At 42.6% G+C, this 52,624-nt stretch overlaps 1 protein-coding gene across 1 annotated transcript; it reads left to right on the plus strand.

Moving 5' to 3' along the window:
• Window positions 1-34,992: 34,992 nt before the first annotated feature.
• Window positions 34,993-48,482, plus strand: LOC113224919 (aldo-keto reductase family 1 member C15-like). Its single transcript, XM_031936240.1, is given in 9 exon segments — window positions 34,993-35,105; window positions 37,380-37,548; window positions 38,441-38,557; window positions 39,588-39,663; window positions 40,475-40,599; window positions 45,481-45,511; window positions 45,514-45,589; window positions 46,380-46,545; window positions 48,396-48,482. Coding segments are annotated over 9 exon segments (960 nt in total).
• The last annotated feature ends 4,142 nt before the right edge of the window (window positions 48,483-52,624 follow it).

Below are 52,624 nucleotides of genomic sequence, written 5' to 3' on the forward strand. Positions count from 1 at the left end.
AAAAAAAAAAAAAAAAAAAAAAAAAAAAAAAAAAAAAAAAAAGAGAGGGCAGTCTGTCCCAGGAGCTCTTCCTAGTCTTCTCATTTTTGTATGGTTGTGCTTCTCTACAATTCTCCTTCAACAAAGCTTTATCCATGGAACTTACAGCTCATCCAACCAACCATCCTCTACGCTGGCTTGGAATCCAGCTGCAGGTGCCATGTTTTGGCTGTGCAACCTCAGGACTTCCTGCCTTGCCATGCGCCTGAGCAGAAGTTTTTGCCAGTTCCCTGCTTTAATGTCTCTGAGATGAGAAGCTTGGCCTATAGTGCTATGATTTGAATATTTGGCCCTCCAAATCTCATGTTGAAATTTGATCCCCAAGGTTGCAGGTGAGCTTTCTTGCTGCTGTTGCAAGAAAATGTTCCAAAGAGCTAAGAGAGACATGTAGAGGAGAGCTAAGCTGCCTGGTCAACAATCAGTGGCAGATTTCTAACTGAACCCAGCAGTGGCCAGAAGAGTCATTTGCCTAAATCACTGACCCCCAGAATTGCGACAGAAGTTGCCCCACAGCGTGATGGAGGATTGTTCCTGGCAGCCTAGAGCAGAGGCTAGCTCTGTGGACCATCATGATTCTCCTACTTAAAATCCTTAAATAAATTCCTTTTCAGTTTGAACTCTTGTGTTAGTCTACTTTGCATTGCTACAAGGGAATACTTGAGGCTGCGCAATTTATAAAGAAAAGAGCTTTATTTGGCTCCTGGTTCTGCAGGCTCAGGAAGCATTTTCTCAGGGCAGGAGGCGGAGGGGAGCTGGTGTGTCACATAGCGAGAGAGGCAGCAAAGGAGAGGGGAGGAGGAGGTGCCAGAGTGTTTTAAACAACCAGCTCACAGGAACTAACAGAGTGAGAACTCACTCATTACCACAGGGAAGGCACCAGGCCACTCATGCAGGATCCACCCCCATGACCCAAACATCTCCCACTACGCTCCACCTTCGACACTGGGATCCCATTCCAACATGAGACTTGAATGGGACAAATATCCAAATGCAGAATCCACTATGCAGAGTTTGCAACTAAGAACGTTGACCAACATCATGGTAAAAGACAAAGCAAAAGAAAACAGACGAAACCCACAGAGTCCTGCATCTCATCTGTCATGCCAACCCCCAGAGTATCCTGGGTGGTGCAGTGGCCTCGGTGAAGGTCACTGAGCTCATAAGGAATCCTATCCTAGCTGTGGAGTTTGGCCAAAATACGGACGGAGGTGGGCTAGAAGGAGGCGGAGACTGAGATTTTAGGGAAAGATGGCTAAGGGCCCCATGGCGGTCTGAGTGGGCACTTATTCAGGGTCACATGGGCTGTCCTCAGCTGAGATAGAAGAAACTGAGAGGCCGGGCGCGGTGGCTCAAGCCTGTAATCCCAGCACTTTGGGAGGCCGAGACGGGCGGATCACGAGGTCAGGAGATCGAGACCATCCTGGCTAACACGGTGAAACCCCGTCTCTACTAAAAAAAAATACAAAAAACTAGCCGGGCGAGGTGGCGGGCGCCTGTAGTCCCAGCTACTCGGGAGGCTGAGGCAGGAGAATGGCGTAAACCCGGGAGGCGGAGCTTGCAGTGAGCTGAGATCCGGCCACTGCGCCCCAGCCTGGGCGACAGAGCGAGACTCCTTCTCCAGCCTCCCGAGTGAAAAAAAAAAGAAGAAGAAGAAACTGAGAGACAGGAGTGACTGAGACTCGGTAGTGAACCTGGACAGAAAGAGGAGGGAGACAGGTAGCCAAAGGCTGAGGCCAAAGGAAGCTGGGGACGCACTGGAGTGGAGGTGGGGGAACAGCTCCAGGCTAGCGGCTCTGGGAGGCCTGGGAACGGAAACAGTTGCCTCTGCTCTGCAGTGTCTCTGGGGCAGGCACGAATTGATCTCCCTGTGGGGCTGTGGCTTCGAGTGCAGGCAGGAAGAAAGGCAGCTCCGGACATCCGTCTGGTTTTCCCTTCTGGGATGACCATACAAACTTACGCAGTCTTTGCTCTGCCTCACTGGTATCTGCTTCCCCTGTCCTCAGCCCCCGCTTTCTCTACTGTCAGAATGTGGACAGGAGACAAGGTCTTCAATTCTATTAAGCCCAGGACAGTGACTGATCTGTGTTCTCTGCATCTGAAATCAAATCAGAGTCAAATCTGATCACTGAGGAACAGAGAAACTCATTTCAGCCGAGGGCTTTGCTGATCGTCTCCATCAAAGCGGAAAGGAAAGGGTTCAGTGAGCCTGGGGCGGGGATGAGGTCGTGTGAGGTGGCCTATAGTAAAACTTGGAGGGGGCTGGGACAGCTTCTCCTTCCCACCCACATGCAGGCTGGCAAACAGCACTCCTGTGTTAGGTTCCTGGAGCACCTGTGCCTCTGTCTTGTGTCCCCGGTCTTGAGTCTTGGGAGGAGGCAGTGCCCATTCCTCAGGGAAGAGCATAGCTCAGCCCTTCCTCTTACCACATTGTCATGGAGTCTGCAATCACAGTGGCAGAGGCTTTCTGCTTTGAGGCTTGTCAGCCTTCAAGAAACTCAGATTTAGCTCCAAATGCCATGGAAGGAGGAATTTCTTCAACCATTAGAGGCAGGGGGCCTTGGTCAAGCCACAAGTCAATGCAACAAAGCACAGGTGGGGAGAGGAAGGAGGAGGCATGGACGAGGGGCTAAGAATCAACCAAACACCATTCAGGCCAGTTTCTGGTCTTGTCCAGGGCTGGCTCTGATTCCAAGCACTGTTAGGATTACAGTTTTCTTTCTGTAATTTTTTCGAGACAGTCTTGCTCTGTCACCCAGATTGGAGTGCAGAGGTGTCATCTCCGCTCACTGCAACCTCTGCCTCCCTGGTTCAAGCGATTCTCCCGCCTCAGCCTCCCCACTAGTTGGGATTAAAGGCACCCACCACCATGCCGCCTAATTTTTGTATTTTTAGTAGAGACAGGTTTTCACCATGTTGGCGAGGCTGGTCTCGAACTCCTGACCTCAAGTGATCCACCTGCCTCGGCCTCCCAAAAGAATGGTTTTCTAAAGCTGGTGTATGGGCAATGAGAAAAGTAAACCACTCTGCTGGAGTCTCCTGTCTACGGAAGTTCACACTCTAAGACTTAGAAATCTTGTGGGAAGACGTTCCCATCTTTTCTTTGCTGATTGTGGACCTCTTTTTGAAATGATTTTTTTCAACTCTGAAAATATAAACTCCATGCAATAGGGAAAGGTGCATGCCTTAACACTGTGTCCCTGACACAGAGTAGACACTCAATAAACATGGAAGCCACACGGATGAACTGCTGTGTTTTCCCATGGATAATACCTCGAAGGAAAACGAGTTCCAGAGACAAGTGACCCACTGTGCAAAGTAACACTTCCTTTGTCTTGTTCTTAAAGAAGAAATCAATATTTCAAGCTCGGAAGAATAAGTGATTGCATTGTCAGTGGTTTTCAGCATCTTTCTTCTTTTTGATTTTCAAAGCAGTGAAGTTGTTTTATTAAATCTAATTTTACCTGGAACTTCTTGTCATCATGGGCCTGGCCTCCCCTTTCTTTCCCCCATGGGGCGGCTCAGAGGGCACCAGAATCCCAGTACCCCTTGGTGTGGGAAAACCCCTGGACCTTTCAACTTCAGAGTTCTCTGCTGTGAATATCCGCTTCACAAAACATCCCGTGGGTGTTGAGAGATGCTGAGTTCAGCTTCTCCTTCTGTCACCCAGGCTGGAGTGCAGTGGTGCGGTCACAGCTCAGTGCAGCCTCAACCTTCTGGGATGGAACGATCCTCCTGCTTTAGCCTCCCAAGTAGCTGGAACTACAGGTATGTGCCATCATGCCCAGCTAATTTTTGTATTTTCTGGTAGAAGAGGGGTTTTGCCATGTTGCTCAGGCTGGTCTTGAACTTCTGCTCGAGAATTTCTCCTGCCTTGGCCTCCTGAAGTGTTGGGATCACAGGTGTGAGCCACCAAGCCCCGCCAATGCCAATTTTTAAATAGTCTTTGCCCTTAGGGTAATAATGGTCTCATAAAATGAGTAGGAATAGGGATGTGTTAGCTCTCCTTCTATTTTCTGAAAGTCTGTGTAGAAATGATATTATTTTTTCTTTAAAATGAGGGCCATTTTATGCAGCAGAATATTTGGTAAAATTTTCTAATGAAGCTAAGCTATGAAAGCTTGAAGTTATATTCATGGGAAGACTTTTTTTTTTTTTTTTTTTTTGAGACAGTCTTGCTCTGTCACCCAGACCGGAGTGTAGTGGAATGATCTTGACTCACTGCAACCTCTGCCTCCTGGGTTCCAGTGAGAACATCTGGCTCATTTTTATATTTTTAGTAGAGATGGGGTCTCACCATGTTGGCCAGGCTTGTCTTGAACTCCTGAGTTCAAGGCGATCCACCTGCCATGGCCTCTCAAAGGGCTGGGATTACAGGTGTGAGCCACCATGCCCAGCCATCCATGGGAAGATTTTAAACAAAATATTCAATTTCATTCACAAATATAAGGGTTATTCACACTATCTATTTCTTCTTGAGTGAGGCCACAGTGGCCGAGACAAATTTTCCAAAATGGTAACTTTCTCTTGAAAGCTGAAATTTTATCATTGGCAACAAATAGTGTCAGTTGTTTTCCTTGAAATGAGAAAATGTCTGCTATTCACCCAGGTTTGAATGACCAATTGTGAATTGTCTGTCAATTGTTCTCTCCAGTAAAAATAAAGCTCTATTGAAAAAGTGACTTGTTCAGCTCGAGATTCAAACAATTGTCTAAATGTCTTTCCTTGACCTTTCCTTGAAACTGCAGTACTTTGGTGTAATAAAAGAAAAACTTCAGCCGAATTAAATTAAAGGAGTTTAATTGAGCCATGAACAATTCACAGATCAGGCAGCCTCCCAAGTCAGAGTAGGCTCAGAGACTCCAGCACAGCCACAAGGTGGAAGAAGATTTATGAACAGAGGAAGGAAAGTGATGTACAGAAAAGGAAGTAAGGCCCAGAAACAGTCGGATTGGTTATAGCTCGGCATTTGCCTTGTTTGAACAAGGTTCAAACAGTTTGTTACATCTAATTGGCCAAAACTCGGTGATTGGCACAAGTGTAGGCTGCAGTCTGGTTACACTTCCACTTATTATAGCTCACAATGTAAAGACAAATCATTAGTCCAAAAGTAAAATGTGTCAGTTCGTAAGGAGGCAGCTTTAGGTTGAACTTGATTTAACAGGTGCGCAGCAGAGTACACTTCCCATCTGGTCACATGGAATACTAAGAGGATGTGTAGTCAAGGCTTGAGCCGGTTGAGACCTAGTAATAATCTGTAATCTTAGCAAGGGCATTCTCACATGAACCTGGCAGTCCTGTAATCCAATGTCTGAAATCAGTTTCATGCATTTTGGCTGGTGTTCCAGTTGCTTAAGGCAGGATGGTAAACACAGTCCCCGTTAGTCCACTATAATGTTTTTGTCTGCTTCTGGAAATCCTGTTCATCCGCTGCGAGGTCTCCCAGAGCTGTCCTTCAAGGGTCTTCTCTTTCCTCCTGACTTGCATCTCCATTTTTTTCTCTGTACTTTGGCACACTTTTTTTACATGTGGTCTATATATACTACATTTTAAAATCCAAAACATGTTTTCTGGTAAGCCCCTGGAGTCTTTTTTATGCTTTTTTGGGGTCTCCTTGCCTATTTTTTTTTTTTTTGAGATGGGGTCTCGGTCTGTTGCCCAAGCTGGAGTGCAGTGGCATAATCTTGGCTCACTGCAGCCTCTGCCTTCCAGGTTCCAGTGATTCTCCTACCTCAGCCTCCCAGGTAGCTGGGATTACAGGCACGTGTCACTACCACCTGGTTAATTTTTTTTTTTTTTGTATTTTTAGTAGAGACAGGGTTTCACCATGTTGGCCGGGCTGGTCTTGAACTCCTGACCTCAGGTGATCCACCCGCCTCAGTCTCCCAAAATGGTAGGATTACAGGCATGAGCCACCACATCCAGCCAACTATTCTTATTATCTTCTATTACAGGGGTTCATCATTCTTCTTCAGGGACAGTCATATGCCTCATAATAATTTTTGGCCAATGATAGACGGCATATACTACAGTGGTCCCATAAGATTTTAATACTGTGTTTTGACTGTACTCTATGTTTATGGATATTTAGATACACAAATGTTTACCATTACCTTTGTATTATAACTTCCTATAGTATTCAATACCATAATATGCTGTATAGGTTCGTAGCCCAGGAATGACAGACTGCACCGTCTAGCCTAGGTGTGTAGTAGGCTATCCCATCTAGGTTTGTGTAAGCACATAAAGTTTGCACAATGAGGAAATCACCTAACAACACATTTCTCAGAATGTATCCGCATCGTTAAGCAATGCATGACTGTATTTTATCAGGTGTGTGTTGTGAGTGTTTTGTCAGTTCTTTCTCTCTGGTTGCTGGGCCCTTTTAGAAGTGCTATAACTTTTTATTTGTTGGCTCACCGGGGTTCGTGTAACAGGAATGGTGATGCCTAGGGGATCCTGAAAATGCCTTTTTTTTTACACTAGATTATGAAATATTTCTTTTTAGAGGTTGATATGTGTTAACCCTTTGGGGAAATAAAGACTTAAGTGGGATTGGGGTCAGAGGTAATTATTCTGTTTTTGTGTGTGGAGAAAATGAGACTGAGTAACGAAGTCCCTACCCAGCACCCATCCCGAAGTCAGAAGTGGAAACTGGGAGAGGAAACTATGCTACAGCACTGATGATCAACCATCTGTTGAGCTTGTACCCAGACCTAGGCACTGAGGTAAATGTTCTGCTTATGTAATTTTACTTCCAGTTGTTAGGTTACTAACACATGACATTTGCCATGTGGTGTAGATACAATGGTTATTCCCGACAACAGATAAAGAGGTTGTGTCTGAGGTCCCATAGGTAGAGAGTGGAGGAACTGGGATTTTAATTATGGCGTGTCTGTCTTTGAAACCCCTGACTGATCTTAACCCCTGTGCTGTGCTGCGTGGCGCTGGCCTCCTCTTTGCACAAGAACGGGAGTTGTGCCCTCTCTCAGTGGCCCCTTAACACTTTGTTCTGTGGGTGGCTTTGGCATTTAGAAAAATCCTTAATGTTCTCTTAGTGCATGAGGTCAAGGCCGCCACCCCCTCATCTCCTATACACTCTTCCCAGCACGGCGGCTCAGCAATGGTTATTATTTTAATTACTTTCGTATTTGGTGCTTAATTGCAGAGACAGGTGGGTTGGGTGCTGTTTCAGGTGATGGGTTACGCACTCCCTTTTGCTTTGACCTTTCCCGCCCCTTACCCTTTTGGGTCCCTGATTCACAGGCTGTTTCCTTGTTACCATGAAATCTGGGGGTAGAACAGTTTTATTTCTGGTTGCTATTAGCATTTTATTTTGAAGACCTCTGAGTGATGGGTGTGGCATACTCAAAGGTTCTCTCTGGGATTCAGGTGGCCTCTGCCGAGGGAGCCTCTGAGCACAGTCTGAGAAAGACAAGAGGTATGAGCTGCCTGAACCAATGCTTAACCCTCATGGCACTGAGGGTTTTGGCTTTGGAATGCAGTCTGAATTACAATATCTCTTTGAGGGAGGAGGTCAAAGGAAGAAGTTAAATAGTCTGGGTACCCAGGCGGGGGCTCCTGCAGAGGCTCAATGGCAGGAGAAGGAGGTGGGTCTCTTCCCCTGTGATGGGATCAGTCAAAGCTGGGATGCCCCAGAGTCCAGATGGGTGGCTTTCTATCAAAAGTCATCCTCAGTGGCCCCTCCTAGGCATCACCCCTATAGATTCTATTTCAGAGGATTTTGATGGGTCCTGGTATGTGTACTTTGTTAAAATATACATACCAGGACCCATAAAAATATCCCTGGGGATTTCGAGCACCCAGGAAATGACAATCATTACTATGGCTGGATCAGGGAGAGCACTGTGCCTAGTACCTAGGGAATGACAATCATTATGGTTACTGGATCAGGGAGAGCACTGTGCCCAGTACCTAGGGAATGACAATCGTTATGGTTACTGGATCAGGGAGAGCACTGAGCCTAGTACCCAGGGAATGACAATCATTACTGTGACTAGGTCAGGGAAAGCACCATGCCTAGTACTAGAGCACTGTGTCTAGCACCCAGGGAATGACAATCATTACTGTCATTGAATCAGGAGCAGAGGGTGATCCTAGAACACAAATGGGAAGTGGGACCAGAAATGCGGGTGTCAGAGTCAGGCATGACAAAGAAACCCTGGAACTCAGGTTTTAAGGTTGTAGCAATAGAGAAAGGTAGACACAGGTCCTCCAAGGGTCCCAGGGACCAAGGGCCTTAAACACCTGGCTCTGCCAAGCGCCCAGTGTCTCCTCGCCTTCCCCTCCTTAGCTAGTTCACTTCCATGTGTTCTACCTGACTAGCGCCCTGCCTGGTTCTGACATTGTCTCACTGGTACCCTTAGGAACTCACAGTACAGGAAGTCCGCTCACTCTTTGTTCTCCAGACCTGACAGCCTTTCAATTTCCTGTGTAACCAACACCTGGGGGATGTTCCTTCCCATCTGGGCCCCCGTGTGTCCTTTCCAGCAACTCTGCACAGAAAAGTGAGATGAAGAATGAGTCAGCTCAAGGAAGGGAGGCCAAGGAGGGCTCAGCAGTGGACGTGCAGTGACCCTGCCATTGAGTAATGACATGCGTCTGTCTTGCCCGGCTGAGTCAACTTTCTCATTTAGCATGACTGATCCTGCCACTAAGGAATTTAATTTGCTCACTTGCCAACCTGAAATAGTTCATCCCTGAGGTTTAGAAAATGAGATAACCTGACAGCACAGCTGTCTTCCTTGTGTGGGAGCCAGAGGAGGCAGTGGTCTTAAACATCATGGAGGAGGGATGCAGTGGGGACCCTTGGGTTGGCCTCTCTCAGCACCCTGCTCTTGCACCTGGCTCTGACTGTGCCCTTCTCTGGCCCCACTTGTGGGCTGAGATATCATGAGATTCCAACATCCTTTCCCACCCAGCCTCCTGTGCTGACATTTCATCTCTAACTTTTTGGTCAACATGATTGTCTTTACTACAAGAACGACAAGTCATTTATTCATTTGCTTAAACAGGAAAGTGAGAATTTGGGAATTTAGCTTCAATAGATTTTGCTGCTTTGCTGTTCAGTGTGATGGTACCCATTTTTACATTCGCCAGCTGGTTGTGAATGTACGAGGTCCACGTTGGCCATGTCATCAAACATGAACATTTTGCCAGGTAGATGAGTATGAAGTGTTTCATTGTACTTTAATTGGCATTTCCCTGGTCACAAGTGAGGTTGATCTACTTTTCACATGTTAATTGAATAGTTTCATTTCCTTTTCTTTGAATTGCTTGCCCTTTGTCAATTTTTAATTTTTTTTGTCTTTCTGTATTGATTTTAGAAGTTCTTTATCTTGCATGGCTACAAGCTCTTCATTAGATATTTGTAATATTCCTCCTGGACTATCTCTTGAATTTTAACTTTATTTTGGGCCTCTATTATAAAACAGAAGTTTTAAATTCTAATATAGTCAAATTTATCGTTCCTTTTCCCTTTGGCTCTGTGTGTGTGTGTGTGTGTGTGTGCGCGCGCGCGCGCGTGCTTTGGGTGTGAAGGCTCCTATCTTCCTAGCTATGCAGGACTGTATTTTCTCCTAATGCTTTATAAATATTGCGTAATATTGATTACCATTTTTATTGAGGTTACTCATCTCTCAGTTTTGGGGAGGAAATGGTGTGAAGTAGGGATTTAACTTAATTCCCCCACCGATTTACAGTCAGTAGTGCCAATACCATTACTGAGTGGTCCCCCTCAACCCCACCCAACTATCACTGGTTAAAATGATGTCTTTATCATGTGCTACACTCCATTTATAGTCATTGGTCTGTTTCTGGATCTCATGCTCTGTTTCATTGATATGTTTGTAATGACTGTTCTACTAACACAGTATTCTGATTATAATACCTCTAGAATATTTGGAATCTGAAGAACTAGTTCCACATCTTGTTCTTTTTCAAAATTTTCTTGGCTCTTCTGGTGTGCATGGATTTTAGAATCAGCATCAATCTCGATGATTGTTTTTTTCTTTGCTTGTTTCCATCTCGTTCCCAGTTTCAATTTTCACTATTTTCTTCTTTTTTTTTTTTTTTCTAGTTTATCTCTTTAGTTTCTCTAGTTTGTCCCCTGTCATCTTTTTTTTTCTTCTTTTCCTCTATTTTTCTTAGGGAGATGAATAGAAACTGGGAATGGAAATCAGAACAAGTTTTAATCTGTGTCCCATCATGAGTCATCTGTGTGACCCTGGGCACAGCATTGCTCTTCTCTGGGTTTTTGTTTCATTTTCTCTAAAATGAAGGAGTGGTCCAGGTGAATTCTGAGATGACTTCTAACATTTGCTCTTCTTCCTTTACACAACAGCTTTCAGCCTTTATTCTCTATTCTTCCATTGCATTTAGCTCTGCTTGTCGATGTCCATGTCACAGTAAAAGCAGTCCTTTCTCTCCACCTTTCTGACCTTACCTTCGCCTCCCCCGACCCAACCACACACCCCAGACCCTGCTGTCCAGGCGCTGCAGATGTGTGGCTGGGAACCAACATGCCCGGACTCTGTGTTTTCAGCCTGTTCCTCAGCAAAACAAAGAAACAGAGCCTTTGGTGGCTGCCTTGGTTTAGTCTCCCATCTCCCTTTCACAGAGTCCTGCTTTAAGACACAGAGGGCCTATTAGCCATGCTCACCTGGGCAGGATTCGCGACAACTTGCTGCCTAGGTAACTACCACCTGGGCAATCTTCAATCTTAGCAATGGCCAGCGTGTATTTGCTTTGTTCAGCTGCTGTGTTTGCTTTCCTAACTGCTAATGGCCTACGGTTAGAGGGTTAATGAGGCAATAGGTGCTCTTCTGGCTAATTAAACTCTCAGCAAATGTGAAGCATTAGGTCAGATGATCTGAGTTCTCATTTGTCCGGAGGGCTATGTTAATAGGAAAACTCTTTCCCTTTACTCATTTGAGTATTCTAAGGGCATGGCAAGAAGGTGTAGCTCGTGGGAGAGGCAGTATGCCCCCACATCATTTAAGGGGAAAGGATGTGGCCATCAATGTGGCTTGATGAGTTTTGTTTATAGTTCTAGAGATTCTCAGGATGGCAGGATGGTTCACAGCTGGGCCCCTCATTGGGCAGGAAACAGCCTCACCCAAGGTCACTATCCACGTCTGACTGGGGTGGTTCACTGCCAATGACTGCTGATGTAGGCATCTGAAGTGCCAGCCCCTTGCCTCAATTTGAGACAACATAGAAGGATTATCCACAATCTAGAGCTCTCTGCAGGTGCAGCAAAGGCCTCCGTTGCAGCTGCTTCCTGGGCCCAATCTTATCTTCTCATTTCCTCATAGGAGAATCTCCTGGGAATACTCCCTCAAGACCTGCGTGTAGCAGTCTGTGTCAGTCTTTCTAGGGATCCTAGCTTGGGATACACACATATTGCATCATCTCTTCAGCAGGAGCTCCCATCTGCACCTCCCCAGTGTAGTGTCTGATGCAGAATGCTCATTTGGCGTTTATTGAATGAGCGGATGAACGAGTGAAGACAAATCTTGGTTGATGGGGTGGGAGAAGTTGCGAATTGTGCTTTGGCCTCGCGTTGAGCTCTGCATTCTAACAGATGGGGTTTCACTGTGTTAACCAGGATGGTCTTGATCTCCTGACCTCAAGATCTGCCCGCCTCAGCCTCCCAAAGTGCTGGAATTACAGGTGTGAGCCACCGCACCTGGCCTCTAACATGCTCTTTTGAACTCACTCCCATGTTGCTTTTTCTTTCAAGGACACCAGTAACATTCTCAAGGACACCAGCAACCTTGATTCTTCTCAAGGACACCAGCGACATTCATGTTGTCAAACCAAACAATCCACTTTCCCTTTTTGTGTTACTTGATCTGTCAGCACCACTGACATGCTGGGCACCTGCACAGATTCCCACATGCAGTGGGTTGGGAACAATGAGCTTGGAGGGTTCATGGCTTTAGAGCAAGTGGAGGAAAGCCTGCCCTTTGCCTAGGGAGAGTTATTACTTCCTCCCTGAAGGCTGCTTGCTATAAGTACAACCCTGAGACACAGCCCAGTCAAGGAGCAATCAGGACCATGCAGTCGGGGCATAGCTGGCAAGAAAATGCAGTGACGTGCAGGGTCAGGTGGAAGGCCTCTTCCAAAACTGTGTGTCCCAAAGGCAATCATTCTCAAATTCCTGAACCCTGGTTCTCCAGCATCAGTCAAGGTTAGTCTTACTATTAACTATCAGAAAATATCCCTATATTAACACACACCTAATAATGATTATAAGGATAACTCACATGTATTGAGCATCTACCATGTGGTGAGCCTGACTATGGCCTCATTTAATCTCCACAACCTCTCAGTAAGGAAAATATTGTTTGGCTCATATAGATTAAGTCATTCAATAGAGAACAGTAAGTAGTGGAACTGATATTCAAACCCACATATGCTTGGCTGGGCATGGTTGCTCATGCTTGTAATCCCAGAACTTTGGGATGCCAAGGTGGGAGGATCCCTTGACAATAGGAGTTTGAGATTAGCTTGGGCAACACAGTGAGACCCAGTCTCTACAAAAAAATTAAAAAATTAGGCGTGATAGCACACACCCATAGTCTCAGCTACTCGGGAGGCCTAGGTGGATCACTTGAGCCCAGGAAGTTAAGGGGGCAGTGAGCAATGATTGCACCATGGCATTGTAGCCTAGGTGACACAGTGAGACTCTGTCTCCAAAAAAACACACAAACTGAACCAACACACACAGAAAACCTATGTTTGCTTGATTCCAAATCTGTCCTCTTTATGCCTCAGCACCATTCCTGATAGGATTAAATGTGCAGCATTGCATGACTTACACAAAGAAGAGAGTAAAGAAGGAAGGAAGAGGACCAAGAATCACGTTTTAAGAAATACTTGAAGAAGCCAAATGGTCAATTTTTAGAAAGAGGGGTGGTGAACAATAATGTATGGAAGCTCAGGCAGATGAGGTCTGAGGACAGAGCAGTGCTTGGCCGCTTGTGTAGAAAAAGAGCTTTGGGTGGGAGCATGCTTATCATCTTCTGTCTGTTGGTCATGAGTTAGAGTTGGGTTTTCAGGTTAGCTGATTGACAGCTTATACATTTTGTAAGATACAAGAACTCAGGACAATGTAAATCCAAGGGTGGAGTGGAGGTAAGGGCCGATGGATCAACTCACAGCACTAGCCAGCTGCAGATGCAGATGTGAGAGGCAGCAGCCAGGATGACTGATGGTAGAGCCCATGGGCTTTGGTGTAAGACTTGGCTTCAAACCCCTGGACATCATTTTTGGCTCTTTGGAGAGTTAGGTCTTAGGAAAATCTTTTTATATCAGATTCTGAATTAATTGAATGTAATCAATAGCTATTTAGAAAGGAAGATGAAAAATATGCAGTCTTCATTGTGAAATAGATAAATCCCACGCTTAGGAAAAGCTTTTAATTTGAAATTTTACATAGAGGTTTTGTTTAGTGTTTTTTTTTTTTTTTTAAAAACTTGTAAATGGCACACATCATTATTTTCCTCAGCTGAGTAATATCCAACCCTGGTGAATAGTAGAGAAGTAATTATTTCATTTACTTTATCTCTGTCATTTGTTCCAAGGGAGAGTGGGTCTGTGAAATTTTCAGAAGCTCAATATATCTGACTTGCAAATTAGCAGAGCTGCAAGGTGGAGAGGCTACCTTACTGTCATCTTGGAGAGACACCTGATTGCAGAAGAAAATAAAGGTATTTAAATGGCAGTTAGAGCATGTTTTCTACCCTGGACTTTGTTTCCTTGTTCATTCAATCCCACAAATGTTTGTCAAACACTATGCCAACCATTGTTCTAAGGGTTTAATCAGAATTAAAGCTAGAAGAAAACACATGAGCCCTTTGTTGATCAAAACTATTCCATAGATTTCTTCTTCCATTCCATCAATCTTATATTCATCTGATTACTCTTAAATCCCAGTATTCCAATACACAAAGTCTCCTTTCTCTCCAGCCAACTGGTCAACTCTTTGCACCTAACTCACCACCCCATCTTGTTCATGTTGTCATCATTCTACATGCCGGGAACGTTCACTCCTCTTCAGTGTATAATTTTTTTTCTTGTCAGATCCTAATTCAAGTCCCACTACTTTCATGAAGCCCTCCTCACCCGCTTTAGCCTGTGACACTCTTGGGATCCTTCTAACAGCTCTCATCCCTGAATGCCCGGATGACTTTTTCTGATTATAAAAATGTTGCAGGATGAGTAAGGAAAACTTGAAAGAGAAGGAAATATATCATCTTAGTTCTTCTTTGCAGAGAATATTTTACTTAGCATCTTGTGAATTTTTTATATAGACTTAAAAAAGAACTGATGTAATAATGCATATAAGATTTTATATCATTTCTTCTACTTAATGTTATATAATTACTATTTCTCCAAGTTATTAAAAACTTTCAGTTATTATTTGTAACATTTGCCTGATTTTCCATTTGAGGTGTGTACCATAATTTACTCAATAATTCCCCTGTCATGAAAAATGTAGTTTGAATTTAGTTTTTTCCATTATAAATAACTCTGAGATAAACATAAAGCTTTCTCCATGTTATAAATTATTTACTTAATTAAAAATCTTAGAATCGGAATTACTATATCAAATGATGTAAACAGGTTGATATATATTGCAAAATCGTTGTACAAAAGGTTAATATTAATTTTCGCTCTTGAGAGTTATTTCACCATATCCTCATTAGCACTAAGTATTCTTTAATAAAAACAAAACAAAAAACTTCTCTAATTTGTGTCATCTGTTTGTCACTTGGCATATGCAGCAATGATCTTCTTCCCCAAATACATTAGTCACCACACTCCCCAATCAGAGTCAGGTTATAATTTAGATTGTACTATTGATTTGAATACCCACTTAGAGCTCTCGAACCTCCCACCTCACGTGCTGAAAAGTGACCGTGCCCTCTACAAAGTAGGCTGTGGTGACAATGAGGATTGACAGCTCCTTCTCTTCTAGGATGGTCCTCTTCTGTTGGGATGCAGCCTCAGGGGTCCCTGTGTTCCTTCTCCCTTTCTTCATACTGGCCCCTTCTTCTTTGGGCAACTTGTAATGTTCCAGGAGCTTTGGTGGCTTTAACCAACAGCTCTTGCTGTTTCCTCAGTTGGCAGTGTGGAGTTACACGTTTTTCCCCGAGCAGTTGTCAGAGTTGAGCATATTTTTCTCACAACTGCTCCCCTCTTCTGCGATGTGAGATCCTATCAATATCATTCTAATGGATCTGCCTTTCCTTCATTTCCTGTGTGGATTCTGCTGACGCCAACATGTGGGTTCTCCAGTTGTCTTCCTGGCCTCTCATTCTACAGTCTTCCTGGGCAACTCCCCCTGCTTCCAAGGCAGACTTATCTCGGTGTAACAACTAGAATTTTAAAATTATATTTTATATTACATTACATAATTATATTGGACACTTTTATATTTTTATTTAATTAATTTATTCAGTTATTTAACTCATTTAATTTTATTACATAATTCATTACATAATGACTATGCTAATTTTCAAAATTACATTAAATGTATCTTGGTGCAAAATCTGTAACTGAAATCTGCCCCCTGCTCCTGAGCTTCAGCCTAATATTTCGACACCTACTAAGTATTTCCATCCGGCTGTCTTCTGAGGTTGTAAGAAAAAGTTCTCTGGGAAGGAAATTGGAGGAAAGAGACTTTATTCCAGCAAACAGCTGACAAACGAGGGAGATGCAGCCTCTCGTGTAAACAAAGATGTGTTCCAGAGAACAAAGGGAGGGTTTGGTGTTTTTTAAAATTTTATTTTATTTTTATTTTTTGAGGGATGGAGTCTTGCTGTCACCCAAGCTAGAGTGCAGTGGCATGATCTCATCTCACCGCAACCTCCACCTCCCGGGTTCAAGTGATTCTCCTGCCTCAGCTTCCCAAGTAGCTGGGGCTAGGTTTTATAGCAAACGTTTCTGCCCAATCAGGTTCAATTATGCAAATGAAAATTCAAACTGCTTGGTCAACACACCTGAGCCCTGTTTGGTTGATACAGCTGAACTCTGATTGGTTGGTTCAGATGAGCTCGCCTTTGTTGGTTTACGTGAGCTCTAATTGGTTGATTCAGGTAAGCTCTGATTGGTTGGTTCAAGTGAGCTCTGAAAGTTCCAAAGTTAAACAGGGGTGTGTGTTTTGGGGAACTCAGGTGCTTGTGTGACCTCCAGTCAACAAATGCCTGCTTGACTGTATTTAAAATTTGTGCCTGGTTAGCTGCGTGGGGTCCATTTTGAAGAATTGGCTCTGTCAGGTTCACATTTGTGTATACGACCTTCAAGGTCAGCATGTCCATACAGTGATCGTTCTTCTGGCCTCACAACCCTTTCTCCTTCTCCTGTGTCCTCTAGACAGCCCGATAATACCATCTTCCCATTAGCTCTGTGATATGGTTTGGCTGTGTCTCCAACCAAATCTCATCTTGAATTCCCACGTCTGTGGGAGGGACCTGGTGGGAGGTAATTGAATCATGGGGGTGGGTCTTTCCTGTGCTGTTCTCCTGATAGTGAATAAGTCTCATGAGACCTGATGGTTTTATAAGTGGGAGTTTCCCTGCACAAGCTCTTTCTCTTTGCCTCCCTCCATTCACAGATGTGACTTGCTCCTCTCTGCCTTCCGCCATGATTGTGAGGCCTCCCTAGCCAGGTGAAACTGTAAGTCCTCTTTCTTTTGTAAATTGCCCAGTCTCCAGTATGTTTGTTTTATCAGCAGCACGAAAACGGACTAATACACTCTGTAAACTAGAAAAGTAGGGGTCCTGCAGTCCTCATTGTTGTTACCCTGGACTGACAAAGTAAAGCTGTGCTGGTCTTCCTGTCTCCAGAGCTGCCCTATACCCTTGAGTCGGAGTGACCTTCTTCAATTTGCTTAGAGGCCTTCAATAGCTGGTCATCATCAGGATTAAGTTAGAAATCCTGAGTGTAGTATACAAAACCGCACAGCACCTGGTCTCTGCTACCTCCCCAGCTTTTCTGGTATAATATTCTAATTGTCTCTCACAAGGACCCAGGCTGCATGAATTCTGGTTGCTTCTTAATTGAGCTATGTCAGAATCCTTTCCCATTTTCTGTAACAGATTCCTGTGGGCAGTGTCATGCTTTGCAGTTTGTGAATTTCAGAAAGCCTAACGGGTGAGGCACCAAGCCTAGAGCCCTGTGGTCACACCTCACATGCCCTGTCTGGGGAAAGACAGCAATTTTATGTTCTAACTCCTTCTGACGGTCATTCGCTGTGTGATCTTGCGAGAAACACCTGAGTTTTTGGGCTTCAGTTTGCTCATCTGTGGAATGAGCTAGTCAAAGGGAACCTGGCAATCAATGATTGCTAAAGTCTCCTTAGGGGACCTCATTTGTGTCTGTTTTTGGTCAAAACCCTGAGCTGATGTAATATCAGAGCCAGGCATTAGAGGGCAGCATTAACTAAAATTTGCTGGGAAGTCCACATATGCTGGACCTTATCTTGGAAGTTGGTTTTGTTTTGTTGCAGCAAATATTGATGATAAAATACAAAGTGAGCATACAGAGCCTCACCTGGCTAGGGAGGCCTCACAATCATGGCGGAAGGCAGAGAGGAGCAAGTCACATCTGTGAATGGAGGGAGGCAAAGAGAAAGAGCTTGTGCAGGGAAACTCCCACTTATAAGACCATCAGCTCTCATGAGACTTATTCACTATCAGGAGAACAGCACAGGAAAGACCCACCCCCATGATTCAATTACCTCCCACCAGGTCCCTCCCACAGACGTGGGAATTCAAGATGAGATTTGGTTGGAGACACAAATTATGTGTCTGTATGCTCTGTGATCTTATGTGGATCATGTTAAGTAATGGGAATACTTTTCCTTTTCCTAAAAGTAATGGGAATACTTCAGATTTTGATGAAGATTCACAAAATAAGAGGTACTGAAGATTCACATGAAGATTTGCAAAGTAAGAGATACTGCTAAGACTAATCAATTCTGTTCACCTTTCCAATCATTATAGGAGAATTTTTTAAATACTGAGGCAGAATATTCATAGAATCAGTCAGTCACTCTATATATGAAAGTAAGAGAAACTGATTAGTCTTAGGCAATTGGCATGAACATAGTACAAAAATATAATAGTTTCTCCTGAAATTGATCAAATAATTGTGAGTCTTTGAAAAATTATAGTGAGTTAATATTAATCTTTATAAATTGGTATATTTTTGTAATCTGAATATTTCTGTGCATGTGAGCGTGAGATGCTAATATTTAATGCTGCACAGTTCTCTTCTACAATATGCCAGGCTATATAGTTTCAACATTTGAGTTGAAAAAAGACATTAATAACCAGTGGGGCCCTTTGTGGCCATCACTGAAGTGGGAGTGGCCAAAATGAAGTTCAATCTCTTTGTGACTTCTGACTGAAGCGGTAACTGCAAAAGGCATTTCAATGCGCCTTCCCAAATTCACAGAACTGTTATGTCCTCCCCTCTTTCCAAAGAGCTGAGACAGAAGTACAGCGTTTGATCCATGCCCATCTGAAAGGATGATGAAGTTCAGGTTGTGTGAGGGCACCATAAAGGTCAGCAAATTGGCAAAGTAGTCCAGATTTACAGAGAGAAACATGTCATCTACATTGAATGGGTGCAGCAGGAAAAGGCTAATGACAAAACTGTCTGTGTAGACTTTCCCCCCAGTGAGGGGGTTATCAGTAGACTAAAACTGGACAAAGACCCCAAAAAGATCCTTGCATGGAAAGCCAAATCTCACCAAATAGGAAAGGAAAAGGGCAAATACAAGGAGAAAACAATTGAGAAGATGCAAGAGTAAAGTAATCTTGTATACAAGCTTTCATTAAAAGTTGAAAAAAAAATCTGGCGGGGATAATGTAACACAGATGTAGTATAGGAAGAGGTTAGAAGTGTCTGCATGTGTGTGTGTGTGCTTGTACGTGTTCATATGTGTATGCATGGGTGCATGAGTATGTTCTTGTGGTATGTGTGCTTGTCTGTGTGTGCATGTATGTAAGCTTGTACTGGTTCTCTTTTACTTTTTTGTTTTAATCAGGGGAAAGTGAGCAATAGGTGAAAAGAGAGAGGGTCTATTTTGATTTAAAAGTGGTGTGGTGGCTGGGGGAGGTTAGAATTGCCCCTGGGGAAGGTAATGTTCTTGATTGCAAATCCTATGGCAGGTAAACAAGCCCTTCCATAATCAGAAAAAGCAGCTCGCTGTTCTCTAAGGAAGGGAAGGCTCTCCCAGTCAGCATCTGCTCTTGAATTGTGCAAATGTGAATAAAAAGATTTAAAAAAAAATTAGAGTGATCATGGCTGTCTCAGTCTGTTTATGCTTCTTTAACAAAAATGCCATGCACTGGGTGACTTATAAACAGCAGAAATTTATTTCTCAACATTCTGGAGGCTGGGAAGTCCAAGATCAAGACTAAGGCAGGTTTGGTATTAGGTTAGGGTCTGTTTCCTGGTTCTCGCTCTGTCCTCACATGGCAGAAGGGGCAAACAAACTCCTTTGGGCCTCTTTTCTAAGGGCACTAATCCCATTCATGAGGGCCCATCCTCATGACCTAATCAACTCCAAAGCCCCACTTCTTAATATCATCACCTTGAGGGTAGGATTCAACATATGAATTTTGGAGGGACACAAACATTCAAAACACAGCAATGGCCAAACACACATTGCTAGGGAAGCTAAACAAGCTCATGCTTTCATACTTGAAGCCAAAAATGGCTTTAACATATTTTATAAAAACCAGCACAGTTGAGAGAAAATGGAGATTTAAAATTTCACGTAAAGTAAATGGTGATACATAAAAGTCTAATCTGCCATCTGTTTTCCTTTCATCTTCAATATTTTCATCAATATTTGGTTTTAAGACAATATTAATCATCAATATTATTTTATTTGGTTCAATAATATAATTTATTTGGTTCAAAACCAATATTTGTTTACAATATTGTCACAATATGACCACAAATTCAATTCTATACAGGAGACCCTGAATATATGTCAAAGAAAATAATTGGTTTTAAAGCAGTAATTTGGTTTTAAAAAGGGCAGGGGAAAGGAAATTAGAAGATAAACTAGATGACATGATTATAAAGCAGACTTCTAGTTCAAAAAATGTACTTATCCTTTGGCTCAGGTTAGAAATCCAGTCAATGTTGACTGAAATGAATAGAAGTTGTTCCATTTCCTAAGCTGGGGAGAGTTGCTGAACCATGGTCAGCAGTTGCTGAACCATGGTCACTGATTTAGTAACCTAGCAATGACCACCTTCTATAAACCATCTCTACCATCCAAACAAAATTGGGATATCTTTACTTCCTTGCTGTAGAAGTAAAGCTTCTTTACTTTACCTTCTCCTGTGTCCTCTAGACAGCCCGATAATACCATCTTCCCATTAGCTCTGTGATATGGTTTGGCTGTGTCTCCAACCAAATCTCATCTTGAATTCCCACGTCTGTGGGAGGGACCTGGTGGGAGGTAATCGAATCATGGGGGTGGGTCTTTCCTGTGCTGTTCTTCTGATAGTGAATAAGAAGTTGCTGAACCATGGTCACTGATCCTTAAAGAATCATGAGTAGAATAAGACTGGTGGACAAAAGCACATTCATTGTTTGTTGAAATATCAATTTAATAAAGTGAATTCTGCATACTACAGTTCTAGAAAATTGACATCAACATTGGACAATACTTTTAATTTGTGTGTGTGTGTTTGTGTGTGTGTGTGAGACAGGGTCTTTGCTCTGTTTTTCAGGCTGGAGGGCAGTAGCACGATCTCAGCTCACTGCAGTCTCGACGTTAAGGGCTCAGGGCTCCTAGCTGCTCAGAAGGCTGAGGCAGGAGAATCGCTTGAACCTGGGAGGCAGAGGTTTCAGTAAGCCGAGATTGCACCACTGTATTCCAGCCTAGACAACAGAGCGAGACTCCATCTCAAAGAAAAAAAAAAAAAAGAAAATAGGGCAGCTAGGCATGGTGGTATACCCCTATAGTCCCAGGCATGTGCGAGGCTGAGGTGGAAGGATGATTTAAGCCCAAGAATTTGAGTCTAGCCTGGGTGACACAGTGAGACCCCATCTCTAAAAACTAAACGAATAAATAAAAACTGGGCAGCTCCTTGATTAATATGTGACATATTTATTACAGAGACAGTTTGGCTTTCAGACTCACAGACAATATTGCTTTGTCTCTGAAGGGATGGCAGACATTTCCAGACCAACTCCTGAAAATGACTAATGGGAGCAACAGTACCCAAAAGACTACAAACGCTTTCACCAAATCAGGGGTCAGTAAACTGTCCTACGTGATTCTGCAAGGAAACTGAAAGATCTATGAAACGTTTGAACAGAGACATTTTTAGAGGATTTCCTTTAAATGATGAGAGGATTGAAGGAAATGCGGGTAAATTCTATTAGAGTGTAGCCAATATCTGGAATTGGCAAGGAAGTAAAGATATCCCAATTTTGTTTGGATGGTAGAGATGGTTTATAGAAGGTGGTCATTGCTAAGTTACTAAATTTGTTACTTTCCAGAAAAGTCAAAGGAGAGATAAAGACATCAAATACTACACAAATATAATATGACAGTTGCCCAGGAGCTTTTGAAACACTAACAACAAATTTAGTTGAGTTTCTAGATTTTAGTTTTGAAGTTTCAGTTGGTCCAACACGTTCTCAAAAGGATGTAGCCTTTACTGGATCTGATTAGGCATTATATGCATAAAATATAACATCTTGAATTTCTACTGGAATTATTACCACCTGAGGAATTTCATAGTCCTAGTGATAAGAACCATCCGAATTATGGATTACATTTTTTCTATGACATATATTCAGGGTCTTCTGTATAGAAATGAATTTGTGGTCATATTGTGACAATATTGTAAAACAATATTGATTTCTGCAAGGTCACATGCAGCAGACATCAAGGCTTACCAGCTGTCTTGCTCTAAAACTTTCCATAAGAAAAGCAATCTCATGTAGAGACAACACCAGGGATTTTAAAAGAAAAGAGCTATGATTTGGATTCTAGAGAGCATGCTTTCAATGAATGAGTTCATGTTTTTGAGAATGGTTTGTACACTTTGAAATGTTCTATAAATGGGCATTCAGCTTAAGTGAAATTGTCTGTGATACTCAGGACCCATTACAATTCAGATGAATGGATTTGGTAGCACCGGAAAGAGTGTAATTGAACTTTATAGGTTTCTTTGGTAAGAAAGCATCCTGTTCTCAATGACTCAGGGGTAGGTACACAATGTTCTGAACCAATAGGGTTTGTTAGGACACTTTTCAGTGATAAGTAGGATTTCTCTGAGGAGTACACCGCTGTTACTCAGAGCAATTGATAAGGTAAGCAGGAGTTATGGCTTTGATATTTGCCGTATTTGTTTCCATCACTGCCTGTTTTTGTGCAGTTGCCCTGAATGTGGGATGGATGCAAAGAAGACTGTATTTAACTTGCTGGCAAAAGGAGGAGGTGAGCGTCTATCAGGATAATGGTAAAGAGAAAACGTCATCAAAATTCAGGAAGAAGACATACACAGACTGACAGGAGCAAAGGATGAATGAGACTTTCACCCATAGGCACAGCAATAGAATGAGGAATAAAATAAAATATCTTCCAGGGTGATCAAAAGCTAGCATATTTTATAGATCGTGACAGGTTAATGTCATCAGATTTTCTGTAATCTACAAACCTCATGATTGTTTCAGATAATTTACAATCCTGCATACTGCTATGCCTGTCAGGACTTGTTAAATTTCCACAAAATACAAAAGTTAATGACACTGTGAACCCTGAAGGGATACAACTATTATTCATAGCCAGGCATAGTGGCTTATGCCTCTAATCCCAGCATTTTGGGAGGCCAAGGCGGAAGGATCACTTGAACTCAGGAGTTTTAGGCCAGCCTGGGCAACACTGTGAGACCTCATCTCTACTAAAAATTTTAAAAAATCAGCCAGGCATGGTGGTGCATGACTGTATTCCTAGCTAGTCAGGAGGCTGAGGTGGGAGGATTGCTTGAGCCCAGGAGACTGGGGCTGCAGTGAGTTATAATCATGCCAGTGTACTTCAGCCTGGGCAACAGAATGAGACCCTGTGTCAGAAAAACTCCGACAACATTAACAAAAAAACAAACAAACAATTGTTAGTCATGTGGAGTGATACCGCAAACTTGAACACATTCCAAGCTATTCTTGCCTTGATCACTCTGTGTTAGAAGAGAAAGGGGACCTTGTTTAAAATATTAAAAGGCCAGAACAATAGAGGGACAGTCTACTTGGACTTCCTGAGGAAATTGTTTTGCAACAACAGCCCAAGAACAGCCCAAGAGAGCTGGTTTGTTATAGTTCTAACTGAGGAAGAGAGAAATTATCTATCTCGAGAACTTGGGTGAGAGGCTTGCTTTCTTCTCAGGGAGATTGTGGTAAAGAGACAAAAGACAGATCTGTACATAAACATGAGACAGTGACACAGATGTTTAAGAATTCTCTAACAATAGTCGAAACTCTGGCCCGTCACACAATGCATGTTCATGGTGAACCTAAATCATTTGTAGACAACCTACTTTAGGGTCAGGGCTTTATACATAGCAGAGCAGCTCCCTTGCTGTGATCTACTGAAAGTCAGCTCTTGATTTGTAAAAAGTATAAATAAAACAGAAAAAAAAAAAAAAAAACGAAGAAAAAACTCTGAAGGAAATAACAACACAAGCTAGTTTCTAAACACTCTTTGGCAAGGAGAGCTGAAATACTTACAGACAAGTAATAAACCCACAGTTTTGCTTTAATCTCTTTGAAGGAATAAATTGTTGGCTTATCGAGGGTGCAGCAAAAGGACTGATCACCATCTGACTGGTGAGTCTGTGAAGGAGTTCCCGTAACTGAGTAGACGTGTTTTGTGCCTGGGCAATGGTGCTGCCTGTGGTCTCTGAGCAGTGGCCTGTGAACGCTGGAGAACTGTAGGGAACAGAAGAGAGTAGGCATTTGCAGGCAGGTGAATGCTACTCTAGGGCATGTGTTAGTCAGGGTTCGCCAGAGAAACAGAACCAACAGGAGATCTAGTTACACGTGTAGAAAGAGAGTTACTGTGAGAGATTGGCTCACAGGATTAGGGGTGCTGAGAAGTCCCGTGAATTGCCATCTGTGGGCGGGGGATGCAGGAAACCTGGCGGTGCAATGTGGTCCAAACCCAGGCCCGTGGGCCAGGAGAGTTGCCAGTGTGAGTCCTGGTCCATATGAAGGTCGGAGAACCAGGAGCGCCAGCAGCCAAAGGCTGGAGAAGGTGGGTATCCTGCTCCCAGAAGACAGCGAGTCAGCCCCTCTGCTGCCTTTTTTTCCTATGTGGGCCCTTGAAGCATTGGATGATGCCCTTCCAGATCGGTGAGGGTGATTTTTTTCTACTCAGTTTATGGATTTAAAATTTGGTTCAGTCAATTCAACTAAAATACTAATGTCTCTGGAAACACCCTCACAGACATACCCAGAAATAATGTTTTACCAGCTATCTGGGCATCCTTTAGCCTGGTCAAGTTGACATTTAAAATTAACTATTGGCTGGGCACGGTGGCTCATGCCTGTAATCCCAGCACTTTGGGAGGCCGAGGTGGGCTGATCACCTGAGGTCGGGAGTTTGAGATCAGCCTGACCAACATGGAGAAACCCTGTGTCTACTAAAAATACAAAATTAGCCGAGCGTGGTGGCGCATGCCTGTAATCCCGGCTACTCCGGAGGCTGAGGCAGGAGAATTGCTTGAATCTGTGAGGCGAAGGTTGTTGTGAGCCGAGGTGGCATCATTGCACTCCGGCCTGGGCAACAAGAGTGAAACTCTGTCTCAAAAAAAAAAAAAAAATTAACCATCACAGTGTGTATACGTGTATGTGTGTGTATATGCATGCATGTGTATATGTGTAATGTGTGTGCATGTATGTATATGTGTGTTTGAGTGTATGTATATATGTGCATATATGTATGTGTGTAGGTGTGTATGGGTGTATATGTATGCATGCGCGTGCATATGTGTATGTGTGCATGTGTGTATGTTAAAGATCTCTCCTATAAACCTCAAGAAAGAAGCTGACAAGTTTCTAGAGCAGATTATTAACCCAGCTGCTCACGCTTTCACTGTGCAGCTCCTGGGACCCAAGGTCTAAGAATATCTTTTGCCTTTGCATGCCTGGGATGCCTCCTTCCCCTAACCTCTTTCTTGGTCCTCTCTTTTGTGGCTGCAGGACTGACCTGGCAGAACCATGGTCCGGTATACATGTCGAGGTTGTGAAAGACAGCTTCATCCACAAATATTAAATCTGCAGACTAAAATGCCTGGGATATTCATGTCTCTTTGGGGTGAGGTATGTCTCCCACAAATATTGAAAAGAAAGAAAGATAAGCTTGAGTGAAGAGCCCTGGAATCTCTGGAATCTGCAGCCAGTATATCTTCAACTGTGCCCCATTGCCCATCACTGATGACTTTCTTTCTGGTTGATTTTCCAACAATGATGAACCTGTTGTCCTGTTAGTGTGGCTTTTGGTAGGAACAGCCTTCTGCTTCTTCCCGCTTACTTCCCCCTTCCTTTCTTTGTCAGGCTGATGCCTCCCTGTGGCTTGGCTTTGAACCTGGTGGAACATTTGGGGTAGCCCTCTGAGGCCTCCCTCCCTCCCAGTGAAGGCAGCCGGGGTCAGGCCTGCCTTGCTATCCCTTGAAAAGCACAGGCTGTCCTCATGATGGAGCCCTTGTCCACACCCATTCCACTCTTGGTTGCCTCATGCCGGCCACACTAAATTTGTCTCAGTGTTTCGAAAACACCAGTTATTTCACATCCTGTTGGTTCATTCACAGTAATTTCTGGCATAATCTTTCCTGCTTGCCTCATGTACACTTATATCAGTTTCCTAGAACTGCTATAACACATTGACCAAAACTGGGTGGCTTAAAACTATGGAAACTTATTCTCTCACAGTTCTGAAGTCTGAAATTGGGGTGTTGGCAGGGCTACATTCCCTCTTGGGTATGTGGGTTCTTCAAATATAAGATGCTGACAATTGTAAGATGCATTATTATTTTATACACTACCTAAGAAAGAAAAGACTCTGCCAACTAACTTCTGTCATGCTATCAACTTTAAGATGCATCCTGGTTCCATTTTATGTGAAAAAATGTGCAATTAATGAAATACAGCATAACCTATAGAAAGTCAAATGAATTCCATTCTCTGGAATCACAAGATTAGGATATATCAAACTGAATAAACAAATAAAGGCACATTGGCAAAATTGGCCAAGCACAAAGAGGTTAAGACAGTGTAGAAAGACCTTGCAAATTCGACTCCTATATGTTTATTGGGTTCTGCCATTTTGAAGCACTCAAACAAGACTTGGAAGGCAGAAAGAAGCAGCAGCCAAAATCCTAGGGCATTTAATGTTTTCTGCTGGCAGTGAAAGCGAAAGAGGTGGCAGGCACAGCCTCTGGCTTCCAAGGTGACCACAGGTAGATGTGGGGTGGCTACACTCACCGCACCACCTGCTGTGCAGTGGTTACTGGGCTCCTGTGTCCAGGGCACCGTGTGGCTGTGGCTTCCCGACTCTGGCCGTCATAGCTGTGGATGGAGGTATGTTCTTGAATGCAAGGATTTCCAAGGTAGCCTTCCTGATGGGGCAGGTGCAGACTCTCCTGTGCGGGGTCAGGTACACACCGTTCTTGGAGCAGTTCTTAGAGATCATGTTAAGCTTCCATCTGCAGGCCTTACCAGTGTTTTCTAAGCAACCAAAATTCTTTGTCTCATTTCTGCTTAAAAGGCATAGAACAGTTTCTGTTTCTGGCACTGAGCTCGAGCTAATACAGTGTTTGAAACCAAACATGGTTGCAGGCAACTGAGTCAAGGTTGGAGTATTTGGATAGATTAAATTACGCTGAAGTAACAACTTCCAAATCTCACCAGCTTAACAAAATGAACTTCTGTCTGTCATTCATAGTGTCCAGGGCTTTGCTCTAGGCGGACATTCTGGGACTCAGGCTGATATGTTATTTTGGTATGCCAACCTGAGGCTCCGTGACAGGAGAAGGAAGCTGGGGAATTAGGTGCTGAATGTCAAGTCAACATACAAAACTCAGTTGCATTTCCATACACCAATAACAAATTGGTTGAAAAAGAAACAATATAATGTTCTATGGTTTATAATACATTTATAACACGTTTTCTTTATGTATTCATCTGTTCATCAACACTTAGATTGGTTCCATATCTTGGCTACTGTGGAGTGCAGATCTGTCTCTGACATACTGACTTCATTTCTTTGGATACATACCCAGTAGTGGGATTGCTGGATCAAGTGGTAGTTTTATTTTTAGCTCTTTGAGGAACCTCCAACAATTCTTCATAATGGCCGTTATTCCCGACTGCTCTCTTGGATGCTGGGTGTCTCCTCTCTTCCTGCAGTTCACGCATGTAGAGCATCCAAGGTTGGGAGAAAACTCGGGGTGCTGAAGGCAGCAAGCTTTTCAGTATTAAAGGGCAGCTGTGTTCTCTGAAGTTGGAGTGTCTTCAGCTGTGGCTTATCTAAGCCCCTTCAGCAAGCACAGGTCCCTTGGCATGGATTCTGAGGAAGACCTTGGTGAAGAATGCACACTCCTAGCTCAGGCCAAACTCTGCAACCTTAGCAAACTATTCAGTATGTTGCATTCTTCTGATCATGTGTTACAACCTACAAATGGCAGAGCTGTTGGCACTGAAACACCTGATGTTTATCCCTGGTGTAATCCATGCCCCAGAGAGATAGGAAATCCTTCCTTGGTCTTCTTGGCCACAGTTTGGGAAAGTTTTACCCCTGGGACTAGGGGCTTCAAAATTCAGCAATAATTACTGATATGGTTTGGATATTTGTGCATTCCAAATCTCATGCAGAAATGTAATCCCCAGTGCTGGAGGCAGGGCCTGGTGGGAGGTGATTGGATCATGGATGGGATCCCTCATTAATGGTTCAGTGCCATCCCCTTGTGATGAGTTAGTTCTTGTTGTGAGTTTCTGGGAGATCTGGTTGTGTAAAGTGTGTGGCATTGTCCCCCCTTGCTCTCTCTTGCTCCCACTCTTGTGATGTGAGACACGGGCTCCCCACTTACCTTCTGCTCTCACTGTAAGCTCCCTGTGGCCCTCCCCAGAAGCAGATGCCAGCACCATGCTTCATGTCCAGCCTGCAGACCATGGGCCAATTGAACCCTTTTTCTTTATCAATTACCCAGTCTCGGGTATTCTTTCATCATGATGCAATTGCCCTAATACCGTCACTCCCATGTCCTAGTTTCAAGGAAGGCTGTTTTAATCCAGCCCAGGGAAAGATGTGAAGATATAGCCTCACAAAATTGAATGTGGAACTCTTGGACTTATTCTTAACATGCCTGACTTAAAAAAAAAACCAAAAAAACAAAAAGAACACTAGGAACAGTTGCATGTAAAAGACACTCAGTAAATATTTCTGGAACTGAATTTCAGGTAGACTATCTAGCCCCACCTGTTAATCCGAACATCTGGGAAAGTTTGTTGTGAATGCTTAAGAAGCCTTAATGAGATTTAAGAATTTTTCCCAGGAACAAATAAGTTTTCATGTTATCCACCTCAGTGAACACTGTGACACTTTACATAACCCAGCATTCCTGCCCCGTCAGCCTCAACTACCGAAGAAGGTGGCATTTCATTGATATCTCATTGAAGAGGCAGGGCCAGGGTCAGCCTGATTGACTGACACTCCTGTCTGCTCAGTGCACCTGCTCCTCCCTCTCCTGCTCTGCTGTAGCCCAGAAGGACAGCCTCTTTAGTCCTGGGTACTGCCTTCTCTGCCTGCTGCCTTCCAGCTGGGCTTGGCCACTGTGAGGCGCTGCTGAGAGCAGAAAGGGAAGCCGGAGTCCCGGTGCCATACCTCCCTTCTCTGGGGGACACAGCAGCAGCTTCCATCCCCCCAGTCGTCCTGGCTGCCTCCCTCAGGCCCTCCGTGGTTGCTGCTGCTTCCAGGGTCCCAGGGTTCTACCCCCAGCACTGCCTCCTCTGCTTCTCTAGCCTAGGAGGGTAGCGGCTTCCTGTGTTTAAAAGCCTCTGGGTTGCTTGTTTCCTGACTGGCTTCTTTGTAGATACTCCCATCGTCTGATGACACATCTTCTGTTCAGATAAGCAGCATGGATTTTTATATCCTGGTTCATGACTGATGCTGCTCCCTCCAGATGTCCCTGGTCACCTCTGAACCTCCTCAGGGCTGCCACCCTGCACCTGTCCACAAGCGGCCAAGCGTGAACTCTCCCTGTGGCCACCATGCCGGCCTGCTGTGCTGCTGTGTTCTGTGACTAGAGCGTTTGTCACTCAGCTGGGCATAGCTGTACTCTGCTGAGGAAGGCCCTGCTGTTAGTCCCAGCCCCAAGGGGAGGGATGACGATTGCTTTGCTGCTCTGTTTGAGTGCAACGTGGGCCTCTCAATTTCCCACTGCAAAAAACAGTGTTGGATGCAACCTTTAATAAGGATTTAGAAACAGTTTGGAGATCGTAGAAAATAAGAACAGAGCACAGAAAAACTTAAAAACCCCACTGTGCCTATGCTTAGAGCTCAATTTCATTCATTCCACAAATATTTATTGAGCACTGACCACGCACTAGGGAGCTTTTCTAGGTGTGGTGATTAGTGTTGGAGAAGTCAGTCAATAAATTTGAAAACACACCACAAAATAAGTGAATAATTCAGGCAATTGCTCTGGTCACAATTGTTCTGAAGAAACTAAAACAGAGGAGTGAGATGGAGAGACACAGTGGGGACTGGGGAGCTACTTTGATTAGAGTGACACAGGGACAAAGACATCACCAAGAAGGTGAGACTGAAGACAAAAACCAATGATGAGAGAGGAGGTGTCAGGAGACTCTGGACAACCTCTACAGGTAGGTACAAGTCTCTATATGAGTCCCACATTTTCCTAGAGAAGAACTTGACAAGGACACGGCCATCTTGTTGCAGGGGCAGGGAGTGAGCCTCAGGAGACCTTATTTGAGCCAGCACCTTTGCTTGGGATGCAGGACCTGGGAGAGGTGGCTCAGAGCAGCATGAAGGCCTTGACTGGGGTGGGGCAGGCCTGGGAGTGAGGGGCAGTGAGCAGCCCCAGAACACTGACTATTATGAGAATGACCCCGCAGCTATGGCCTCCCTTTGCCCTGTGCAATGGAAGGAATCTTTCCATCCCCATCAAAGCCATATATGAAGCCTTAACCCCCAAGGTAATGCTATTTGGTGGTAGGTCCTGTGGATGTGATTGGGTCGTGAGGGTGGAACCCTCATGAATGGGATTAGAGTCCCTCTTAGTCCATTTATTGTTGCTATAAGGGAGAACCTGAAGCTGGGTCATTTCTAGAGAAAAGTGTATTCAGCTCACAGTTCTGCTGGCTGGAAGTTTCAGGATTGGGCTTCCAGTGAGGGCCTCAGGCTGCTTCGAAGCATGGAGGAAGGTGAAGGGGAGCTGGTGTGTGCAGAGATCGCCTGGTGAGAGGGAAGCAGGAAGGAGGGGAGGGGCCAGGTTCTGTTGAACAACCAGCTCTCTTGGGAACTAATAGAGTAAGACCTTACCCCTCCCCAGGGAGGGCATTCATGTATTCATGAGGGGCCAACCCCATGACCCCAAACCTCCCATTAGACTCCACCTCCAACAATGCAGGTCATACCTCAACATGGGATTTGGAAGGGACAAACGTCCAAACTACACCAGTGCTTCTGATAAAATAGCCCCCAGAGAGATCTCATGCCCATTTCGCCATATGAGGACAGTGAGAGGACAGCTGTCTGTGACGCAGGACGCAGGCCCCTGCCAGACCCTGAGTCTGCCAGCGCCTTGATCTTGGACTTTTAGCTTTCAGATCCGTGAGATATCCATGTCTTTTGTTTATAACCCACCCAGTGTACAGTACTTTGTCACAGCGGCCTTAACGAACCAGACTCCCAGTCAGAAGGCATGGTCTGAATCAGACTTTTCAGAGGGCATTTTGAGAACTCTGAAAGTTGATCTTTTTGGCTCCCTGCTTGTGTGGGGTGGTAAAGGAGGGGTGAGGTGTGTTTCTCCAGCGAGTCGGGCTGCATTTCTCTTTGTTGCTTGACAATGGACTCCCTTTTATTCAGAGAGGATTATATGGGTGTGTCTTAGTCTGTTTCCTGTTGCTGTAACAGAATAGCTGAGACTGAGTGACTTATAAAAAATAGGAAGTTATTTGGCTCAGTCTTGGAGGCTTGAAAGTCCCAGATCACAGGACCCACATCTGGTGAGGACATCTGTGCTGTGTCATCCCATGGCAGAAGGCAGGGAGCGCGAAAGCAAGGCTAAGAGGATGACAGCACAAGAGAGGGCCGAAATGACTTTTACAGTAACCCACTCTCACGAGAATGGACCCATTTTCGCAATAATGAGGTCAGTGCTTCGTGAGAGCAGGCTGTTGTGACCTAGTGACCTCTTAGAGGGCACATCTCTTTACACTCAGCATTGGGGATTATACTTTCAACACATAGACACATTCAAACCACAGCAAGGTGTGTGGTGTTTTATCGCCATGCGATGTTCACATTTCTCTCATAACCTTGGGTTACCCTTTCCTCGTGAATTGCAGCATGCTTGCTGAACTCTTGTTCTGTATGGTTAAATCTCCCATCAGAGTTTTGGGACTCTATCCAACTCTTTGTAGTTTTGCTGTAAATAATGACTTTTCTTGCTGTTCAGCAAAACGTTTTAAAACAAGATGATACTTGATATGGAAGGGCTCAAACATCCTTTATTCCTCTGATAAATAACTCACTTGGTGTGGGAAAGAAGACATTTTTATCCCCTCATCATCCTATCTGGTGGTCCCCACTAGAGAAAACCCGCCAGGATTTCTTTCAGTGCAGCTAAAAGGGAGGTGCTGATAGCTGAGACTTGCTCTGAGAGGAGAACAACCTTGCTGAGTTCTGGAAGGCCTCAGTTTCTAGCTGGCTTGTGGGCTGAGGCCAGCCTCAGTTCCTCTCCATGTGTGCCTCTCCAACAAAGCCACTCATTTTATCAAAGCCTGCAAGCTGAGAAGACTGCTGAGCTGGTTAGTGTGATTGAAGTGGCAATCCTGTCTTTCCTAATGATGGAAGTACTTTTTTTGGAGTTACAGTATTCTATTGGTTAGAATAAAGACGCAAGTACCAGCCATACTCAAGAAAAGAGGTTTACCCAAGGGCATGAGTACCAGGAGGCAGGGATCTAGTGGAACATCTTGCCATCTGCCCTCTTCCTGTCTCATGAACAATGAGCTCCCTTGGTTCATGAGACAAGGAGCTCCATCCTGTCTCATTAGTAGTCTTCTAGAAATCTTAGAAAATAAAAAAGGTGCTGGGAAACCAGAGACAATCATCTTTCCAATTACCAACGGAAGATGGATTCTGAAAACGACATGCCATAAGGCATGACATCAAATCTAGAAATGTTTTAGGATAATGTTTAATGCAAGTGTAATGAGAATAGGGCCAGGGAGCATGAAGTCCTGCTATGGCTTCGCTAAGAATGAAACTGGCCCATTTTCTTTCACTACTAAGTTCCTAGACTCCTGAATCAGAAGTAGGGGAGAAACAGTGTTTTTTTTACATTAGCCAAGCATTTAGTGCAAAATACAGATAAATATTGCAAGAATGTTAGACAAATTTTTAGCCTGTTGAATTGTGGATTCCAGACAGTTCACGTCAATGAAGACAGAATTTTCTTGTGACTTGACACACAACATCTCTGTTTAGTGCAAACGCTTTAGCAATGGAATATAAAAGGATATTCTCATCAAATTTATAGCAAACACAATGTAGAGATAAATGCAACCAAATGGACTCATGGAATCAGACAGAGTCCTGACCTTGACCAGCCAGAGGATAAGTTGAAAGTAAGATAAATTATAATTGTATGTTTCATAATTGGCTGTAAAATACCAATGGCACAAATACAGGTTGCAAGAAGCACAACATAATAGAAGCATTAAAGAAAACATCAGTTAGGTGTTTTATCTAGCAGAAGTTCCTTATTAGTTGAGAATGTAATTTGAATGATGTGGTTTTTTGGTCTGGATGGTAGAAGCTATATATAATAAAAGGTATGCAGGGAAGGGCATCAACTTCATCTAGGGAGGTCATAGAAGGAGTCAAAGGATGTGTGGTTGGAGGAGGTGCATTTTGGATAAGTAAGAAGTCATTAAACTGCTGAAAACTAGGTGGGATAGAGAAAGCTGTTCCAGAAAGAGGCAATGGCTGAAGGAAAGGCAAGAATACAGACTTTATCCCTGATTTCAGACAAGTTTTTCGCACCAAAAGGATTCAAGAAAACAAGACAATGAGAATCAAAAAATGAAATGGGCCTCGGTACAGAAGACAAAGATAATGAAAGTAGGAGAAAGTCTTCCTAAGAAATGTTGTTACATGTGTGCTTGGGACCAGGTGTCAGGCTTTGTTCAATAAATTTTCAGCGAGGTATTGTTATGGGATTTATGATGAAAGGAATGGTGAGGAAGTTAACTTAGGTCCTCTGGGAAAATTAGTGTTTAGAATCACTAGCCTGATGATAGTTTTATACCTTGTAAAATAAGTCTGGTGCAATTATCAAAGACATATTTGCATGCTTTTTAAAAAACTTTTATTTTAAGTTCAGGGGTACATGTTCAGGATGTCCAGGTTTGTTACATATGTAAACCTGTGTCATGGGGGTTTGTTGTACTAATTAGTTCATCACCCAGGTATTAAGCCAGTACCCATTAGTTATTTTTCCTGATCTTCTCCCTCCTCCCACCCTCCACCCTCTAATAGGCCCCAGTGTGTGTTGTTCCCCTGTATGTGTTCTCATCATTTAGCTCCCACTTATAAGTGAGAACATACAATATTTGGTTTTCTGTTCCTGCGTTAGTTTGCTAAGGATAACAGCCACTATCTCCATCCATATTCCTGCAAAGTGCATGTTCTAATTCTTTTTTATGGCTGCATAGTATTCCATGGTGTACATGCACCACATCCTGTTTATCCAGCCCATCATCGACAGGCATTTGGGTTGATTTCATGTCTTTACTATTGTGAATAGTGCTGCAATGAACATACACACGCATGCATCTTTATAATATAAAAATTTTTATTCGTTTGGGTATATGCCCACTAATGGGATTGCTAGGTTGAATGGTACTTCTGACCTTAGGTCTTTGAGGAATCACCACACTGTCTTTCACAATGGCTGATCTAATCTATATTCCCACCAACCGTATATAAGCATTCACTCCTCTCCACAACCTTGGCAGCATCTGTCATTTTTTTGACTTTTTAATAATAGCCATTCTGACTGGTGTGAGTTAGTGTCTCATTGTGGTTTTGATTCGCATTTCTCTAATGATCTGTGATGTTGAGCATTTTTCATGTTTGTTGGCTACATGTTTGCCTCCTCTTGAGAAGTGTCCATTCATGTCCTTTGCCCACTTTTTATTGGGGTTGTTTCATTCATGTAAATTTATTTAAGTTCCTTATAGATGCTGGATATTAGACCTTTGTCAGATGCATAGTTTGCAAAAATCTTCTCCCATTTCATAGGTTGTCTATTTACTCTGTTGATAGTTTCTTTCAGCATGTTTAATTTTTTAACTTAGAAATCAAGTGTGTACAACGCTGAAGAGAAAATTCAAACTCCTCTAGCATGCAAATATTTCTGTACGATTTTCCTGTAAGACAGGCCTGTAGAGACCTGGAAGAATCAGAACAAAGTCAATGGATTGATTTCAACTTCATTTTGAAATTATAGGCAGCTATAATCTCCGCCCCACCCATCTTGTATTTGATGGAAATAAAGAACGCGGCAGCCTTGTCTCCTACTGGGCTCTCAGTGAGGATACAGAAGGAAAGGCAGAGTCAGATTAGCTGGGCTGTGGGTGGTGATGGAGCTGAAGCAAAGCCATTCTGTGAGGCTGAATGATGGACACCTCATGCCGACGCTGGGATTTGGCACTTATGCTCCTGATCATGTAAGTGGACCCCTGGAGGCTGAAGGGTCTTATATTTTTTTGCACTAAGAGGATGAGCAGCCGTTCCCGGCCTAGGACCGCACGCTTGGCTCCACTCTTGCTTAGAAATGTGAAGGGCCAAGGGCCAGGGGAAGCGGAAGCCAGCATGAATGCTTGCTGGCAGCTTTGCTGTGAGGTTGTTGGGGCTGGAAGTATTTGCCAGGGAGTTTCGACCATCCAAGCCTTTTGCCATGTAAGAAGACACTGTGATTTGAAACATTAGGTAATTCGATGGGAAGACTTAGGGGGTACAACATCACAGTAAGGACTGAATTGTGTTTCTCCCCAAACACACCATACAGCCACCCACTCAGTTCACACCATACAGTCATCCACTCAGTTCACACCATACAGCCACCCACTCAGTTCACACCATAGAGCCACCCACTCAGTTCATGGCAGAGAACTTGAAGTGTCACACTCTGGTCACAGTAATGTAAGGGCGGCTTTGGGGTTGCTTTGGAGGGATTACCCCCAAAATGAGAAACCAATGGATGGGCTCAATCTTGGTAGAACTCTGTCATGAGATATCACTAGATAACAGCTACCAGAAAGGGTCAGTAGGTTTCCAATGGCATAATTGTCCATTTCATCCATTAGGCATAATGTGTGTCTTATATATGTTTTATGTAATGTTTATTACTCTTAGAAGAGACAGAAAAGTGCCATAGAGAATAGAACAAAATTCCCCATAACCCCCTCATTTACTGTAATAAATTGTACTACATGCATGTGCTTAATATTCAGACATTTTAAACGCACTAAGTGAAAAGAAGCTTCCTTAATACTCTAATTGGTGTTTTTACCTGAAGTCACTGCAGGAATGAGAAGTTTTTTTCCTGCGTGTGTGTTCTCTGTCTTTTGTCCTGCTGTTCTAGGAAGCTTGCTAGGGCAGCATCTCAGATTTAGTCATTAAACTATCCCCTGTTTGAAATTTGAGGCAGAGCGTGTACATATTATTGTCCAAATGTTGCAACGCCAGCTTGGTGAGGTGACATCTCCGTCCTGGGTGAAACCAGGCCAACTATTGACTGGAACCCTTACTAATAACACAAACATATTTTGCATGTTATATGTATGATATACCGTGTTCTTATAATACAGGAAGCTAGAGAAAAGTAAGCTAGAGAAAAGAAACTCTTATTAAGAAACTCATCAGGAAGAGATGATATATTTGCTATTCATTAAGTGAAAGTAGATTGTTACAAAGGTCTCCATCCTTGTTGTCTTCACACTGTGTAGGCTGAGGAGGAGGAGGAAGAAGAAGGGTTGGGGTTGCTATCTCTGGGGTGGCAGAGGCAGAAGAGGTGAAGGAGCGGGAAGGGAGGCAGGAGAAGCAGGCACACTTTGTAATTTTGATTGAAAAAAAATCATGTATAAGTGGGACTGTGCAGTTTAAACCTGTGTTGTTCAACAGTCAGCTGTATATGTGTGTAGTGTGTGTGTGTGTATCACTTGACCTGTCCTTCCTATTGAGTGACTTAGAAAATTTCTCCCAGTATCAGAAGTTTTCCTGTTGGTTATTCTTGTACAATTGATTCCTATGGAATGAGATGTGATTTTTCCATGCTCCAGGGTGAAGCCCATTCCACTGATTTATTTGGGAGTAGAAACTTACAGGAGGTTAGTTGCTGTCCTCAGAGTGTGCAGGTCTATCATGGAAACCTACGTGATCCAAAGGGAAGCAGGAGGCCAGTAGGTAGTGAAGATGCTATTGGGTAGCAAAGACATGGGCTCAACCTAAATGCCCATCCATGGTAGACCAGATAAAGAAAATGTGGTCCATAAACACCATGGAATACTGTGAAGCCACAAAAAAGAACTAGATCATGTCCTTTGCAGCAACATGGATGAAGTTTGAGGCCCTTATCCTAAGCAAACTAACACAGAAACAGAAAACCAAATACCGCACGTTCTCACTTACATGTAGGAGCTGAACAACACCCAGGGATCCTGGGAGGGGAATGACAGACACCAGAGCCTATTTGAAGTTGGAGGGTGGGTGAAAGTTGGGAATCAGAAAAAAATGTTTATCAGGTACTATGCGTATTACCCAGCGGACAAAAGAATCTGTATACCAAACCCCTGTGACACACAGTTTATCCATATAACAAACCTGCACATGCACCCTGAACCCAAAGTAAAAGATTAAAAAAAAAAAAAAAAAAAAAGAAAAAGAAAAAGAAAATGCCACTATGGAAATCTATTGATTTTTCTCTGAGTCAGGCAGATCATTGACTCCTCTTACTCCTGTTTTATAGACCCCCCAAGAGCAAGGCTGGTGAAGCCACCAAAGTGGCTATTGATGTAGGCTTCCATCACATTGATGCAGCGTTCTTCTACCAAAACGAGGAGGAGGTCGGAAAGGCCATTCGAGAGAAGATTGCTGATGGCACTGTGAAGAGAGAGGACATTTTCTACACTACCAAGGTGAAAGTTCTGTGTGTGCAGTGGCCAGAGGCCACCGTCAGTTCAGATGTATTATTTAGAAAAACAATGTGGTCTCAGTTTGAACAATGTATTTCCCTAACATTGTGAAGGCACATTATCAAAACATAGGAACAATGTATTTATTACCTAATATTGTGAAGGCACATCATCAAAATATAGAAGAGGCTGTAGTTTTGCTCTGAAATGTGTGAAAGGTGGGACACAGTTCTTCAATGTCTCTGAGCAGCAGATATTATTCCTATATAAAATGATATTGATCATTCTTAAGTCATTGTTATATGATAACCCAAGGCACTCTGGGGCCACTCCATTAATTCATCAGTAATTGTTCTCAGGACATATTTCCAGACTAGGAAATACTTTTTTTCTTTTTTCAACTCGGCATTGAGTTTCCTGAATGTTATAACATTTTCCTAGCGTGGAAAACCTTTCTTCCAATATAAACAAAGCTTTGGTTTCTGGAGATACATCCTATGCATGTTTACACTGATGACAACTTGTTGTTAGGATGCATCTCTCAGCAGAATTGTTTTGAGGAATTCATTATACAGGACAGTAGATTCCATTCCCCCTGTCCTGACATTTCTTGACTGCTCTCAGAGGATGGTGCCATTAACCCTTGATGCATTAAAGTTGATTTTCCTGCTCCATCTAAGTTTTATTCACAGTTTTCTTACATTGCAGCCTTTCAAGTAAATCTCAGCATCTCATCAAAGATGTAATTTACTCTGAATAACACAAACGTAGCCCCAGCTCTTTTAGTTTTAGACCACAGTGTTTTGTTACTCACGTGTCAATTTCTAACTGTTATGTTTAATTTGGTCCCCAAATATGTGAAATCATACGCTACTTTTTCTTTTGTCCACTGCAGCTTTGGACAACTTTCTTTAGGCCAGAATTAATTCGCCCAGCCCTGGAAAGGTCACTGAAGAAACTTCAACTGGACTATGTGGATCTCTTCATTATCCACAATCCATTGGCTATGAAGGTCAGCTTTTGTTTTTCCCTTCTTATGCCCCAAACAGTTTTATCACTGTTATTAGCACCTCCATTGTCTCATTCCAGCTTGATTTCCTGGGTTCTTTCTGAGAGAGGTAGGTTTCAGTGAATTGCATAGAATTGCTAAATCATTCACGAGTCTCCTTCACAGCCGAGTGACATTGAAATTTTCTGTCTGTGCTCATCCCCCAGCCTTAAGCAAGATGCAGGTTCAATGATCTCACTTCCTCTGTGCTAGAAAGATGAGGCATTGCCCTGCATTTCTTAATAATTATGTTCCTGAGTGTAGATTCTGAGCTATTAGGTTACTACAGACTACAGAGATACAACGTGAAATCTCCACCTCTTTATGGTGAGGGTTTCTCCCATATGTACCCCTCAGCCCCCAGGAGAGAGAGGTACCCGGGGTGGCACATGTGGCACAACTGGACTCCTTTGGGCTTTACTGATCCAACCTGTCATCACAGTGGACATTGCCTAAGCACATCTGATGTCCTCATTATCTGAGTTGGGTGAGCATAAACTGAGGCTAAACACACTGATCAATAGTTACGGTAAGCTCTGTCCTCCACACCAGCCTGTCCTTCGGAAATGAAATAAATTTCAACTGTAGGGACAGCATTCTTAGTGAAGTGTAGGGGTGTACGGAGGAAGGACCCTGCAGATAACTGTGGAGAAAAAGTGTTTTGCTACAGTCTCTCAGATTATTCTCATCTTTCTTTTTTCCCATGTGTTCTCTTACCGACCCCCTCCACACACACACATGCACATCCACACATATCCTTATCTACACACATGCACTCATGCATACACACATATGCACACACACATGCACACATGCATACACACATCTGCGCATGCAGACACACAAGCACACACATCCACACACATGCACACATGCATGCTCAGATTAATAATCACAGCCTCCTGAAAGTGGTGTGGTTAAGCTCCTTAAGCACCAGAAAGGGAATTCTCATAGAAAACCTTCTTCTTTATCCTCTGTTTTCTCTGTTTTCCAGTCTGGGGAGGAATTGCTGCCTAAGGATGCCAGTGGAAACATTATTTTTGACACTTTGGACCTTCGTGACACATGGGACATATGTTCTGCTGCAGACACCGGGTGGCACTGTGTGGTGAGGTTGGAATCACAGAAGGAGGGGTCAAAAGAGATGGGGTTTTCACTCCAGCAGGTCTCTGACCTCAGACATGGAACTTCTCTGCGCCTCTGTGTTCTCATCGGTGATGTGAGGGAGTGGAATGAGATGACCCCTATGGTCCATGTTTAATTTTAACCTCTATGGCTCTACATAGACATGGAAGCAACTTTACCCGAGATCAGGTTGAGGACATGAGCCCTAAAGAGGAGTCAGCATAGAGAAGCACAAAAGGAGTCAGCACTTTATCCCAGGACAGAAACACATCACAAAAGAGGAACAGCTGCGGCCTGACTCAGCAGGAGGGTGGAAGGAGCAGGACAGTGAACCTGCCCTTGCAGCACCTATACCATTCATTTATTTTTATCATTGTAGAAAGAGGTAACAACAAACCCTTTACTAGAGGAAAGGCTGAGGAGTTTCTTTTGCTCTTGACTGTGGTGTAGTTTTTTAACTATTGCATCCTAACAGCAAAATAGGTACCATAGAAGTGAGTGGGACAGGTAAGAGGAAATGGAAAAGCAGCTTTATGTTTATTTGGTGTCCCGAGTGTGCATGTAATAGAATTAAGGAGACAAATAGGTATACAGAACAAGAAAGGGCATTCAAAATTAATTTATTCAAGTGATAAAACAGTTTGATTCATTATAATTGTAATATATCATAAGTCAGATTTTCAGTTTATAAAAAGCCAGTGACAAATGAAATGGACAAACTACAGCAAAGGTCTACCATCCATTTCCTTCCTTCCTAGGCCCTGGAGAAGTGCAAAGACGCAGGTCTAGCCAAGTCCATTGGGGTGTCTAATTTCAGTCGCAAGCTGCTGGAACTCATCCTCAACAAGCCAGGGCTCAAGTAGAAGCCCACCTGCAACCAGGTGAGCCCTTAGCCTACCGGGGCCTTCTCTGACTTTCTGCTCTTCACACACTTGCCACTTAATCATGCTTCCAAGTTTCTGGCTTTATATCACCTGTGTAGATGACAGTTCCTTTCACAGAAGAGAAAATACTAGAGAAAAAGCAGTTTGAGTGGAGTAGAAGAGCCTGACTTCAGTTCTTTGGGGATGTGTGAAATTCCTATGAGACAGCCAAGTGGAGGCAGAGTTGGGAGGTGGTCGCTTTGGTCTGGAGCTCAGGGGGTGGTCTAGGTGGAGGTACAGATGTTTGGAATCATTGCTTTATAGATGGTAACAACTCACAGACAAGGATTAGCTTCCTAGGGAAAGTTCATGGAATGAAAAGGAATAGGCAGGACAGTTCACAGGAGAGGGTGAGGCAGAGAGGCACTGGCAAGGAGATCGAACAGGAGCTGCCAGACAGGTGGAGACACCCAGAGGCTGTGGTATCAGGAGCCAAAGAAAGAGCATTGAAGTGGCTTGAGTCAGACACAGGTGGATCCTACTGTGAGCAAACACTCCAATAGGGAAGGATAAAGGGGGCTGGATTTAGTGGCATAGAGGTTATGGGAAGCCATGCAGGGCCTGCTTCAGAGTGGTGAGCACTAAAGCCAGAGCAGAGGAAAGGAGTGAGAAAGAGGAGGTATATAAATCATAATTAAAACGTGATTTTTAAAGAAACATCCAGTATAGCCAAATATCAAACATGATTTATGACATTGTTAAATAAAGCTTTGTGTAGACCATTTTGATAATTACACAAAAAGCAGTTCAAAAATGTATACTCTTTGTTTTAGTTTTATATTTCTAGGGATATTTGTAGACAATCAAAATGTGTTAAAAACTCCCATCTATATTATATAGTAATATAATATATATGAACATATATATATATATCATTTCTAAAACCAAATGCTTAGAATGTTGAATTTCCACAAATGAGGAAATAAAGTTCTGATGGCTTCATAGAGATCTTTGAGAGGATATTATGAAGACTAATAGCAAAGAGGGAAAGCTTGTAATACTATATCAAAAGCATATCAGAGAATTATATGCTATTCTGTTTTTCAGGACACTTTTAAACCAAAAGAAACAGAAAACTCAATTCAAACAGGCTTAAAGTTGATTCACTTATAGAAAGTTTGGGTCTTGGTTGCTCTAGAAGCTGTAAGATACTTTCTTGAAATGAACATATTTTGTCTGTGCTCCATGTTTTATAGCTTCAGAATGGCTCCTAATAGCAATTGGGGGATAGGTCTCCTCATTCATGTTCAGCACAGCAGAGAGGGTTTTCTGGGGCTGTTTCTAAAGACAGAAGAATAATTTTCACAGAAGTTTTCTACCAATTTTTTTCTCATGTGTCTTTGGCTTGAACACCATAATGTACCTTTCATAAACCAATTAATGTAAGAGAAAGTAAGTTCATGACACAAAAGTGTAACTGGCTTCTTCTGGGGCACAGAAGCTGAATATGGAGGAAGGGAGAATAAATGAATAAAATCAGGATTCTTATAAAATATGTTAATCTATACTATTCAGTGTATATGTTAATTTTAAATTATTTAACATCTAACAATTATTTAACATCTAAGAACAACAAAAATGACTAAAATTAAGCATACAAAATGATTAGAGGTTGCTACATGGTTCTGGTAAAATTCTAGGTGATCTGGTATTTTTTCTTTTATCTAACATAAAAATATTTCTTTTATTACTTTTAAAAGTTTTTATTTTTGTAAAATTTTTAAAAATGATATAGAGAATATGAGTTCAAAAAGTTCATGGAAAAATGGAATTAAAAGATGTTAATAAAGATATCAACTATTTTTCAACACAAGCTTTACCAAATTCAGTATAGTTTTTAAAGCATAAGTATATGCTTATGAGTATATGAGCTAAGTATATGTGAACTAATAGCAAATAGTAGCCATTTAGTTCATCTCTAAATAACTGAGAGTCCCGGTAATTTAATCATGTCAATGTATTCTGTATTTTTTGCATTATTAACTGTAAAAAAAAGTCTCTGTTAAAGATTCTTAAAGATTCAGACACAAAAAGAACTCAGAAGGAGCCAAATCAGGACTGTAAAGTGGATGACTAATGATTTTTCTGTCAGATTTCTTGCAAAATTGCCCTTGCTTGATGAAAAAAATGAGTAGTAGCATTGGTATGGTGAAAAATAATCTTTGGTGAAGCTTTTTTGTTTTGTTTTGTTTTGTTTTGAGATGGAGTCTCGCTCTGTCACCCAGGCTGTAGTGCAGTGGCGCGATCTCGGCTTACTGCAAACTCCAACTTCCGAGTTCAAGCCATTCTCCTGCCTAAGCCTCCCGAGTAGCTGGGATTATAGGTGACCACCACCATGTCCTGCTAATTTTGTGTATTTTTAGTAGAGATGGGGTTTCACTGTGTTAGCCACGATGGTCTTGATCTCCTGACTTGTGATCAGCCCACCTTGGCCTCCCAAAGTGCTGGGATTACAGGCGTGAGCCACCGCACCTGGCCCTGGTGAGGCTTTTTGTGGGTATTTTCACACTAAAACTGGCTAATTTTCTCAAAACAGTTGTTATTCTTCTTTAGCCCTCTGGAGACTCAATAAGCAAAATGACCTGAGCATCCCAAAAAACTTGCTATGACCTTTTTTCTTGACCAATCTCCTTTCGCTTTGGCTGGACCACTTCCACATCTTGGTAGCGATTGCTTTGATTTTGCTTTGTCTTCAGGATTGTACTGGCAAAGCCATGTTTCACCTCATTTTGCAATTCTTTGAAGATGCTTCAGGATCTTGATCTCACTTATCTAAAATTTCCTTGGAAAGCTTTGCTCCTGTCTGTAGCTCATCTGGCCACAACAGTTTCATCACCCATGAATTGGAAAGTTCACTCAACTTAAATATTTCAGTCACTATAGTGTAAACGGAACCAGTTGAGATATCTATGGTGTTGGTTATCATTTCTGCTGTTAATCATTGGTCTTCTTTAATTAGGGCACTAGAAAGATACATGTTTTTTCCTGAAAATTGATGTGAATGGTATGCCGTTGTGGGCTTCATCTTCAACATCATCTCGTTCCTTCTTTGATTTCTTTAGGGGATTTTGCCCATAAATTTTGTGTAAAGAGTCCATAATTTCACCATTCTTCCACCCATGCTTCACAATAAATTTGATTTTTGTTCTTCAATTTAACAGAATTCATGTTTCTCTGATAGGGGAGTCGTCTTATCTTTCTCAATGCCTCAAACTAGATCCTGTTTAGACATGTCATAACAACTTAGTACAAGTTTATTTTAGTGCATTTTTTTGAAATCCATGTATAGTTTCTACGTAATGCACATTTTCAATCAATTTTTTGAATATCCCCTCACGTTATAATCATTTACTTTTTATGTACCCATCCTCACACTTAAGCAATAATTATCTCACAACCAAACATGTTACATAGATAATTCTACCTCTGTATGATTTTGAAGCAGACATTATATCATTTTATCTGAAAATATTTTAAAAAATCTCTAAATCTTCAAACATTGCCAGAATCTTTTTATACCACTTGAAATAGTAGCAATAATTTCTTGCTATTACTAAATATCATGAGTGCTAAAATATAATTTTATCATATTTTTACAGTTGATTCATTTAAATTGATGTGGAAATAAGGCCCGTACATTGCAATTGGATGATATGTCTCATAAATCACTCTTTTCTTTTTTTTTTTGAGACCTAGTCGCACTCTGTCATCTAGGCTGGAGTGCAGTGGCATGATCTCAGCTCACTGCAACCTCCACCTCCCGGGTTCAAGCGATTCTTCTGCCTCAGCCTTCTGAGTAGCTGGGATTACAGGCATGCACCGCTACGTCTGGCTAATTTTTGTGTTTTTAGTAGAGATGGGGTTTCACCATGTTGGTCAGGCTGGTCTCAAACTCCTGACCTCGTAGTCTGCTTGCTTTGGCCTCCTAATGTGCTGGGATTACAGGTCTGAGCCACTGAGGCCGGCCGAATCACTCTATTAATAAATAAGTTTGCTCTCTTCTTTTTTTTTTTAACTTCCCTCCTCCTCTTCCTCTTCTCCTTCCTCTGTCTTCTTCTGTTTCTTCTCTTCCTCCTTCTTCTCCTCTTGCTCTTCTATCTTCTCTTCTTCCTCTTCTTCCGTGGCTCTCATTCTCACTCTGCCTCTTTCTTTCCTTCAATTTACTAATGAAAACTTAAGGCTTTTATTCCTGTAAAGTTTTCCTCAGTATAGGATACACTGGTTGATCCAGTGATGTGATACAATTTAACATGTTCCTTTTGTACTTTCTGTAAATTGAAAGTTAGAGCTAAAGATTTGATCACATTTGGTTAACGTCATTTGAACTTGTGAATTTTAACAAATATGTCATTTTCCTAACCATTGTAGTTACTATTCTTTTTGATGCTCAACTTGCCATCATTTTGACCAGCAGAAGACTTTTCAAATGAGCTTCTTGGTCCTTTGCCTTGCCTCATTTTTTTAATGTTCTTTGCTATTTAGAATGTAAGCTGTTCTAGGGTGAACTTGTAGCTTCCCCAGTCAGAAATGGAATTAGCCATTTTTCTAATAAATTTTGGTTTCTCTGAGTAGAAATGTCATGTAGAGACTATAATTTGGGCACAAGAGATTTTAATCATTTAAAAACACTAATTAAAAAAGAATACATAAGTTATCATATTAGTATGACCAATGATGGAATTTGAAGGCATTTCAGAAGGTACATGGGGAAAATGACCAATCTGAAATACACAGTACCTATATTAATATAGTACTAGATATTCCTTCAAAGCATTTTAAAATTTACATGTGGTTATTCGCTCATGTATTCTGACACCTTTTGGTCTTGAAAAATTACAGGTGGAATGTCACGCTTACCTCAACCAGAGCAAACCCTGGAGTTCTGCAAGTCCAAGGACATTGTTCTAGTTGTCTACAGTGCCCTGGGATCCCAAAGAGACCCAAACTGGTAATAAGAGTATCAAAGAGTTAATTTATATCAGCAACTCTATTGATTAAGAAACTTTTAGCATTTCATTGTAGATAAAGTCAAACATAGAACAGTGAACACAACAGTGTAGTGAATTCCCATGTAACACCACTGAGCTTCAATGTCACCAACATTCCTTCCCTCCTGTTTCATTTGTATATCTGCCTTCTCCCAACCCCACTCCAAATACAATTTCAAAGTGATTTGAAGGTGAAATTTACATAGACTGTAATGCATATATGTTAGCTGTACAATTTTGATAAATGAATGTACTTTGTAATCCACATTATTGTCATGATATAGAAACTTTCTCCCAAAAATGTTAATTTGTGTTCCTTCTGAGACAATTCCTCCCCACCTCTAGGCTACTATGTTCGTAATGTTTTCAGTCTTAGATTACTTTTGTCTGCTGTAGTACTTTGTGTAAAGAAGTCATATATATTCTTTTGTGTAGCTTCTTTTGCTCAACCTGTCTGTGAGATTCATTCCTGTAGTTGCAAGTGTCTGTTCTTTCCATTTTACTGCTGTAAAATATTCCATTGTATGGACATATGCACACCACAAGTTGTTTATCCATTCACCTATTGATGGGTAGTTTAGTTGTTTCCAGTTTGCCGCAATTGAAAATGAATCTCTATGAATATTTATGAGACACTTCGAAACATACTATACTGTATCTTCTCCTCTCGTTGTCTGGGGCTTTGGGCAAAAGGGGTAGCACACTCTAGATTTTTCATCTATACTCTTCATATCTGTTATTTTTCTCCAGGATGGACCCAGATAGCCCATATCTCTTGGAGGAGCCAACCTTGAAATCCATTGCCAAGAAACACAATAGAAGCCCAGGCCAGGTTGCCCTGCGCTACCAGCTGCAGCCGGGGGTGGTGGGCCTGGCCAAGAGCTTCTCTGAGAAGAGAATCAAAGAGAACTTCCAGGTACAGGTCAAGTGGTTTTGCTCCAAAGTGAGCCATGGTCTCTGGTCTGGGCCATCTCTCTTCCACGAGGGAATGTGCCACATGTCATTCATGCCCATGCTTCTCTCCTCTGTGTGCTAATGGAGGGGGGCAGGATGGAAGAGTATGAAGAGAGAGCACTGGATTCACAGTTCTAAAGTTTATCACCTCTAGGACTGACTTTGCCACTCACTAGTTGTGTGACACTAAGCAAATTTCAACCCCACCATTTTCATGAGTTTCAGGAGTTCTACATGGTAAATAACTTTAAGGACCCTCATTTCTCTCCTTCACCACCTCTATCTGACAAATCTCCATTTGTATTTTATGATCAAACTCAAATAGGATTACCTGCTTTGTTACATGTCATACATACATAACCACTGGAACAACGTAGCACATTTTTCACCACAATAGTGCCTGGCATGGTTCTGTTAGTGAGTCTTTTCCCTTTTAACTTAACATTGTTTTTCTTTAAGATGTCAGTATGCTCTCTGGACTGTGAGATCCTAAATGCAGTGACACCTTCTGGGTCATCTTTTATCACCTTTCCCCTGGCAGTGCCCCAGGCAGGTGGGAAGCTAGGTATAATTTCATAGACTGACCAAATTATTAATAGTAAATCAATGAAGAAAGATTTTGCCTGAAGACTTACTCATATACACTCCAATCCATTAAATCAATCAGTGGTCTTTAATTTACTTTGTTTTGAATTCTAAAAGAATTTTTAAAGACTATGTATGCTGTTGTCCATGTAAAGATGGCAGCTGGAAAAATCAACATGAGTTTAGTTATTACAAAGGATGATATTTGAAGCATATTTTCTAATGTATTTGTTTCACAACTTTGTAGCTCTAAATTTTTAAAGTTATACTAAAATCAAATAGGCAAATCTAAATCTTGCTACAATATAGAAAAAAAACTTATTGTATTTTATTTTTCAATTTAACTTAACATGTTAATACATATCCCTGTGACAACCATGTCACTTTTGGAGTATATTTTAAGATGAATCACTGATGGGTAAATGTATGGGTGGATAGGTAGATAATGGGCAGATATAGGTAGAGAGAGAGAAAGAGAGACATTAGATAGATATGTAGATCATAGATGGACAGATACATAGGGCTCTGAGTTTTCTGTCTTTTGCATGAAATAATGAACTTAATTTTTTTAAACCAAATATCTCTTTTCTTTGCTATTAAGGGATTCTTTATCAGGGGTTATGTGTTTTCAAATAAAAACAACTCTTGGCTTAAGTAAGATAAATATATTCAAAAAAGTTTTTTTTTTTTTTTGTAAGAAAGTAGTATTTGGTACTATTTAGTAGCAGCTGGAAATAGTATTTGGGGGCCTGCAATGAGCAAGTGGTGTGGTAGAACAATTGATCAGGAAATGCTTTCCTAAGGCCAACAGATTCTTGGAGCAAGGTTGTCCTGTGTTCCAAGGCTTGCACAGTCAAAGACTGGGTCAAGTTCCAGGGGAAGTGAGTAAGGAAAATCCTCACCAAGCACCAAGTGTGGTCAAGTCAAGGAAGCAGGTATTTTGTCCAGATTTGCCTTTGTTTAGGATAAAGAATTTATTTTTTTCTGTCTCAAGCAATTCTCTAGAAATGTCTAAGATTGATAAGTTGTCTTTCTTTTAGAAGTGGAGCAGAGCAGGAGGGAGGTGGGATGGTAGCAGAACTCAGGGGGAAGAGGTCTCACCTAGAGGCCAATGAGGACAGAAATACTTTCCATATTGCCATCCTTGCCTCTGCCCTCTGAAAGCCTTGTATTCCCAGGAAGAAACTGCTGTCCTGGGGAAAGGTTAATGTGTTTTCTTCCTTTCAGGTTTTTGACCTTGAGTTGACTCCAGAGGACATGCAAGCCATTGATGGCCTCAACAGAAATTTCCGATATGCTAAGTTACAATTGTAAGTCATGCTTGCAGATTCTTTCACAGGCTGTTTTCTGTAATATGCAGGCAAACAGAGGAACACGTCTTCCCTAAATCAGGAAGGCAGGCCAGATTTCAGGAATAGGTATGAAACAGGAGCTTCCCTATAGTCCTCATTTGGCTCAATCTCTGACAAATTCCCAACAGGAATGTGAGTCTGTAAGTGAAACTGCTGATGTCTGCACCATCGTGAATGCACTTCTTCTACTTTTTTTTTTTTTTTTTCAGAGACAAAGTCTTACTCTATTGCTTAGGCTGGAGTGCAGTGACACGATCTCAGCTCACTGCAACCTCCGCCTCCTGGGTTCAAGGAACCCTCCTGGGTTCAAGGTTCAACCTCCGCCTCCTGGGTTCAACCTCCTGCCTCAGCCTCCTGAGCAGCTGGGATTATAGGCGTGTGCTACCACGCCCAGCTAATTTTCATATTTTTAGTGGAGACGGGGTTTCACCATGTTGGTCAGTCTGGTCTCAAACTTCTGACCTCGTGATCTGCCCACCTCGGCCTCCCAAAGTGCTGGGATTACAGGCATGAGCCACTGTGCCCGGCCATGCATGCACTTCTTTAATGCTCTTACTACCTGTGCCGGGTCCTGCACTCAGGGCCACTGCCTATTAGAATAGAAGGCACGATGTCTATGACCCATAGTACTTACAGGAGCCCATGAAAATGTTCTAGCTTTAATTTATTTTAAAGTCAGAAGAAAAAAAGAATATAACAATGATGAATATGTAATAATAAATCCAGCCTCGTCTATCTTCATGTCTATACCAAGGCAATGTAAGACTTAATTTTAATATTTGTATAGGCATTGGTCCATGAAAGCAAATGTGCATACATCCTAGGGAATTCACAGTGGGCCCTGCTTCCATGGCCTCCCCTCAGTGTCCAGTGACATTTCTCCTTACTGTGGCATTCCTTTTCTAAGACACCAACTATTTCTTCCAAATTTTTGTCTTCCTTGGCTTTCTTTACCTTCACAACTCCCATTTCCTCAGCTATATAATCTCAACAAACTGAATGACAAATGAATTATGAAATTAATAGACCCTCAGTGTTAGTGACTGAGGTATCCCCAGTGGCCTCCACTAAGTTAAGATCCTCTGGAGTTTCTCTGGATCTTCAAGGCAAGACTCTTACTCCAGTGTAATCTTTGTCCATCTGAAGTCCAGCTCTGGGGAACCCAACATCCCTTGACTTTGGTTTATTCACAAACATGATGTTCCATTTGATCAACTGCAGCAGGATCTCGGGGTTGAGGAGAAAGAAGACTAATCAAACAGAACAAAGTTTGGAGGAGAGTTTAGAAACAGAGAGAAATATCATTTTAGTTAGGAAAATAAAGACTCAGTCTCCAAAATAGATCGGAAAGGTCCTTCTTCTTTTTGTAAAACCATACCAGGTTTCCAAGAAAAGACATTTTCAATGAGAAAAATGTGGAAAGTAACCTTCCTATATGCACAGGCTTTAAGCATAATCTGTGATCTGCCTCATGAGACTGTGAATGTCTCATCTTACTCATCTCTGTGGCCCTGTGTTAATATGGCTACTGGCACATTTAACTGCTTAGAAGGTACTCTTTAATGACACCCAATTAAGAACAAATTATAAAAAAGAAAAAACAACATGGAAAAAGGGAAAATATATAGTAATTACGGAATCACAAGTAATCCTATAAATTATAATTAAGGAAACAGCAATCACATTTTTGGTTGTTAGAGATACAGCTTGTCTCCTCCACAGATTAGAAGTTTCTCATTGCAAGGACCCTGTATCACCGAGGATGCTCAGTACATGTTTGTGGAATGAATGAGTGGAAAATAGGAATGCAATCCTCACTGCCACCATCCTCATAAAGTACTGATGCTGATAGATGCTGCTGGAAGATTAAGCAAATCAAGGACTGAGAAATAACAGTTAAATTTTGTAACATGGAAGTCACTGGTGACCTTATCAAGAACATTTTTCACAGGACAATGAGGGCAAAAACCCCAGTGGTGTGAGTTTAAGAGATGGTGGGGAACTGGAGGACACGGATGTAGGCAAATCTTTCAAGGAATTATGTGGAAAGTAGAGGGAAGTGGAGCAGAGGCTGCCGAGTTTTTTTTTTTTTTTTTTTTTGGTGGAAAGAATTTACATTATGACACAGTCAGTCAAGGAGATGAAAGGACAGAACATTGATGTGATATCTATGAAGATATTGAAAACAGCAGGAAGGATGGCAGAAGTAGTACTGCACGATGTACCCCAACCACGTCTTAAAATTGCCAAGAAATCAGAGCAAGTGATCACAGGGTGGATGGCAGGTGACTGCCACAAGGAGAGGAAGTTTGGAAGGGAGGTGTTTCTAGGGAGCAGGAATGGAGACTGGATAGGTGAGGCAGTGAGGAGAAAGGAGGACGCCTGCGCTCCCTCCATGCTCCCTGGGAGGATGGTGGGAGAGAGCCCACGCCTCCCTTTACCAGCAATGCTGGAGAAACAGAATCCTCATGGAAACTAGAAGTTTGGATTAGAAAAAAGGCAGACAGGGTGGGGGTTGAAAATATTAATGGAAATTGAAGATTTTGAATTTTGTGATGACTAAAAAAAAAACCCCAAAAAACAGAAGGGCTTCAGAATTAAAGGCAGTATGAGAAATAATCAGAAAAGCAGAGGAAAGAACTTTAGGGAATGAGAGTTCAAGGGAATGAGCCTGGAGTCCCGGGCTGTTTTGATGACTGAAGTCCATGGAGGTAAAGACCCTAAGGATGCTAATCCTGTGGGCATCGTGGCAGCTGGTGGTGCTGAGGCTGTGAGCCTTGAAGTGGGCAGCTGAGGCTTGGGGGCTTCCTGGGAGCATGCAGAGCTCTGGAAACTTCTCATGACTCCTGACTGTGAAGTGGTGGCCAAGGAAAAGAGGACTCACCCTAGACAGTGAAACTCCCTCTATCTATGGCAGACCCAGCTGGAGAATTGATAGAATGGAGGATATTTTCCTCTTACTGTAAAGTATAATGTTCCTTCTAAGTGAAACAAAATCCATCATGCAAAGTAGATTTAGGGAGAATGCCATGCCACTTCTATTCCTCTGTTGCAACTTGGAGATATCAGAGAAGAAGCAAAGAGAAAAAGAAGCAAGAAATCAGAAGCTCACTCTCTGTCTTCTTCCCCCAGGACGTGAGGGCTCCTGATGAGTGATCAAATGCTAGGAGGGAGTGAACGGTACCACACTATTACCAACGCCCAGGACAGACGTTAAGCTGCGCAGTGATGCTGTGCAGAAAAGCCTCAGGAGAGAGACACAGGGGAAAGGGAAAGAAGGAGAAGCATTTCTGCCTTTAACTCCCCACCTGGGAAGGAGGCAGAGTCAGAATTAGTGGGTGATATTCAGAGTTATGCTTAGTTGTATGGCTCTCTGTAGGTCCTGAGAAACTGCTGGGTGGTGGCAGCATTGAAAGACGTGCTGAGATCAACAACCTTCCCTTGAGTAAACAAAGAGCTTTGTGTTTAACCACAAAACACATTTCTTGTGGACACTGAGTGTTTTCCAAAGACCCTCATGACCTAGTGCTTACCATGGAGGGTGTCATTCATATGAAGAAAAGATTTCCGTCAATGCAAGCACTGTAGCCTCATCGATCGACGGCCACTGCAGCCCAGCTGCCCCTCAGAACAAGTGTGTTCCCTGTCAAGTGTCCATGAGAAAGTTCACCTAATCCTAAGGACAAAGTGAGACACCGGTGACATCTTCTTCAACATCCCTCCAGTGGATCACACTACATCCAATGGCAGGCTGTGAAAAGTCTTGCAATTAAAAAACTAAAGATAATAATTATAGTGGCTGGGCGCAGTGGCTCACGCCTGTAATCCCAGCACTTTGGGAGGCCGAGGTGGGTTGATCACCTGAGGTCAAGGGTTTGAGACCAGCCTGACCAACATGGAGAACCCTCATCTCTACTAAAAAGTACAAAACTAGCTGGACATGGTGGCGCATGCCTGTAATCCCAGCTGCTCAGGAGGCTGAGGCAGGAGAATTGCTTGAATCAGGGAGGTGGAGGTTGCGGTGAGCCAAGATGGAGCCATTGCATTCCAGCCTGGGTGACAAGAGGGAAACTCCATTGCAATGTATATGTATGTGTGTGTGTA

This window comes from Piliocolobus tephrosceles, chromosome 9 (assembly GCF_002776525.5).
Source record: "Piliocolobus tephrosceles isolate RC106 chromosome 9, ASM277652v3, whole genome shotgun sequence".
NCBI lineage: Eukaryota > Metazoa > Chordata > Mammalia > Primates > Cercopithecidae > Piliocolobus > Piliocolobus tephrosceles.